Below are 62952 nucleotides of genomic sequence, written 5' to 3'. Positions count from 1 at the left end.
CTCTTAAAGGGTGGTCTGCTCAATGTGAGGGGCTATGTCTGGGTGTTTCCGTAGGGGCGACCTCGGTGGAGAGTCCGAACCAGATGGCCGCACTGCACATTCCACCTGAGTATGAGGATTTGGCACTCGTGTTTAGCAAGACAAGAGCGGCACGGTTTCCGCCTCATAGACAGGGGGATTGTGCGATAGACCTCCAGGCAGGAGCTGCGCTCCCGCGGAGCCATGTGTATCCTTTGTCACAGGAGGAGAAGAGGGCAATGGAGACATACATTGCCGAGTCTCTGAGACAGGGATACATACGGCCCTCCACTTCTCCCGCGTCCTCAAGCTTCTTTTTTGTGAAGAAAAAGGATGGAGGTTTGCGTCCGTGTATTGATTACCGCGGTCTCAATCAGGTGACTGTGAAATATAGTTATCCACTCCCGCTGATTGCGACTATGACGGAGTCATTACACGGGGCACGGTTCTTCACAAAATTGGACCTCAGGAGCGCATATAACTTGGTGCGCATTAGAGAGGGCGATGAGTGGAAGACAGCATTTAGTACTACCTCCGGTCATTACGAGTATCTCGTCATGCCATACGGGTTAATGAATGCTCCATCAGTCTTCCAATCTTTTGTAGATGAGATTTTCCGGGACATGCAGGCGCAGGGAGTAGTGGTGTACATAGACGATATTCTGGTGTACAGTTCTACTCGTGCCGAGCATGTAGCCCTGGTGCGCAGGGTATTGAGGAGATTGTTGGAGCATGACCTGTATGTCAAAGCCGAGAAATGTCTGTTCTTCCAGGAGTCGGTCTCCTTTTTGGGTTATCAGTTGTCTGCGTCAGGGGTGAGGATGGAGGTTGACCGTGTGTCAGCCGTGGCGTAATTGGCAAACCCCAACCACGGTTAAAGAGGTGCAGCAGTTCTTGGGTTTTGCGAATTACTACCGGAGGTTTATCCGGGGTTTTGGACAGGTGGCAGCTCCCATAACGTCCCTTCTGAAGGGGGGTCCGGTGCGCTTGCGGTGGTCAGCTGAGGCGGACAGGGCTTTTGGGAGACTGAAGGACCTGTTTGCCTCGGCTCCAGTGCTGGCGCACCCGGATCCCACTTTACCATTCCAAGTGGAGGTGGACGCGTCGGAAGCCGGTATCGGGGCTGTTCTTTCACAACGGTCCGGCACACCACCTAAACTCCGCCCTGTGCTTTTTATTCTAAGAAGCTCCAGTCCGGCGGAGCGGAATTATGACGTAGGGGACAGGGAGCTGTTAGCCGTGGTACAGGCCCTAAAGGTGTGGAGGCATTGGCTTGAGGGGGCTCAACACCCTTTTCTCATTCTGACTGACCACCGTAACCTGGAGTACATTCGGGCAGCTAGGAGACTGAATCCTCGCCAGGCTCGATGGACTATGTTTCTCGCCCGGTTTGTGTTTAAGATCACTTACATCCCTGGGTCCCAGAACGGGAAGGCAGATGCCCTGTCTCGGCGGTATGACACAGAGGAGAGGTGCGTGGAGCCCACTCCCATACTACCTGAGACTTGTCTGGTTGCACCGGTGGTATGGGAGGTCGATGCGGAGATCGAGCGGGCATTACGCACCGACCCTAGCCCTCCACAGTGTCCGGTGGGTCGGACGTACGTCCCGCTCGAGGTCCGGGGATCGGCTTATTTATTGGGCTCACACGTCACCCTCCTCTGGACATCCAGGTATTGGCCGGACAGTGCACTGCCTTAGTACAAAGTACTGGTGGCCAACGTTAGCCAGGGATGTGAGGATTTATGTCTCCTCCTGCTCAGTGTGTGCCCAGTGTAAGGCACCCAGACACTTGCCCAGGGGTAAATTACAACCCCTGCCCGTTCCACAACGACCCTGGTCTCACCTCTCGGTGGATTTTGTTACCGACCTTCCCTCCTCACAGGGGAATACCACCATCCTGGTCGTTGTGGATCGGTTCTCGAAGGCCTGTCGTCTCCTTCCCATGCCGGGTCTTCCTACTGCCCTACAGACCGCTGAGGCTCTATTTACTCACGTCTTCCGGCATTACGGGGTACCCGAGGATATAGTGTCTGATCGAGGCCCCCAGTTTACCTCCAGAGTCTGGAGAGCGTTTATGGAACGGTTGGGGGTTTCGGTGAGCCTTACCTCGGGTTACCACCCGGAGAGTAATGGGCAGGTCGAACGTGTCAACCAGGATGTGGGTAGGTTTCTGAGGTCATATTGTCAGGGCCGGCCGGAGGAGTGGGCGAGATATGTGATCTGGGCCGAAATGGCACAGAACTCTCTCCGCCACTCCTCCACTAAACTAACCCCTTTCCAGTGTGTGTTAGGGTACCAGCCGGTTCTGGCACCTTGGCATGAGAGCCAGATCGAGGCCCCTGCTGTGGATGAGTGGGTGCGGCGCTCGGAGGAGACGTGGAACGCTGCACACGTCCATCTGCAGCGAGCCATCCGTCGACAGAAGACGAGCGCCGACCTCCACCGCAGTGAGGGGCCAGTGTACGCACCTGGAGATCGAGTCTGGCTCTCAACCAGAAACCTGCACCTCCGCCTGCCCTGCCGGAAGCTGGGTCGGCGGTTTGTGGGGCCTTGTAAAGTCCTGAGGAGATTGAACGAGGTGTGTTACAGGTTACAACTGCCCATTGATTACAAAAATATTAACCCCTCGTTCCATGTGTCTCTCCTCAGGCCGGTGGTAGCTGGTCCACTCCAGGACTTTGAGATAGAAGAGACTCCTCCGCCCCCGTTGGACATCGAGGGGGCTCCGGCGTACACTGTTCGGGCCATCTTAGATTCGAGACGCCGGATGGGGGGTCTCCAATATCTCGTGGAGTGGGAGGGGTACGGCCCGGAGGAGCGGTGCTGGGTGCCGTGTCTCTTCTGACCGAATTCCATCGTGGTCATCCTACGCGCCCTGCTCCGCGTCCTCCTGGTCGTCCCCGAGGCCGGGGGCGGCGCACGGCTGGAGCCGCGCGTCAAGGGGGGGGGTACTGTCACGGTTTCGGCCGGGGTGGCCCCTTCTCCTTGTTCGGGCAGGCTTCGGCGGTCGTCGTCTCCGGAGTACTAGCTGCCACCGTTCTATGTTTCTTGTTTGATTGGTTTTGTCTGTTTGTCACACCTGTTCGTTGTTTAGTTTCATTAGGCACCCTATTTAGTTCCCTTGTGTTAGGTCAGGGGTTGTGTGTAATTGTTCTGCTGTCGTGTGGTTTTGGTCCTCTGTATTTTGTTCTCTCTTATTTTCGGGTTGTAATAGAGAGTCCTGCACGTTGTGCATACTTACTTTGACTGTCTAGTGTGCGTTTGTTTTCGCCTGTGGCCTGTTGCCGGTTTTGGCGTGCACTACGGACTTCACTAAAGAGCTTTGGATTTATATCTCTGTGTCCTGCGTGTGATTCCACATCCCACTACACTCCAACCCTGACAACTATTGTGAGACTGAGTTCATGTAGGGTTCATTCCAGCCATGGTCCAGATTTATTGCCCATCTAGTTAAAGCCAAGCCAGCTATTATTGTCATTCTGATGCCATGCTGTGTGAATGCCCATAGAAACACTAGGCTATAGGCCTGCAGAAGATCACAGTCAATGTGTTGGTTTTGAAAATGGACCAACTAGAGTTCACTTGTTTTAATCAATGTAATGTTTTAATTACCAGTCAAAAGTTTGGACACACCTACTCATTCCAGGGTTTTTCTTTATTTTGACTATTTTCTACATTGTAGAATAATAGTGAAGACATGAAAACTATGAAATAACACATATACAATGTATTACTATATAATACAGAACCCTATGTCCTACCTGTTCTATTATTGTCTCAAAAATACTTTTTCCTGTTTACAATATGTTTGCCGCTTTCCATCAAAGTAAAAGCATTGTGCATCATTAGTATTATTTTTAATGAAACATTACATAGATTACCTGATTACTGTACCACAGTATTTCCTGCAAAATATGTCAATATTATAAAGAATACATTCACATTTTGGATTCTCAGTTTACTAATGAAAACAATAGATGGTAGATTATAGAAACAATGATCTTGTTACTCTCCTCCACTCTCCTCATCAGCCACAGGCCATTACGGTGTCTGGTGGGGGGACCGGACTGCTCCATTACGGTGTCTGGTGGGGGGACCGGACTGCTCCATTACGGTGTCTGGTGGGGGGACCGGACTGCTTCATTACGGTGTCTGGTGGGGGACCGGACTGCTCCATTATGGTGTCTGGTGGGGGGACCGGACTGCTCCATTACGGTGTCTGGTGGGAGTACCGGACTGCTCCATTACGGTGTCTGGTGGGGGGACCGGACTGCTTCATTACGGTGTCTGGTGGGGGGACCGGACTGCTCCATTACGGTGTCTGGTGGGGGGACCGGACTGCTCCATTACGGTGTCTGGTGGGGGGACCGGACTGCTCCATTACGGTGTCTGGTGGGGGGACCGGACTGCTCCATTACGGTGTCGGTGGGGGGTATGAGGACTGCTCCATTACGGTGTCTGGTGGGGGGACCGGACTGCTCCATTATGGTGTCTGGTGGGGAGACCGGACTGCTCCATTACGGTGTCGGTGGGGGGTATGAGGACTGCTCCATTACGGTGTCTGGTGGGGGGACCGGACTGCTCCATTACGGTGTCGGTGGGGGGACCGGACTGCTCCATTACGGTGTCGGTGGGGGGTAAGAGGACTCCCTTGCTAGAATAAACCAATCAGACAGGGCCATAAGATATTTTATTTTAAGGATATTCTTCGTCTTCGGCTCCTTGAATAGGAGTGAGTGTACAGACAGAATTAATTTTGAGACATTGAGTGTGTTCGTCTCTGTATTTGTGTATTCATGCACTGTACTGAATAGCAATGTGTGTGTGTGTGTGTGTGTGTGTGTGTGTGTGTGTGTGTGTGTGTCCATTACGGTGTCTGGTGGGGGGACCGGACTGCTCCATTATGGTGTCTGGTGGGGGGACCGGACTGCTCCATTACGGTGTCTGGTGGGAGTACCGGACTGCTCCATTACGGTGTCTGGTGGGGGGACCGGACTGCTTCATTACGGTGTCTTGTGGGGGGACCGGACTGCTCCATTACGGTGTCTGGTGGGGAGACCGGACTGCTCCATTACGGTGTCTGGTGGGGGGACCGGACTGCTCCATTACGGTGTCTGGTGGGGGGAACCGGACTGCTCCATTACGGTGTCGGTGGGGGGTATGAGGACTGCTCCATTACGGTGTCTGGTGGGGGGACCGGACTGCTCCATTATGGTGTCTGGTGGGGAGACCGGACTGCTCCATTACGGTGTTGGTGGGGGGACCGGACTGCTCCATTACGGTGTCGGTGGGGGGTATGAGGACTCCCTTGCTAGAATAAACCAATCAGACAGGGCCATAAGATATTTTATTTTAAGGATATTCTTCGTCTTCGGCTCCTTGAATAGGAGTGAGTGTACAGACAGAATTAATTTCGAGACATTGAGTGTGTTCGTCTCTGTATTTGTGTATTCATGCACTGTACTGAATAGCAATGTGTGTGTGTGTGTGTGTGTGTGTGTGTGTGTGTGTGTGTGTGTGTGTGTGTGTACCTCTGGTGTCTCAGTAGCAGACACACAACTCTCTAAGGCAGCGCCTTGTTTTTTGTGGACAGATGGATCTGCGGTAGAGTGCATCTCATGCTCCAGGGATGTGTTTACCTTTGTCAGAGGAAGAACATGTAAACCATGAAAAACATTTAACCTTATTAATGTAGCAAACATCTTCAGTGTGATAGTGAATTAATATATCATTGAATGAGTATATCGCACAAGAACACATTCACTGAGTGTACAAAACATTATGAACACCTACTCTTTCCATGACATTTGCATATCATTGGCAGTTTCTAATCCAATTTATTTGCATCTCCGATTCAAATCTGTTTATTTTCCTGCAGTCTGAACAGCCAAAAAGCCCATGGAATCGGATATTTCAAGCCAAATTTCAAAACCACCTTCGTAGGTGGTTTGACGTCAGATACAAATCTGATTCCTGGCCATGTGACTTTTGTCTGAATGCTCAAATCTGATTTATTTGCCCTCAAGTGGTTTTTAAACTGTTATTTGGCATATCTTGTTGCTTGCTGGCTACTCTGACAGTTTGACAAGAACATGTGGTAGCTAACTAGCTTGTTAATTGTTTACAAACAAATTAGTGAATGTGCTATAAAGCTAAACAGCTAGCTAGCTAGCTAGTTGACTGCTGTGGCTAGCCAGAAAGGATTTGTTTTGAAAGTTGGATCATGTTATCCTTTGAGGCATTAAAAGTGTTCTTACACTATGATTTTGAACATTCAAAGCAACTGGGAAACATCCATGGCAGGCATTGTTGTCACCTTAGCTTGCTACATAACTTCTGAGTGATAGGAAGCACAAGCACCACCACCAATCAGCCTACACCACTGCACACACACGCCATTACTATGACAACTAGCATAGGCTTGTCAGCAAATGACTGCTGTCTGAACACGCAAATCCGATTTGGTTACTTGTAACTTGCTGTTTAGACAGTCAGTAGTTCAAAACGGATTTGAAAAACAAAACTTATTTGAGCATTAAGGCCTGCAGTGTGAACAAGGCTTTAGACTGACCAGGTGAATCCAGGTGAAAGCTATGATCCCTTATTGATCCACTTCAATAAGTGTAGATGAAGGGGAGGAGACAGAATGGGCAAGACAACATTTTTAAGTGCCTTTGAACGGGGTATGGTAGTAGGTGCCTGGCACAGGCCTGTTGCGGTGACCATATTTCCGCCACACCGGCTGTCACGAGTCATGAAGGCAGTCAAATTCCACGTGACCGTTTAGTCATGGTAATTAAGCTTCTCCAAGCTCTGATTCTGCTGATGGTCATTAGTAGCCTACCAAACTTACTAACTGCCTTGTACTCAGCACTCTATTGTCCCTCTAATCACTCTGACATCAATGCAAATCTGTCTGATGAGAGTCTGATGAGTCTGATGAGAGCAGAGCAGATAGCACCAACATGTCTTACAGCGCAAAGATAGGCCCGTCCATCCTCAGCTGTGACCTGGCCTGCCTGGGCACTGAATGTGTCCGAATGATGGAGTGCGGGGCTGACTTCTTGCACCTCGACGTTATGGACGGTCATTTTGTACCCAACATCACGTTCGGTCATCCCATGGTGGAGTGCCTGAGGAACTGTGTGGGGCCGGGCCCTTTCTTTGACATGCACATGATGGTATCAAGGCCAGAGCAGTGGGTGAAACCCATGGCAGCAGCAGGAGCCAATCAGTACACATTCCACCTAGAGGCCACCACCAATTCTGGAAACCTCATCAAGGAGATCAGAGAGAGCGGCATGAAGGTGGGCCTGGCCATAAAGCCTGGGACTACAGTAGAGGAGTTGGCCCCGTGGGCTGGACAGATCAACATGGCTTTGGTCATGACTGTGGAGCCTGGCTTCGGAGGCCAGAAGTTCATGGAGGACATGATGCCCAAGGTGAGCTGGCTGAGGAGTCAGTTTCCCTCTCTGGACATTGAGGTGGACGGAGGAGTGGGTCCTTCTACCATCCATAAGTGTGCTGAGGCAGGCGCTAACATGATTGTGTCGGGCAGTGCTGTGGTAAGCAGTGACGACCCTCGCTCTGTCATCGCAATGCTGCACACCGCCGTCTCGGAGGCCATCCAGAAACGCTCGCTGGACCGCTGACACGCCAACCCCTGCCTGGAGATCACTACAGTAATGCCTCCCACCAGACTGCCATAGCAACATGCTACTACACCCTAAAGAAGGACAGTCAAAGGATGTTTCTCTGGTGGTCAGGGAGAGGTAGGATGGGTGAAGAAGGGGTGTGCCGATGTCACAGGTTGATCCAGTGAGGCTGCGCCCCTGCCCCTGAATACCCCAGAACATCAGAACCAACCCCAGTCACCTCAAAGCTCCACACTCAGCCAAGATTACTACTCAACCCCAAACAGTTTACCCACCTACCAGCTTAGGCCTGTGAGTGGAACAGTGGTTATGTTGACTTCAAACAATAATTCTAAACATTCCTGAATATATTTGGAATACTGTTATGTTGAAAAAATTTTAAGTAACCTCCCGAGTGGCGCAGTGGTCTAAGGCACTGCATCGCAGTGCTAGCTGTGCCACTAGAGATCCTGGTTTGAATCCAGGCTCTGTCATAGCCGGCCGCGACCGGGAGACCCATGGGGCTGCGCACAATTGGCCCAGCGTCGTCCAGGGTAGGGGAGGGAATGGCCGGCAGGGATGTAGCTCAGTTGGTAGAGCATGGCGTTTGCAACGCCAGGGTTGTGGGTTTGATTCACACGGGGGGCCAGTATGAAAAATACAAAAAATAATGTATGCACTCACTAACTGTAAGTCGCTCTGGATAAGAGCGTCTGCTAAATGACTAAAATGTTTTAAAAAATGTAAAATGCAAATGTAATTGAAAATAAAATAAAATACTTCATTAGAGCCCATGAGCTCATGTTGCACAACATTTCTATAGGCTATGCAATCGCGCGAGAATGGCCTCTATTAAAAAGAGGAGGATCCCATCAGCTTTCTATAGGCTAGGCCTACTATATTTATTTCTCAACTTTCCTAATATTAAGCACATTGCTTCTCTTTACAACAGGAGTATTTTACATTTTTAGTCATTTTAGCAGACGCTCTTATCCAGAGCGACTTACAGTTAGTGAATACCTTTTTTTTTATTTAATTTTTTTATACTGGCCCCCCATGGGAATCGAACCCACAACCCTGGCGTTGCAAACGCCATGCTCTATCAACTGAGCTACATCCCTGCCGGCCATTCCCTCCCCTACCCTGGACGACGCTGGGCCAATTGTGCGCCGCCCATGAGTCTCCCGGTCGCGGCCGGCTGCGACAGAGCCTGGATTCGAACCAGGATCTCTAGTGGCACAGTTAGCACTGCGATGCAGTGCCTTAGACCACTGCGCCTTTTCCTCATGAAAATGAACCACGGGAAAAGCGTCCTCCATTCGCTATTTAAGTGCAGAGATGACATGTATTTTTTCCCCAGCCCGTTTCAAGACAGGTGCATGATAATGGTCCATTCTAAATCAAAATTAATTTCACAGTATATGTAAAGACAAGATTAAATCAAGAATAGTCTGATGGGTGACAACATTAGCCTATCACTTGTGAATTATATATTATCACTTGTGAATGATGCCCAGCATAAGGCAAGAAACAATGCCTTTTTCTAATCATAGTCGCACACCTCATGTAGCCTAGCCCATTGTCACGCTCTGGTTCCGGGACGTTGTGAATGAACCAGGGTGTGTTTGTTTTGTTGGGTATTTGTTGTGGGGTTGGTTGTAAGGGTGTATTCGGTTGGTTGTGTGTTAATTGTGGTGTCGTGTGACTCCCAATCGGAGGTAACGAGTGTCAGCTGTCGGCTCGTTATCTCTGATTGGGAGCCATATTTATTCTGTCTGTGTTCTCATGTGGGTTGTGGGTTTTTGTTCCAAGTTTAGTCTTTGTTACTATTGGACTTCACTTTCGTCTTTTGTTTTGTATTGACGTGCTTTTCTAATTAAAAGTAATCATGTTCACTCGCAACGCTGCGCCTTGGTCCGCTTATTTAGACGATCGTGACACCCATAGGCCTATATGTTTTGATAAGGTTTGTATCACAACTAAAGTGGCCAAATAACTTCTTAAAATTAAGCACATGAATCCGCTTTACAAGGGGTGTAGAGCCTAACTGGCATACATAAGCAGCGCATGAGTTTCAAGTTTTGGGAAAATAATTTTCACCATAAAAACGCACCTTTATAATAAAAGCATTACATGCAAAAATCGCATTTGCAATCACTTTTGATGATGGTGTTTTCCCGCTAATGGAACATTCACACTTATAGCCTACTGCCATGTGAGCATTGCTGCGCTTATAATGTGAAGAAATAGCCTAATTGTTTATCAACATTTTAAAGCTAAACGTTCTGATCTGTTGCGTCAGCCTCATTGCATAAATGTTTTTGGGGGATGCTAGTGGTTGGAGATGGAGAGCCATGTGAGTGAGAGGTGCTTCGGATCATGCAGCACTCAGGGAGAAGGGCTGCAAAAGGCATGGATGTTTTTTAGGGTGCATTACGGCCACACAAAGGGGATGCCGCCGGGAAATTCAAGGCATTATCAAGTGCTTCTCAAATGTAATTGAAAATCGAAACATATAGCCCAACGTCTGTAGAACAACTAAAGTTACATTAATAACTCTAAATGAAGCATATAGGAGTACCTATTTCTTTGTTAACCGCTCAACACGGAATAGCCGCATGTGCCCACTCAGTCAAATCGTTTGGAGAAAATATCCTTTCTATTTTATTCAGCTTTGTTCATTTGTATTCTTCATACTATAATATAAAATAATGCCATGGAATTCTAAGCAAATCTTGTCTGCTAAATGAGTGTAGCCCACATCAATATGGCATAGCCAGATCAGGACCTAACATAAGGACAACTCAGAGTATGCAATTCTGTTCTTCTGAAATAGACTACATTTTCTTCATATCATGTTTCTTTAGACCTGTCTAAAATAAATCATGGATTAATTGTGAAGGTGTAGGCTATATTACATAGATTTATTAGACTTTTTTAAATGTAGATGTTCCAAAGGTCTGCATCAGTGGCTTGTAGGCTATGTGTGGAAGCCAGGAGATGCTGAATGTGTTTATGTTAATTAACGGTCAATTACCGTGATACCGACAGTTATTTGCATGACAATCACCGGCTGATGAAATTTCGTGACCGCCACAGCCCTAGTTAGGTGCACCGGTTTGTGTCAAGAACTGCAACGCTGCCGGGTTTTTCACGCTCAACAGTTTCCCGTGTGTATCAAGAATGGTCCACCACCCAAAGGACATCCAGCCAATTTTACACAACTGTGGGGAGCACTGGAGTCAACATGGGCCAGCATCCCTGTGGAACGCTTTCGACACCTTTGAGGCTGTTCTGAGGGCAAAAGGGGGGAGGGTACAACTCAATATTAGGAAGATGTTCTTAATGCTTTGTACACTCAGTATATACTGTATGTATACACACACACACACACACACACACACACGATCACTGTCGTCTGTGTTATCTGGCTCATGAATATATCTCTCTCTCACACACACACACACATACACATATGCCGTTTCCTCAGTCTCTACCTACAGACAGACAGGCAAGATGAGCCCTAAAGTAGTGAAAGGTATGTGCTATTTTCTTAATTGCACTGTACTTAATGAATGAAAGCTTTCTGTACCTGTGGCGCTTCTGTATAAGGCATAGGGCTCCCATTGACGTCATCCTCTTTGCAGATTGTAGAGCTGGTATTTGCAGGTGAGTTCCTGTCTTTCTCAGTCGATGATTCCACCTTTGTGAATCACAATTGTTTGAGTGGTTCTATCATCTAACAGCAGACTCAAATGTAAAAATGTAAATGTCACAGCATATCTCGGTAGGGTAAACATTTTGAGAATGATTTGGCAAATCATGAGTGATGATCCTCGACCAGACAAACCTTGTCTGGGTGTTCTGGGTGAGGAAGGGGATATTTTTCACGGAACATTTTACCCTCTGTAGCCTTGGTCAAAGTCTAGAGAAGAAAAATACAAATTGTCAAACCTTTCACACTAACAACAACCAATCATAAAACCGGCGTGAATAAACGTGTATAAAACTGTGACTTCTACAAAACCTCATGCTACTCAAGGAATGAGGCTATCCCAGACAGAAACCCACCTGATCTCGGCTGTTTGAATGAGGAGGATTTCTCCCAATGAGGTCCTCGTCCTCCACTGTCTCTGCCACGCTCTAAAAGATAAAGACACAATACTACAGTTTGCTTAACTATAAACCACACCTAAACACATTACATATAACCCTCATACACATTATTTCAAGGAGAGAAATGGTAAATGGTCCCATTGCACTGCTAAGGGAAGAACGAACAGTTTAAACTTGATTGTAACCCAGAAGGATGTTTGGTTATAGGCAGGGTTAACACGATGAAAAAACTTAGAGCACATACAAAAGAGTTTAAAAAACAACAACACCCCACAAAGTACACAGAAACATAATTATATGCAACTTCAGGCAATAGAGTGCATGTCCAAATCAGGACCATTTGATTCCCTTTCCCTGCCAGGGCCCTGTGTTTAACATGTTTATGGTGGTGGGTACAAAGGAGTGCTCGTATCGGTTGCTTTTTAGTCCGGGGAGTTGTATCTGGAACCTGAGGGTAGGAGCTGGATCTCAGAGTGGAGGGCGTGGTCACTGTCATGGAACGGAGAGCTTTGGGTAAGAGGACAATAAAAGGTATAGGCCTACCTGGTCAACGGGGAGATCTACTGCTGTATTCTTATCCTCCAGCACCTCCTCAGCCCCCTGCACCTCCTCTCTCCTCCTCCGTACAGCTTTGAACACACTGGCCTGGGCTGCAACTCAAACACACACACACCAACATGAACATGAATGATCAATCATTGTAAATGTGCATAGACACAATCATGAATGCAATATTTCACACTATGCCAGGGCAACACCAGACCATATGCCAGGGCAACACCAGACCATATGCCAGGGCAACACCAGACCATATGCCAGGGCAACACCAGACCATATGCCAGGGCAACACCAGACCATATGCCAGGGCAACACCAGACCATATGCCAGTGCAACACCAGACCATATGCCAGGGCAACACCAGACCATATGCCAGGGCAACACCAGACCATATGCCAGGGCAACAACAGACCATATGCCAGGGCAACACCAGACCATATGCCAGGGCAACACCAGACCATATGCCAGGGCAACACCAGACCATATGCCAGGGCAACACCAGACCATATGCCAGGGCAACACCAGACCATATGCCAGGGCAACACCAGACCATATGCCAGGGCAACACCAGACCATATGCCAGGGCAACACCAGACCATATGCCAGGGCAACACCAGACCATATGCCAGGGCAACACCAGACCCACAAGCTGCTTTCTTATGGCTCCCCTTCTGGTATCTAATTCCTATGCAAATCAGGTCCTTGGTGAGAACAGCAAGACTGACACTGGCCCCAAGGTAATTGGAGTGTGTGTGTGCTCCTACCTGGTCCACTCTTTGGTGGAGGCCTGGGATGGGCTCTGTTCCTCGCTCGGACCTTCACTGATCTGGCGTAGAAGATAGAGCTCTCCTCCTTCACTGGTCTCCTCTGGATGGATGGGAGAGCCATCTCCCCCACCTTGTCCCCAGTGGACTTCACCCTTCGCCCATCTGACTGGGACAACAACCCCAGGGTTGTGTTCATTAGCCACCAAATGGAAGAAAACAGACTGAAACCGAGCTGGGCTACTTGGACTTGTCCAATAAGAAACATTATTTTCTGCTACATTTTCGCTACAGTTTTTTGACAGTACCTCTGGAGAGTCCAGGAGAGCAGAGTCACTGTAGCTGTCCTCAGGGCCACTGGCTGCCTTCCTCCCCTGAGCAAGACAAAGGGAGACAGGGTGTATTTTGTATTTATTATGGATCCCCATGGGGTCCAGCAAAATTTAGGCAGTTCATACAATTTTAAAAACATTACAATACATTCACAACACACTGTGTGACCTCAGGCCCCTACTCCACCACTACCAAATACCTACAACACAAAATCCATGTGTATGTGTGTGTATTTACATTTACATTTTAGTCATTTAGCAGACGCTCTTATCCAGAGCGACTTACAGTTAGTGAGTGCATACATTATTATTTTTTAAATTTATTTTTTCATACTGGCCCCCCGTGGGAATCGAACCCACAACCCTGCCGTTGCAAAGCCATGCTCTACCAACTGAGCTACATCCCTGCCGACCATTCCCTCCCCTACCCTGGGCCAATTGTGCGCCGCCCCATGGGTCTCCCGGTCGCGGCTGGCTACGACAGAGCCTGGATTCGAACCAGGATCTCTAGTGGCACAGCTAGCACTGCGATGCAGTGCCTTAGACTGCTGCGCCACTCGGGAGACATAGTGTATAGTGCGTATGTTATCATGTGTGTGTATGCATGTGTCTGTGCCTATGTTTGTGTTGCTTCACAGTCCCTGCTGTTCCATAAGGTGTATTTTTATCTATTTTTTTTTTAAATCTAATTTGACTGCTTGCATCAGTTACTTTATGTGGAATAGAGTTCTGTGTAGTCATGGCTCTATGTAGTACTGTGCACCTCCCGTAGTCTGTTCTGGACTTGGGGACAGTGAAGAGACCGCTGGTGGCATGTCTTGTGGGGTATGCATGGGTGTCCGAGCTGTGCGCCAGTAGTTCAAACAGACAGCTCAGTGCATTCAAAATGTCAATACCTCTCACAAATACAAGTAGTGATGAAGTCAATCTCTCCTCCCCTTTGAGCCATGATAGATCTCTCCTTTTTTGTGGCACTTGACCACACGACTGAACATTAGTCAAGGTGTGACAAAACTAGGGCCTGTAGGAGCTGCCTTGTTGATAATGCTGTTAAGAAGGTTGAGCAGTGCTTTATTTAGGACTAACTTATTCCTTGCCACCCACTCTGAAACTAACTGCAACTCTTTAAGTGTTGCAGTCATTTCAGTCGCTGTAGTAACTGACATGTATAGTGTTGAGTCATCCGCATACATAGACACTCTGGCTTTACTCAAAGCCAGTGGCATGTCATTAGTAAAGATTGAAAAAAGTAATGGGTCTAGACAGCTGCCCTGGGGAATTCCTGATTCTACCTGGATTATGTTGGAGAGGCTTCCATTAAGGAACACCCTCTGTGTTCTGTTAGACAGGTCACTCTTTATCCACAATATAGCAGGGGGTTTAAAGCCATAACACATACGTTTTTCCAGCAGCAGACTATGATCAATAATGTCAAAAGCTGCACTGAAGTCTAACAAAACAGCCCCCGCAGTCTTTTTATCATCAATTTCTCTAAGCCAATCATCAGTCATTTGTGTAAGTGCTGTGCTTGTTGAATGTCCTTCCATATAAGCGTGCTGAAAGTTTGTTGTCAATTTGTTTACTGTGAAATAGCATTGTATCTGGTCAAACACAATTTTTTCCAAAACTTTACTAAGGGTTGGTAACAGGCTGATTGGTCGGCTGTTTGAGCCAGTAAAGGGGGCTTTACTATTCTTAGGTAGCGGAATTACTTTTGCTTCCCTCCAGGCCTGAGGGCACACACTTTCTAGTAGGCTTAGATTGGAGTGGCAATATCGTCCGCTATTATCCTCAGTAATTTTCCATCCCAGTTGTCAGACCCCGGTGGCTTGTCATTGTTGATAGACAACAATCGTTTGTTCACCTCTTCCACACTCACTTTACGGAATTCTAAATTACAACGCTTGTCTTTCATAATTTGGTCAGTTATAACTGGATGTGTAGTGTCATGCCTAAGTTTGCTAATCATGCCAATTAAAAAAATCATTAAAGTAGTTAGCAATATCAGTTGGTTTTGTGATGAATGAGCCATCTGATTCAATGAATGATGGAGCTGAGTTAGTTTTTTCCCCCAAAATGTCATTTAAGGTGCTCCAAAGCTTTTTACTATCATTCTTTATGTCATTTATCTTTGTTTCATAGTGTAGTTTCTTTTTCTTTTTATTCAGTTTAGTCACATGATTTCTCAATTTGCAATACATTTACCAATCGGTTGTGCAGCCAGACTTATTTGCCATTCCTATTGCTTCATCCCTCTCAACCATACAATTGTTCAATTCCTCATCAATTTAACCGTTTTTACTGTCATTTTCTTAGTGGGTGCATGCTTATTAGTAACTGGAATAAGCAATTTCATAAAATGTGTCAAGTGCAGTGTCTATTTGCTCCTCATTACACACCATGGACCAACAAATATTCTTTACATCAACAACATAGGAATCACTACAAAACTTATTGTATGACCTCTTATACATAATATTAGGCCCAGCCTTTGGAACTTTGGTTTTCCTAGATATGACTACTATATTGTGATCACTACATCCGATGGATTTGGATACTGCTTTCAAACAAATCTCTGCAGCATTAGTAAAGATATGATCAATACATGTTGATGATTTCATTCCTGTACTGTTTGTAACTACCCTGGTAGGTTGATTGGTAACCTGAACCAGGTTGCAGGCACTGGTTACAGTTTGAAGCTTTCTCTTGAGTGGGCAGCCTGATGAAAGCCAGTCAATATTTAAATCACCAAGAAAGTATACCTCTCTATTGACATCAGATACATTATCAAGCATTTCACACATGTTATCCAGATACCGACTGTTAGCACTTGGTGGTCTATAGCAGCTTCCCACCAGAATGGGCTTTAGGTGAGGCAGATGAACCTGCAGCCATATTATGACGGTATTTAACATGAGATCCTCTCAAATCTTTACAGGAATGTGGTTCTGAATATATATATATACATCAACACCTCCACCATTGGCATTTCTATCTTTTCTGTAAATGTTAGAACCTTGTATTGCTACCACTGTATCATCAAAAGTATTATCTAAGTGAGTTTCAGAGATAGTCAGAATATGAATGTTATCTGTTACTAGCAAATTATTGATTTTATTAACCGTGTTTCTTAAGCTACATACAGTGGGGAAGAAAAGTATTTAGTCAGCCACCAATTGTGCAAGTTCTCCCACTTAAAAAGATGAGAGAGGCCTGTAATTTTCATCATAGGTACACGTCAACTATGACAGACAAGTTGAGAAAATAAAATCCAGAAAATCACATTGTAGGATTTTTAATGAATTTATTTGCAAATCATGGTGGAAAATAAGTATTTGGTCACCTACAAACAAGCAAGATTTCTGGCTCTCACAGACCTGTAACTTCTTCTTTAAGAGGCTCCTCTGTCCTCCACTCGTTACCTGTATTAATGGCACCTGTTTGAACTTGTTATCAGTATAAAAGACACCTGTCCACAACCTCAAACAGTCACACTCCAAACTCCACTATGGCCAAGACCAAAGAGCTGTCAAAGGACACCAGAAACAAAATTGTAGACCTGCACCAGGCTGGGAAGACTGAATCTGCAATAGGTAAGCAGCTTGATTTGAAGAAATCAACTGTGGGAGCAATTATTAGGAAATGGAAGACATACAAGACCACTGATAATCTCCCTCGATCTGGGGCTCCACGCAAGATCTCACCCCGTGGGGTCAAAATGATCACAAGAACGGTGAGCAAAAATCCCAGAACCACACGGGGGGACCTAGTGAATGACCTGCAGAGAGCTGGGACCAAAGTAACAAAGCCTACCATCAGTAACACACTACGCCGCCAGGGACTCAAATCCTGCAGTGCCAGACGTGTCCCCCTGCTTAAGCCAGTACATGTCCAGGCCCGTCTGAAGTTTGCTAGAGTGCATTTGGATGATCCAGAAGAGGATTGGGAGAATGTCATTTGGTCAGATGAAACCAAAATAGAACTTTTTCGTAAAAACTCAACTTGTCGTGTTTGGAGGACAAAGAATGCTGAGTTGCATCCAAAGAACACCATACCTACTGTGAAGCATGGGGGTGGAAACATCATGCTTTTGGGCTGTTTTTCTGCAAAGGGACCAGGACGACTGATCCGTGTAAAGGAAAGAATGAATGGGGCCATGTATCGTGAGATTTTGAGTGAAAACCTCCTTCCATCCATCAGCAAGCATGTGCTGACCAACTGGCAAGTGTCTTCACTGACATTTTCAACATGTCCCTGACTGAGTCTGTAATACCAACATGTTTCAAGCAGACCACCATAGTCCCCGTGCCCAAGAACTCTAAGATAACCTGCCTAAATGACTACCGACCCGTAGCACTGACGTCTGTAGCCATGAAGTGCTTTGAAAGACTGGTCATGGCTCACATCAACAGCATAATCCCAGAAACCCTAGACCCACTCCAATTTGCATACCGCCCCAACAGATCCACAGATGATGCAATCTCTATCGCACTCCACACTGCCCTTTCCCACCTGGACAAGAGGAACACCTACGTGAGAATGCTATTCATTGACTACAGCTCAGCATTCAACACCATAGTGCCCTCTAAGCTCATCACTAAGCTAAGGATCCTGGGACTAAACACCTCCCTCTGCAACTGGATCCTGGACTTCCTGACGGGCCGCCCCCAGGTGGTAAGGGTGGGTAACAACACATCTGCCACACTGATCCTCAACACGGGGCCCCTCAGGGGTGCGTGCTCAGTCCCCTCCTGTACTCTCTGTTCACCCATGACTGCATGGCCAGGCACGACTCCAACACCATCATTAAGTTTGCCGACGACACAACAGTGGTAGGCCTGATCACCGACAATGATGAGACAGCCTATAGGGAGGAGGTCAGAGATCTGGCCGTGTGGTGCCAGGACAACAACCTCTCCCTCAACGTGACCAAGACAAAGGGAGATGATTGTGGACTACAGGAAAAAAAAGAGGACTGAGCACGCCCCCATTCTCATCGACGGGGCTGTAGTGGAACAGGTTGAGAGCTTCAAGTTCCTTGGTGTCCACATCACCAACGAACTATCATGGTCCAAACACACCAAGACAGTCGTGAAGAGGGCACGACAAAGCCTATTCCCCCTCAGGAGACTAAAAGATTTGGCATGGGTCCTCAGATCCTCAAAAATTCTACAGCTGCACCATCGAGAGCATCCTGACTGGTTGCATCACCGCCTGGTATGGCAACTGCTTGGCCTCTGACCGCAAGGCACTACAGAGGGTAGTGCGTATGGCCCAGTACATCACTGGGGCAAAGCTCCCTGCCATCCAGGACCTCTATACCAGGCGGTGTCAGAGGAAGGCCCTCAAAATTGTCAAAGACTCCAGCCACCCTAGTCATAGACTGTTCTCTCTGCTACCGCACGGCAAGCGGTACCGGAGTGCCAAGTCTAGGTCCAAAAGACTTCTCAACAGCTTCTACCCCCAAGCCATAAGACTCCTGAACAGCTAATCATGGCTACCCGGAATATTTGCACTGCCCCCCACCCCATCCTTTTTACGCTGCTGCTACTCTGTTAAGTATTTATGCATAGTCACTTTAACTCTACCCACATGTACATATTACCTCAACTACCTCAACTAGCCGGTGCCCCCCGCACATTGACTATGCAACGGTACCCCCCTGTATATATAGCCTCCCTACTGTCACTTTATTTTACTGTATATATAGCCTCCCTACTGTCACTTTATTTTACTTCTGCTCTTTTTTTTCTCAACACTTTTTTGTTGTTGTTTTATTCTTACTTTTTTTGTTTAAAATAAATGCACTGTTGGTTAAGGGCTGTAAGTAAGCATTTCACTGTAATGTCTGCACCTGTTGTATTCGGCGCATGTGACCAATAAAATTTGATTTGATTTGATTTGAAGGGCATTGAAGATGAAACGTGGCTGGGTCTTTCAGCATGACGATGATCCCAAACACACCACCCGGGCAACGAAGGAGTGGCTTCGTAAGAAGCATTTCAAGGTCCTGGAGTGGCCTAGCCAGTCTCCAGTACTCAACCCCATAGAAAATCTTTGGAGGGAGTTGAAAGTCCGTGCTGCCCAGCGACAGCCCCAAAACATCACTGCTCTAGAGGAGATCTGCATGGAGGAATGGGCCAAAATACCAGCAACAGTGTGTGAAAACCTTGTGAAGACTTACAGAAAACATTTGACCTGTGTCATTGCCAACAAAGGGTATATAACAAAGTATTGAGAAACTGTTGTTATTGACCAAATACTTTTTTTCCATCATAATTTGCAAATAAATTCATAAAAAATCCTACAATGTGATTTTCTGGAGTTTTTTTCTCATTTTGTCTGTCATAGTTGACGTGTACCTATGATGAAAATTACAGGCCTCTCTCATCTTTTTAAGTGGGAGAACTTGCACAATTGGTGGCTGACTAAATACAGTGGGGGAAAAAAGTATTTAGTCAGCCACCAATTGTGCAAGTTCTCTCACTTAAAAAGATGAGAGAGGCCTGTAATTTTCATCATAGGTACACGTCAACTATGACAGACAAATTGAGAAAAAAAATACAGAAAATCACATTGTAGGATTTTTAATGAATTTATTTGCAAATTATGGTGGAAAATAAGTATTTGGTCACCTACAAACAAGCAAGATTTCTGGCTCTCACAGACCTGTAACTTCTTCTTTAAGAGGCTCCTCTGTCCTCCACTCGTTACCTGTATTAATGGCACCTGTTTGAACTTGTTATCAGTATAAAATACACCTGTCCACAACCTCAAACAGTCACACTCCAAACTCCACTATGGCCAAGACCAAAGAGCTGTCAAAGGACACCAGAAACAAAATTGTAGACCTGCACCAGGCTGGGAAGACTGAATCTGCAATAGGTAAGCAGCTTGGTTTGAAGAAATCAACTGTGGGAGCAATTATTAGGAAATGGAAGACATACAAGACCACTGATAATCTCCCTCGATCTGGGGCTACACGCAAGATCTCACCCCGTGGGGTCAAAATGATCACAAGAACGGTGAGCAAAAATCCCAGAACCACACGGGGGGACCTAGTGAATGACCTGCAGAGAGCTGGGACCAAAGTAACAAAGCCTACCATCAGTAACACACTACGCCGCCAGGGACTCAAATCCTGCAGTGCCAGACGTGTCCCCCTGCTTAAGCCAGTACAAGTCCAGGTCCTTCTGAAGTTTGCTAGAGTGCATTTGGATGATCCAGAAGAGGATTGGGAGAATGTCATATGGTCAGATGAAACCAAAATATAACTTTTTGGTAAAAACTCAACTCGTTGTGTTTGGAGGACAAAGAATGCTGAGTTGCATCCAAAGAACACCATACCTACTGTGAAGCATGGGTGTGGAAACATCATGCTTTGGGGCTGTTTTTCTGCAAAGGGGCCAGGACGACTGATCCGTGTAAAGGAAAGAATGAATGGGGCCATGTATCGTGAGATTTTGAGTGAAAACCTCCTTCCATCAGCAAGGGCATTGAAGATGAAACGTGGCTGGGTCTTTCAGCATGACAATGATCCCAAACACACCACCCGGGCAACAAAGGAGTGGCTTCGTAAGAAGCATTTCAAGGTCCTGGAGTGGCCTAGCCAGTCTCCAGATCTCAACCCCATAGAAAATCTTTGGAGGGAGTTGAAAGTCCGTGTTGCCCAGCGACAGCCCCAAAACATCACTGCTCTAGAGGAGATCTGCATGGATGAATGGGCCAAAATACCAGCAACAGTGTGTGAAAACCTTGTGAAGACTTACAGAAAACGTTTGACCTGTGTCATTGCCAACAAAGGGTATATAACAAAGTATTGAGAAACTTTTGTTATTGACCAAATACTTATTTTCCACCATAATTTGCAAATAAATTCATTACAAATCCTAAAATGTGATTTTCTGGATTTTTTTTTCTCATTTTGTCTGTCATAGTTGACGTGTACCTATGATGAAAATTACAGGCCTCTCTCATCTTTTTAAGTGGGAGAACTTGCACAATTGGTGGCTGACTAAATACTTTTTTTCCCCACTGTACTTATTTTCCCCACTGTATGTTAACGTGGGCTATTTTGAGCACTTTTCTTCTGGGATGCTTACTTGTTTTTATTGCTTTACTGGGTGTACCTTTATAACCAAGCTCAACTGTCCTACAGACCAGAATAAATATACAATATATTAGACTATGAAGTATTAGACATACAGTAGGTAATAGACAGACAGTAGCTTACCTTATATCTCCTTGACAGCCTTCTATTTCCAGGGTAATTTCTGGAAAATAATGTGAAACTCATATGATATAGAATTTCATATTATATTATATCATATTTAGTAATGATATCATATTATATAATATAATATTATATTATAATAAATTATATCATATTATATTATATTAATTATATTATAATATATCATACATCATATTATACTATATCATATTATATCATATTATATGTATTATATTATATCATATTATACTATATCATATCATATTTATTATATTACATCATATTATACTATATCATATCATATTATATTTATTATATTACATCATATTATACTATATCATATCATATTATATTTATTATATTATATCATATTATATTATATCATATTATATTTATTATATCATATTATATTATATCATATTATATCATATTATATTTATTATATTATATCAGATTATTTTATATCATATTATCATATATTTATTTTACCCTTATTTGAACAGGGAGTCCCATTGAGACCAATATCTCTTTAGAATAGAATACACCCACTTCAGTAATCTAGAGGTAAAATTTGTTGATTTAGTCTTACATTTGTCATTTTTGTCATTTAGCAGACGCTCTTATCCAGAGCGACTTACAGTTAGTGCATTCATCTTAACATAGCTAGGTGGGACAACCACATATCTCAGTCATAGTAAGTAAATTGTTCCTCACTAAAGTAGCTATCAGCAAAGTCAGAGATAGTAAGGGGGGGGGGGGAGAAGTCAAGTGCGATTGTTAGTTCACAAAAGCCTTTTTGTCTTGTCTGCCTATAAACAGTTTGTTCTATTTTCAGATTATCTAACAATCTCTGTACTATGATAATTCCATCCATACCTCTCAGAGGCTTTAGGAACCAACAGCTCCACGTAGGGAAGCTTCTTGAACCTCTCCGCTCCCACAGCCACGTAGTACTGGCCACTCACCAGTTCGTCTGCACTGGACACAGTTACACCATCTAGAGTGCACAACCTGAGAGGTCACAGGGTCAGGGGTCACTAATGGGGTCAGAGAGACTGTCATCTGTGTACCTGAGGGCACTGAGGGGGCGTTAGGCTGCCATTATATAGGTCAAACATGCTGTGTGAGGGTGTGTGTGTGTGTGTGTATGTCTATATGCATGTATGAGTCTGTGTGTGTGTGTATGTCTATATGCATGTGTGAGTCTGTGTATGTGTATGTGTATGTATCTGACCTGCGCACGGCTCCAGTGCGTAAACTGGCCTTCTCTGTGACTAGACCGAGGATCTGATCCAGGTCGTGCTGCCAGGTCCTGGGAATTATGAAACGGAATGGCGAGCAGCGAAGATCTTCGTTGCGGAAAACACTGTAAAGGAACACACAAATAAGTTGTGTGTTTCTATATGTGTGTAGTATTTGAGATGATGAATGGGAGAGTGCGTTAATTGGGACATTTACTGTATGATACAGGGTAGAAGAATGTACTTTCTCCATTTTGCTGACACATTTGGTCTGTGAAGTAATCTTGCCTAGGAAAGAAAGACACAACATTACAAAAGAATACAGCACTGTAGTTTTAGATAGATTTGCCGGTCAGAATCAAATACAAGAAAGAAATATCACTTCCTCTGATCAGTGAATGCCAAATTAAACCATGTGATGAAACATTGATATAAACTACGCCATTTGATATAATTTACCAAAACAAAGTAAATACCAATTGTATTAATTTCAGAACAGAACATCCACAGACATTTCACAATAAGCGGTTATGACCTATTATTATTATTGCTTGTCAGTCAGAGGGCTGTGTCCATGGCAACACACATCATCATGCTGGCCAATAACGTATCTACATAACTCATCTACATAGACCGATTGAGTGCTCCACTTCATTGAATACCTAAACTGTATATAGCCACTCTGTCCCCTAAACTCTCCCTGACCTTTCTATTGTGTCCAGAGTCTATGAAGTCAAGCCCTATGAAGTCAAGCCCTATGAAGTCAAGCCATATGAAGTCAAGCCCTATTAATAAGTCAAGCCCTATTAACATTTACATTTTAGTCATTTAGCAGACGCTCTTATCCAGAGCGACTTACAGTTAGTGAGTGCAGACATTTTTATTTATTTTTTCATACTGGAATCGAACCCACAACCCTGGCGTTGCAAACGCCGTGCTCTACCAACTGAGCTACATCCCTGCCGGCCATTCCCTCCCCCCTCCCTGGACGACGCTGGGCCAATTGTGCGCCGCCCCATGGGTCATTAAAGTCAAGCCCTAGGAAGTCAAGCCCTAGGAAATCCAGCCCTATAAAGTCAAGCCCTATGAAGTCAAGCCCTATGAAGTCAAGCCCTATTTAAAGAAAAACTCAAGCCCTATTAAGTCAAGCCCTATGAAGTCAAGCTCTATTAAGTCAAGACCTCTGAAGTCAAGCCCTATGAAGTCAGGCCCTATGAACTCAAGCCCCATGAAGTCAAGCCCTATGAAGTCAAGCCCTATTAATATCACTCATTGTGTCTGACCACATAATATAACTATAAATCAATACTTCAAACAAAACCCATCCACAGCTAGATAATAAATGTTTCTACAATGTTTCACAATGTTTCCACTTTGAAGTGTTACTATGCAACATTGTTGTTGTATTTAAACAGAGTAGTAGGCATGGGGCTGCCAGCGAGGGGCTGGGTATGCTGGGAATTAGGCCTGCCCAGGCATGTTCAGAGCCCTGATAACACAGGATGGGGCCACTGTATGGCTTAATTCTTTAAACAGAGTTACCCAGCTAACAATTCTAGGGAGAGAGAATGTTTTTGTTTTGTTACCCGTAATGTTCCCCAGATGTTTGAGTGTCCAGTTTTCGGTTAGTTAAGGGAACATGTTATGTATGTTATCAAAAACCTCCTGAGAACCTATTTAGCATTATTTGAAGTTAGGTAAATCTCAGCTCTGTTAAAAGTACACTCAAGAAAAACTATTTTATTGATCATATTGATTCAGGAGTAACATTAAAACAGGATTATATGCCCCACCAACATTAGACAACTATACAAAAAGCCCTAAAATTGCTGAAATAAGTCAGTCAAATCAATGATGAGAGAATAGTCCGATTAATAACTGATAACTGACACAGACGTGGTGCAGCAGGAAGATCGAAATGCTGTGAATCAAGAGGTTGTGATTTCAAATCCCAGCGGAGGACATGTTGAATAACAATGACTGTATAAATGAACATGCACAATGTAATCATGTATGTCAAAGTGTGTCAAATATGTAAGTTGAAAACACTATGTTAAAAGCATTGTTTGTGTGAGTGTCCCTAACCTTGCCAACAAAGAGCTGTGAATGGATCAGTAGTTCACCAATCAGAGCCTTGATGGGCTCGGCCACAGTACAAGGGGTGATGTGTATTGACAAAACCATTTTTGGAGAACGTTTCTTTGGGACCATCAGACAACGTCCTGACGACTGATACACAGGAACGTTCTTGCAACGTTCCCATGAAACGTGTCTAGAACATTAATATCTCATATTCTGAGAACATGGCAACCATGTTATTATTATTATTATTATTATTATTATTAACCAAGTTCTGTGTATGTTTGGTGGGTCGTTGATGGAATATTCTTCAAACCCTTAGAAACCTGGACACAGGAATGTTCTTGCAACCAAGGTGTGAATTACGGGGGAGCAACATAAGTCAAACTATGGGGGGGGTCTCTAAATAATGCTAATTTAACCATTCTCCTATTTTAAAATGTAGTGGTAAATATGCTTTACAGCGGTAAATATGAAAATAAAAGCTTCCAAATGAAATGAACACCCTCACCTTATTCATCCTAAGATAGCTAGCTGGGACAACCACATATCACAGGCATAGTAAGTACACAATTCCTCAATAAAGGACTGTAGCTATCAGCAAAGTCAAAACTAGAAGGGGGGGTGAACATGTACAGGTAGCCTACTTTTTGAAGTGATTTGTTTGACAATTGGATGAAAATATCATGACAGGTTATGTTCATGCCACATTAAAAGGTAATTCATTTTATCCGTTTAAATGACGTCTTTATTATTAGGCCTATAAATAGTTTTTGTGCACTCGATAGAGACCCCCCCCTCCCCCACCGAATGTCATGGTGTAATTCGCACTCTACTTGCAATGTTCCGATGAAACGTATCAATACATAGCATTATGTCACGATCGTCTGACGAATGAGTAGACCAAAGCGCAGCGCGTTGAGCGAACATGACTTTATTTAATTAAAGCCTGGAACAAAACAACAAATAAAGAACGATACGTGAAGTCCTCTGTAACACTGACAGAACATGGAACAAAAACCCACAAACACAAGGTGAACACAGACAGTTTAAATATGGCTCCCAATCAGAGATAACGAGCCGACAGCTGACACTCGTTACCTCCGATTGGGAGTCATTTGACCAAACAAGGAAAACACAACCAATGACAACCCAACCAAACAAAACACAACCAAAACGAACACACCCTGGCTCAAAATACAAAGTCCCGGAGCCAGAGCGTGACACATTAGCAATTCAGGGTTTGTAAATGTCATTGGTGCCGACTCAGTAGCGTCGAACCTACCGATTCTACTTGTAGAATTGCAATGTTCGTCAGTGGCCAACAACTTTGCTTTTGAGCCAATCAGAGAGCACGAACCCCCACATGGGGGAGACAAAAAAAATAAAAAATTATAATCTCCGTACATCCACGGATCCAAACTTCATTTGGCAATGTAGGCTATGGGATGGTAGCTAGCTAAGTGCAGAGATGCAATGCACACAACACTAAATACTTCCGAGCTAAAGGCTAGCTAAAGGCTAGAGCTGCCACTTTCAAGGAGTGGGACACAAATCCTGCTATGCCCTCAGACAAACCATCAAACAGGCAAAGCGTCAATTCAGGACTAAGATTGAATCCTACCACACCGGCTCTGACGCTCGTCGGATGTGGCAGGGATTGCAAACTATTATGGACTACAAAGGGAAACCCAGCCGCAAGCTGCCCAGTGACACGAGCCTACCAGACAAGCTAAATGCCTTTTATACTCGCTTTGAGGCAAAAAACACTGAAGCATGCATGAGAGCACCAGCTGTTACGGGCGACTGTGTGATCACGCTCTCCGTAGCCCATATGAGCAAGACCATTAAACAGGTCAACATTCATAAGGCCGCGGGCCAGACAGATTACCAGGACGTGTACTCAGAGCATGTGCGGACCAACTGGCAAGTGTCTTCACTGACATTTTCAACCTCTCCCTGACCGAGTCTGAAATACCTACATGTTTCAAGCAGACCACCATAGTCCCTGTGCCCAAGAAAGCGAAGGTAACCTGCCTAAATGACTACCGGCCCATAGCACTCACGTCGGTAGCCATGAAGTGCTTTGAAAGGCTGGTCATGGCTCACATCAACACCATCATCCCGGAAACCCTAGACCCACTCCAATTCGCATACCGCCCAAACAGATCCACACATGACGCAATCTCAATCGCACTCCACACGGCCCTTTCCCACCTGGACAAAAGGAACACCTACAGTACCAGTCAAAAGTTTGTACACACCTACTCATTCAAGGGTTTTTCTTTATTTTTACTATTTTCTACATTGTAGAATAATAGTGAAGACATCAAAACTATGAAATAACACATATGGAATCATGTACTAATCAAAAAAGTGTTAAACAAATCAACAAATATTTGAGATTTGTCACGATTCAGACAGACGACCAGAGGACCACAATTGCGTCACACCAGAAAGTTTATTAAACTTAAGGGAAAAGGGAAGTAGGGAGTGAATGAAGGCTCCAGGGGTAACAGGGATCCCGTCCAATGCGCTGGGTCTGTGCCCCCAGTGGCAGCGATGCGTCCTATGAAGCCGGTGGTGGGTGGTCCAGAAGTCCTGGGGGGAGACACAGACACAACAGGGCGGAATGAAACCAGGCAGCAGTACAGTTCAAGGGAAATCCAAAATACGTAGTAGCAAGGCAGAAGGCTGGTCAGAGTTACCGGGATTGAAGAGTAGTCAGGAGTCGTAATGGCAGAAGCAGGTCTGGATCTCCTGAGGCAGAAGAGTATCCAAAAAACAGGCAGGTCCGGGGGTCACAAAACCAGGGTGAGCCAGAAGCGCGAGCAAACAGGTTCGGGTGTGAGCTTTGCAGACGATCTGACACCGGAGAGCTGAAAGACAGGGCCTTAAATACTGGGAGAGGTTAGTGGGTAATGCAGCGCAGCTGGCAGAGTAATTAGAGCCGAGCAGAGCAGGGACAGGTGGAGCTAGTTAGGCTGAGTAGAGAGAGGGAGGTGAGCAGAGTGGAAGATAGTGGAAACAAATTAAGGTGGTAACCCGGTGGAGTGAGAGGGCTCATGACAGAACCCCCCAAGGGACGGCCCCAGAAGTCCCAAGAGCAACACCACGCCGGGCGGGAGGAGGGGAGCCGGAGGAGGGCTAGAACTCCTCCGAACGGTCCGAGTGAACGTCCTCATTCTCGGAGGAAGCCGGAGGGCCGTGGTCGGGGAGATGGGACAGGTCCCGAGACAGGATCAGGCACAGGACAGGAAGCCGAGCGGGCCGGACGGTTAGGGACCCCTCTGGGGCGGCCCCCTACGGATTGCAGGTTGATCCGGATGCCGTTGGTGGAAAGCGGTGATGAGAGTCCTATCCACAATCCGACTAGCTGGCACCCAGGTCCTTTCCTCAGGTCCATAGCCCTCCCAGTCAATGAGGTACTGGAGACCCCTACCCCTCCGTCTGGACCGAAGCAGGCGGCGGACGGTGTAAACCAGACCACCATCGACGAGCCGTGGAGGAGGAGGACCAGGCGCAGCAGGGACCAGCGGACTCTCATGGATGGGCTTAATCTTAGACACATGGAAAGTGGGGTGCACCCTCAGGGAATTAGGCAGTTGGAGCCGGACAGCAGTTGGGCTAATCACTCTTATGATAGGGAATGGGCCAATGAACCGAGGTGCCAGCTTCTGCGACTCCACCCTGAGTGGCAGGTTCTTCGATGACAACCACACCCTTTGACCAACATGGTAGGTGGGAGCAGGAATTCTCCGACGGTTGGCCCCGGTAGTGTAGCTGGCAACGGACCTGAGGAGTGTGGCTCGGGCTTGTGACCAGGTGCGGCGACATCGACGGGCAAAAGCAAGTGCAGATGGGCAAGTAACCTCCTCCTCCTGGCTGGCAAATAGAGGAGGCTGGTATCCATAAACACATTGGAAAGGGGACATACCGATGGCAGAGCAGGTCAGAGAATTGTGTGCGTACTCCACCCATGTCAATTGCTGCGACCAGGAGTGGGGGGTTGCGTGAAGTCATGCATCGCAGTGCCTTCTCGAGCTCCTGATTAGCCCGCTCTGACTGCCCATTGGATTGGGGATGGAATCCGGAAGTCAGACTGACTGTGGCTCCCAGCAGGTGACAGAACTCCTTCCAAAAAGCGGAGGAGAATTGTGGACCACGGTCAGAAACAACATCCCTTGGCAGTCCGTGGATCCGGAAGACGTGTTCCAGGACCACCTGGGCGGTCTCCTTGGCGGTTGGGAGCTTGGGGAGGGGAATGAAGTGTGCCATCTTGCTGAAACGGTCAACGATGGTGAGAATGACGGTCATGCCACTTGAAGGGGGCAGCCCCGTGACAAAGTCAAGGGCGATGTGAGACCAGGGACGTCTGGGCACAGGCAGGGGCTGCAGCAATCCGGCTGGGGGCTGGCAGGACGACTTGTGTTGGTTGCAGATGGGGCAGGCTTGGACGAATTCCCGTACATCCTTCCTCAGAGAGGGCCACCAGAACCTCTGGGCGAGCAGGTTGTAAGTGCGGGTGGAGCCAGGGTGACAAGCTAGGCGGGAGTCATGTCCCCACTGAATGACCTGGGACCTCAGGTCTTCGGGGAAAAAAAAGGCGGTCAGCTGGGCAAGTGCTGGGACCTGGCTGGTTACGGAGAGCCTCCAGCACCTGTTCCTCAACAGCCCAGGTCAGAGCTGCAACGATGCAGGGACTTGGCAGAATCGACACAGGGTCCTTGGAGGGGGTGTCATCCTTCTGGAATTGACGGGGAGAGGGCGTCTGGCTTGGTGTTGCGTGATCCAGGCCGGTATGACAGAGTGAAATTAAACCTGGTGAAGAACAGGGCCCAGCGGGACTGCCTGGAGTTCAACCGTTTGGCCGTGCGGATGTACTCCAAGTTCTTATGATCGGTCCAAACGAGAAATGGAATGGTGGACCCCTCCAGCCAGTGACGCCACTCCTCCAAGGCAAGCTTCACAGCCAGCAGCTCACGGTTCCCTATGTCGTAATTGCACTCAGAGGGGGACAACCGACGTGAGAAAAAGGCACAGGGATGGAGCTTCCTATCCTCCGCAGCCCACTGAGAAATCACAGCACCAACTCCCACATCCGAGGCGTCCACCTCCACAATGAATTGCCGGTCCACATCAGGCATCTGGAGGATGGGAGCGGAGGTGAACCTCACCTTGAGGGTACTGAAGGCTTTGTCGGCTGCTGGGGTCCAGGTGAAGGGGTTGCTTGGTGCTGGTTAGAGCAGTGAGAGGGGCAGCAACGGTACTGTAGTTCCGGATAAACTTCCTATAGAAGTTAGCAAACCCCAGAAACTGTTGCAGCTTCTTTCTGTTCTCCGGAACTGGCCATGAAGTGACTGCTGATACTTTGGCAGGATCCATTTGGATACTTCCTTCTGCCACTATGTACCCCAGGAAGGCCACTGTCTTGACGTGAAACTCACATTTCTCTGCCTTGGCGTAGAGGGAATTCTCCAGAAGACGATGAAGGACTTGCTGGACATGGCGGGTGTGTTCAGACAGGTTTCTGGAGTAAATTAAGATGTCATCCAGGTAAACGAAGACAAACTTGTTTAACATGTCCCGCAGTACATCATTCACTAGAGCCTGGAACACAGCAGGAGCATTGGTGAGGCCAAAAGGCATAACCAGATACTCGTAGTGGCCTGTTGGTGTATTGAATGCGGTTTTCCATTCATCTCCCTCCCGGATCCGCACTAGGTGGTAAGCGTTTCTGAGATCCAACTTGGTAAAAACAGTGGCTCCCTGGAGCAACTCAAAAGCAGAGGTGAGCAGAGGCAGAGGGTAACGGTTCTTCACTGTGATGTCGTTGAGTCCCCTGTAGTCGATGCAGGGGCGAAGAGATCCGTCCTTCTTCCCCACAAAGAAGAAGCCAGCACCAGCAGGAGATGAAGATGAACGGATTAATCCTGCGGACAGAGAGCCATTGATGTAGTCCTCCATGGACTTTCTTTCAGGAGCAGACAACGAATAAAGACGACCCCTTGGAGGAGCTGTTCCAGGGAGGAGGTCGATGGCACAGTCGTACGGTCGGTGAGGGGGCAGAGATGTGGCTCTTGCTTTGTTAAACACCTCTCTGAGACCATGGTAGCATTCTGGGACATTGGAGAGGTCAGGAGCGGAGTTAGTAGGTACTGGCCGAGGGGGTAGTGCGGCAGCAAGCAGGCAGGTTCGGTGGCAGTCCTCTCCCCACTCCCTGATCACCCCGGTCACCCAGTCGAGCTGAGGGTTGTGCCGGCGGAGCCATGGGTAACCCAGGATGAGGGGTTGGCCTGGAGAGGGGAGCAGGTGAAACTGGATAGTTTCTTGATGGTTTCCGGACAGACCCATCGAGACCGGGGCCGTGACATGAGTGACCGATCCGAGTAAGTGTCCGTCCAGTGCCCGGGCAGGAATAGGAGGTGTCAAACGGAGGTTCTCCAGTCCCAGTTGGCGTGCCAGCTTGATGTCCATTATATTGGCTTCGGCGCCAGAATCCACCAGAGCAGCCAGGGTGTGAGTTGAGTCAGAGAGGCGGAGGTGAACTTGCAGCAGGGGTTTGCGGTCGGAGGACTGGATGGTCATTGAACTCAACCGGACTCCCCTACGCCCGGTGAGCTTCGGCCCTTTAAAGGGCAGGTTACCACACGATGTCCATCACCTCCACAATAGAGGCAGAGGTTTGAGGTGAGCGGCGCTGGCGCTCTGCAGGAGTGAGGGAGGCTCGCCCAATCTCCATAGGCTCAGACTGATCAAGCTGACCTGGGTGAGTGGCAGTAGATGACAGGAGCCCAGTCGGATCTCTCCGAATGCCGGTAGTAGGTGGACCTTGGCGCCCCCTCTCACGGACGACGGGTCTGTATCCTTCTGTCGATCCTGACAGTCAGTGCGATGGCTTCATCAAGAGTGGAAGGCAGTTCATGGGAGACCAACTCGTCCTTGATATAGTCAGCCAAACTATGGAAGAACGCGTCCACCAACGATGGTGTGTTCCAAGAACTTCGTCTAGCCAGGGTTCGGAAGTCGATGGAATGGTCTGCGACTGTACGTCTGCCTTGTCGAATACTGAACAGTTCACGAGACGCCTCTGCGGTGGGTGAATCCAGGTCAAACACCTTCAGCATCTCCTCAGCAAACAGGTCGAAGGTTGCACATGCGGGGGTTTGACGTTCGAACTCTGCTGTTCCCCAGAGTCGAGCTCGGCCCGTCAGGTGAGTGATGGCATACCCAACTTTAGCCCCCTCCGTGGCGAAGGTCCTTGGCTGCAAGGAGAACTGAAGTCGGCAGCTAGTCAGGAATGGCCGGACCTGGGTTGAATCGCCGTTGAACCGCTCGGGGTTTCCAATCTTGGGTTCCGGAGCAGCGGCTGCAATGACCGGGGCAGGTAACTCGGGGGCTGGGCTGGTGGGCAGACTGGCTGGGGGTAAGGTTGGTGAGGAGTTGAATGATCATGGCGAGTTGTTGTTGCTGCTGCTGGAACTGCTGCTCATGCTCATCGGTTTCCATGTCGGGGAAAGTGTGCGCTGAGTCCATAATGGTCAGATCGTACTGTCACGATTCAGACAGACGACCAGAGGACCACAATTGCGTCACACCAGAAAGTTTATTAAACTTAAGGGAAAAGGGAAGTAGGGGAGTGAATGAAGGCTCCAGGGGTAACAGGGATCCCGTCCAATGCGCTGGGTCTGTGCCCCCCAGTGGCAGCGATGCGTCCCTATGAAGCCGGTGGTGGGTGGTCCAGAAGTCCTGGGGGGAGACACAGACACAACAGGGCGGAATGAAACCAGGCAGCAGTACAGTTCAAGGGAAATCCAAAATACGTAGTAGCAAGGCAGAAGGCTGGTCAGAGTTACCGGGATTGAAGAGTAGTCAGGAGTCGTAATGGCAGAAGCAGGTCTGGATCTCCTGAGGCAGAAGAGTATCCAAAAAACAGGCAGGTCCGGGGGTCACAAAACCAGGGTGAGCCAGAAGCGCGAGCAAACAGGTTCCGGGTGTGAGCTTTGCAGACGATCTGACACCGGAGAGCTGAAAGACAGGGCCTTAAATACTGGGAGAGGTTAGTGGGTAATGCAGCGCAGCTGGCAGAGTAATTAGAGCCGAGCAGAGCAGGGACAGGTGGAGCTAGTTAGGCTGAGTAGAGAGAGGGAGGTGAGCAGAGTGGAAGATAGTGGAAACAAATTAAGGTGGTAACCCGGTGGAGTGAGAGGGCTCATGACAAGATTTGAGATTCTTCAAAGTAGCCGTCCTTTGCCTTGATGACAGCTTTGCACACTCTTGGCATTCTCTCAACCAGCTTCATGAGGTAGTCACCTGGAATTCATTTCAATTAACAGGTGTGCCTTGTTAAAAATGTATTTGTGGAATTTCTTTCCTTCTTTCCTGTTGTGACAAGGTAGGGGTGGTATACAGAAGATAGGCCTATTTGGTAAAATATTTGGCAAGAACAGCTAGCTCAAATAAGCAAAGAGAAATTACAGTTTTTCATTACTTTAAGACATGAAGGTCAGTCAATCCGGAATATTTCAAGAACTTTGAAAGTTTCTTCAAGTGCAGTCGCAAAAACCATCAAGTGCTATGATGAAGCTAGCTCTCATGAGGACCGCCACAGGAAAGGAAGACCCAGAGTTACCTCTGCTGCAGAGGATAAGTTCATTAGAGTTACTAGCCTCAGAAATTGCAGCCCAAATAAATGCTTCACAGAGTTCAAGTAACAGACACATCTCAACATTAACTGTTCAGAGGAGACTGAGTGAATCAGGCCTTCATGGTCGAATTGCAGGAAAGAAACCACCAATAAAGGACACCAATAAGAAGAGGAGACTTGCTTGGGCCAAGAAACCCGAGTAATGGACATTAGACCGGTGGAAATCTGTCCTTTGGTCTGATGAGTCCAAATGTGACATTTTTGGTGCCAACTGCCGTGTCTTTGTGAGACGCAGAGTAGGTGAACGGATGATCTCCGCATGTGTGGTTCCCAACGTGAAGCATGGAGGAGGAGGTGTGATGGTGTGGGGGTGCTTTGCTGGTGACCCTGTCTGTGATTTATTTAGAATTCAAGGCTCACTTAACCAGCATGGCTACCACAGCATTCTGCAGCGATACGCCATTCCATCTGGTTTGCGCTTAGTGGGACTATCATTTGTTTTCAACAGGATAATGACCCAACACACCTCCATGCTGTGTAAGGGCTATTTGACCAAGAAGGAGAGTGATGGAGTGCTGCATCAGATGACCTGGCCCCCACAATCACCTGACCTCAACCCAATTGAGATGGTTTGTGATGAGTTGGACCGCAGAGTGAAGGAAAAGCAGCCAACAAGTGCTCAGCATATGTGGGAACTCCTTCAAGACTGTTGGAAAAGCATTCCAGGTGAAGCTGGTTGAGAGAATGGCAAGAGTGTGCAAAGCTGTCATCAAGGCAAAGGGTGGCTACTTTGAAGAACCTAAAATCCACAATATATTTTGATTTGTTTAACACTTTTTTGGTTACTACATGATTCCATATATGTTATTTCATAGTTTTGATGTCTTCACTATTATTCTACAATGTAGAATGAGTAGGTGTGTCCAAACATGTGACTGGTACTGTAAAGTGAGGGGAAAAAGTATTTGATCCCCTGCTGATTTTGTACGTTTGCCCACTGACAAAGATATGATCTGTCTATCATTTTAATGGTAGGTTTATTTGAACATTGAGAGACAGAATAACAACAAAAAAATCCAGAAAAACGCATGTCAAAAATGTTATAAATTGATTTGCATTTTAATGAGGGAAATAAGTATTTGACCCCCTCTCAATCAGAAAGATTTCTGGCTCCCAGGTGTCTTTTATACAGGTAACGAGCTGAGATTAGGAGCACACTCTTAAAGGGAGTGCTCCTAATCTCAACTTGTTACCTGTATAAAAGACACCTGTCCACAGAAGCAATCAATCAATCAGATTCCAAACTCTCCACCATGGCCAAGACCAAAGAGCTCTCCAAGGATGTCAGGGACAAGATTGTAGACCTACACAAGGCTGGAATGCGCTACAAGACCATCGCCAAGCAGCTTGGTGAGAAGGTGACAACAGTTGGTGCGATTATTCGCAAATGGAGAGAAACACAAAATAACTGTCAATTTCCCTCGGCCTGGGGCTCCATGCAAGATCTCACCTCGTGGAGTTGCAATGATCATGAGAACGGTGAGGAATCAGCCCAGAACTACACGGGAGGATCTTGTCAATGATCTCAAGGCAGCTGGGACCATAGTCACCAAGAAAACAATTGGTAACACACTACGCCGTGAAGGACTGAAATCCTGCAGTGCCCGCAAGGTCCCCCTGCTCAAGAAAGCACATATACAAGCCGTCTGAAGTTTGCCAATGAACATCTGAATGATTCAGAGGAGAACTGGGTGAAAGTGTTGTTGTCAGATGAGACCAAAATGGAGCTCTTTGGCATTAACTCAACTCGCCGTGTTTGGAGGAGGAGGAATGCTGCCTATGACCCCAAAAACACCATCCCCATCGTCAAACATGGAGGTGGAAACATTATGCTTTGGGGGTGTTTTTCTGCTAAGGGGACAGGACAACTTCACCGCATCAAAGGGATGATGGACGTGGCCATGTACCGTCAAATCTTGGGTGAGAACCTCCTTCCCTCAGCCAGGGCATTGAAAATGGGTCGTGGATGGGTATTCCAGCATGACAATGACCCAAAACACACAGCCAAGGCAACAAAGGAGTGGCTCAAGAAGAAGCACATTAAGGTCCTGGAGTGGCCTAGCCAGTCTCCAGACCTTAATCCCATAGAAAATCTGTGGAGGGAGCTGAAGGTTCGAGTTGCCAAACGTCAGCCTCGAAACCTTAATGACTTGAAGAAGATCTGCAAAGAGGAGTGGGACAAAATCCCTCCTGAGATGTGTGCAAACCTGGTGTCCAACTACAAGAAACGTCTGACCTCTGTGATTGCCAACAAGGGTTTTGCCACCAAGTACTAAGTCATGTTTTGCAGAGGGGTCAAATACTTATCAAAACTTACAAATCAATTTATAACATTTTTGACATGCGTTTTTCTGGATTTCTTTGTTGTTATTCTGTTTCTCACTGTTCAAATAAACCTACCATTAAAATTATAGACTGATCATTTCTTTGTCAGTGGGCAAACGTACAAAATCAGCAGGGGATCAAATACTTTTTTCCCTCACTGTATGTGAGAATGCTGTTCATTGACTACAGCTCAGCGTTCAACACCAAAGTGCCCACAAAGCTCATCACTAAGCTAAGGACCCTGGGACTAAACACCGCCCTCTGCAACTGGATCCTGGACTTCCTGACGGGCCACCCTCAGGTGGTAAGGGTAGGCAACAACACATCTGCCACACTGATCCTCAACACTGGGGCCCCTCAGGGGTGCGTGCTTAGTCCCCTCCTGTACTCCCTGTTCACCCACGTCTGCGTGGCCAAGCATGACTCCAACACCATCATTAAGTTTGCTGATGACACAACAGTGGTAGGCCTGATCACTGACAATGATGAGACAGCCTATAGGGAGGAAGTCAGAGACCTGGCAGTGTGGTGCCAGGACAACAACCTCTCCCTCAATGTGAGCAAGACAAAGGAGCTGATCGTGGACTACAGGAAAAGGAGGGCTGAACAGGCCCCCATTAACATCGACAGGGCTGTAGTGGAGCGGGTCGAGAGTTTCAAGTTCCTTGGTGTCCACATCACCAACAAACTATCATGGTCCAAACACACCAAGACAGTCGTGAAGAGGGCACGACAACACCTTTTCCCCCTCAGGAGACTGAAAAGATTTGGCATGGGGTCCCCAGATCCTCAAAAAGTTCTACAGCTGCACCATCGAGAGCATCCTGACCGGTTGCATCACCGCCTGGTATGGCAACTGCTCGGCATCCGACCATAAGGAGCTACAGAGGGTAGTGCGTACGGCCCAGTACATCACTGGGGCCAAGCTTCCTGCCATCCAGGACCTATATACTAGGCGGTGTCAGAGGAAGGCCCAGAAAATTGTCAAAGACTCCAGTCACCCAAGTCATAGACTGTTCTCTCTGCTACCACACAGCAAGCGGTACCGGAGCGCCATGTCCAGGTCCAAAAGGCTCCTTACCAGCTTCTACCCCCAAGCCATAAGACTGCTGAACAATTAATCTATTTGAGCCCCACTTTGTTTTTACACTGCTGCTACTCACTGTTTATTATCTATGCATAGTCAGCATTTCAAAATCGCCCTGCAGTGGCCTCATGAGTGGAATGTTATTCATGTTTCATAATTTCAAAATTAAAACATTTGAATATCTATGTCAAACGGTTTTGTTATATTTCAGTCTTCTGTGATGTATATAAAGTGTAATATTGGGATGCAAACTCAAAACTGAATACATTTCAACTCTATATCTGACATGGTACAGGTGTCTTCTTCTTTTAAGCCCATAACCATGTGTGTGATGTGTATACTTTTGTTTCAAAGTAGATTTATTTAAGACTACCAAGAAACACTCTTTGTGACCCTGATTTAGCCCACTGCCATAAAAGGTAGGAGTATGATATTGCTCTGAATCAGTACACGCTCCACAGCTGAAAATGAAATACATTCATCTCTATCCATCCAGCCAGCCATTTGGGCTGAATACAAAGCAAGCACTTTCCATTGTGCGAACAGCTATTGAGACGGTGCGCTTGAAATGGGTTTAAATGTGTATGACCTCATCAATAAAATATCTATCCTTCTTATATGAATCTATCCGATGATGAAGAGAGATCTATTGAAATGGGCCAAGAATGACCTAAGCCAGTGTAAGACAGCTCGAACACGGTACAGAACATTAATCTGTTATTGATTTGTGGTCTACATGCTCTGTGAGTTTGTATTGGTGCTGAGGACCATTATTTACAGATTACAATCAATGCTATGCTACTGCTTTGGTCTACCACAGTGTCCAGTATTATCACATGCAAAGCACATCCAGTCCCCTGTAGCTCAGTTGGTAAAGCATGGCGCTTGCAACGCCAGGGCTGTGGGTTTGTTTCCCACGGGGGGGCCAGTATGAAAATGTATGCACACACTAACTGTAAGTCGCTCTGGATAAGAGCGTCTGCTAAATGACATAAATGTAAAATTTAATCACAATGAATCTGAAGTGTGGTCAAATAAATATTCAAATATTACCATCGCTCAGTGAAAGAAAACCTGTTCTCTGTTACAAATGGCACCAGTTCAGATCTACCTGATTTTCAGTGGGTGTGTGTCAGTATAACAGACAGGTTAGATTAATGAGTAACGGACTGTACCATTGACAGAGACAGAAAACCACACAGCTTACCCGAGCTCCTTCCCCCCTGGGTACAGGCAGCTTCTTCAGCCCTGTGTTCAGATAACTGCATGGAAAAAACCAATAGACACGATAAAGGTTCACACGTCATCCTCAGTGAGAGACAGCTTATCCCATTACTGTATATATTTACATAATGGTTACCATCTACATTTATTAGGGCACACAACAATAAATATCAAAGAAAACATTTTGACAACATCATATCTAGACATTTACACAAACATACATGGTAGACCTGGGAGCAATGCCACTGAACAGCTTACGTTTACTGGGAAATCCTGCCACTTTTCAATCTCATATTCATTAACTCCATCACTACACCAGTGTTTATGTGAAAATGGTGCGTTTCTATGATATATGGTTAAAAATATAAGAATTCTCTGTGATATGATAGGGTAGGATTCAAAGCAAGAAAAACAGTGATTTAAAAAAAACCTGCAACGAGTTTGTAGCCGGGGGGGGGGGGGTATTTTCTTGCTCCCCCACGTCACTGCGAACCTTATACTGTTTGAAAATCACTGTTTTCAAAATGTTTTACATTTTGATGATGTCATCGCGTTTTCACATGTGTAGACACTGGTATTGTGCTGGTAAAATTATGTGGAAAGAAAGTGGTGGAATTGCCCTTTTAAGACAATGTCTAATCTAGACAATTCTGCCTGGTAGGCTACTCACTCCAGCTTCTTGAACCTCTCGAAGCCTGCCGCCACGTACTGGGCCCCGTTCTGGAGGTCATGCAGCTCCCTGACCCGGTGACCCTGCCGGGGGGTGTACAGGGTCCTCACGGCCAGCGGAGCCTGGATGCAGTGGGTCACGTCATTGAGAAACACCTCCATGGTGGCAACCTGTCGATGGTTGACCACAAACCTCCTGCCGGAGTAGAAGGGGTCCCCGTTCCTGTAGACCACCACACACTTGACCGGAGGCAGGAGGAGGGTTACTGACCCACTGGAAGCCATTTTTCCAAATACCCTGTCTGCCGTCTCTGGTCCCTGTCTGCAGTCTCTGGTCCCTGTCTGCCGTCTCTGGTCCCTGTCTGCAGTCTCTGGTCCCTGTCTGCCGTCTCTGGTCCCTGTCTGCCGTCTCTGGTCCCTGTCTGCAGTCTCTGGTTCCTGTCTGCAGTCTCTGGTCCCTGTCTGCAGTCTCTGGTCCCTGTCTGCAGTCTCTGGTCCCTGTCTGCAGTCTCTGGTTCCTGTCTGCAGTCTCTGGTCCCTGTCTGCAGTCTCTGGTCCCTGTCTGCTGTCTCTGGTCCCTGTCTGCTCTGGGTACCACCACCACCACTACCACTCAAACCTTAACCACCTGAGAAGGCTAGAAGAGTGTCGAAATGTTCTAATTAGAAGGTGAGCCCCTTCTGTTGTTGTGTTCTGTGTGGTGGTCTCTCACAGCTCTGGACTCTCCCACTCATGCTCTCTCTCACACACACACTACTCTCTGGCAGCCGAGAGTGTTTCCTGGTTGCCATGGCAGCAGAGCCAGCAGTGACTGCCTTTGTGGGCCAAACCATTAGCAGCAACGAACAACAACAAAAGAGGGAGAGCGAGAGACAGAGAGAGGATGCAAGTGTTGTACGCTGAATAAATAAGATAAACCATGAACCTCCTATGCATCGTTTATATATATATATTTTTTTTTAACTACACCAAAGCCTGTTGAATTCACAACATGTGTAGCCTAATGGCTGCTAGTTCTGTAGTATTTACAGTAAAATCTCAGGGACAACCCTTCTACGATAGAGGTTCATGCTCTGGGAGGGGACAAGAGGGACTGGGAATACCATTTCCATACATCCATTTCAAACAGTCTCCCTTGACCTTGTATGGGTTGTCAGGAAAGCACATGCAGCTTTTGTGTTGTTTTGATAGCCACATTGACAGGAACAGTATGTTGTATAATATAACTGCAATTTTTTAATGATTGTGTTGAGTATGTGGTCTCAATGGTAAAAATGTGCGTGAATCACCTGAGATAAAATGGTTATGGCAGGGAGTTCCCTTGAATCTCTCCCATAACTTATTTGAAAACAATGGAGATCACCATAGTTAAATGCAGTTATGCAGACAACAATTGTAGTTGTGAAGGAACATCATATTTACTGTAGCACCAGTAGCAACAACAGTATTAGTAGTAAAAAAACATAAGCAAATTTAGTCAATGGATACATACAAAAATAAACGTTATTAAATTAATATTTAATTTGACAATGTGTATTTGACAACGTACCAACCGTTTGAGCTAAACAAAAGTTACCAATTGGATAGCTCCATCGCCAACATTTCAAACTAGCTGTGGAGTGAGCTTACGGTACGTTCTTTAATCAATGGAGGCCAGAGAAGGAAAGTGTTCAAAAATCTGGAAAATTGCATCTGTCGGCTAGGCTGGATTCTGTGTCTCAAGTTTTGAGGGAGCGTGCAATTGGCATGATGACTGCAGGAATCTCCATCAGAGCTGTTGCCAGAGAATTTAATGTTAATTTCTCTACCATAAACCGCCTCCAACGTCGTTTTAGAGAATTTGGCAGTACGTCCAACCGGCCTCAGAACCGCAGACCATGTGTATGGAGTCGTGTGGACAAGCGGTTTGCTGATGACAACGTTGTGAACAGAGTGCCCCATGGTGGCAGTGGGGTTATGGGTTATTTGAAGTCGGTACCGCCGATGTGCCAACTTCTGTCTGTAGTGCCCGAACCGTTTGGGCTACAAACTTATATGACCCCCCCATGATGGTGTTCTCAGTTTTGCTCTAACACCCTCACAAGCAGGGGAGCAACTTTGGTTTTAGAAGTGGGGGGGGACATCCCTTTTTTTGGGGGGGGATAAACACTCCAAACAACCCGACCGCTCGGAGGGGTCCGCATGGTCCTAAAGCACACCGTCGCCTCGTTTTGTATCACATTCCAATGATAAAACTGGGGGGGACAAAAATGCAATTTCAGAATGTGGGGGGCAAGTCGTCGTCCACCCCCCCCACCCCCACCCCGTTCCCAGTGAAAGTTGCACCTCTGCTCACAAGTGTCATGGGATTTGTCTGAATGTAACCCAGTACCGGTTAATAGTATGGAGGTAGTTTTGTGACAACAAAAAAAAGGGGTTAAATATATGTCCAAAAAATTAAAATATTTCCTGAGACTTCAAAACCTTACTCCTTTTTTTGGGACTGCCTGTGTTTTTGTGGGTTTGTTTTTCAATGTGTTTCTATGAGCTATAGTATTACAGGCCAAATTCAATATTTTATCTCCCCCCAGAAATGTGATACCTACAGGGGTCCTCAAATTCTAAATCAAATAGCTAATTGATCCATCTTAAAGCAATTCCATATGATTTGTTAGAAAAAGGCGCCTCTGAACGATCCAGAACTTAAATAATCATATTTGTCTTGGTAAAATTTATTTTGTAACATAAGGAAGTTAAATTTCATCACCAAAGCGCGTTTTCACCCACTGAGGTGGTGGACACCCTACTAGCTTGTCCGGTCCACCCCCCCACAGTCCCTGCTGACAACGCTAACTAACAACAGTAGCTTTGAAGAGGCTTTCCAGCAATATGCACAGCACAGCAAGACAACATGTAATATACTACAATAAGCAGAGGAACAATGTTTTTGAAAATGTTGTGATTTATCTAGCTAGCTAACTAGCTGGTTAAAAATCTAGCTTAGCTAGCTGCTTTTACCTGAAAACGTGTGAACGTCAACATTGGCCATTTACTTCCCTCCATTGCTATGGTAACATAGCAAAATTTGAACAAAGGTTTTCTTCATTTTCCAGTGTCCCAGCCACATGAACTGAAAACTAAAAATGGAAACGCATCTGTATTAGCAAAACATGAAAACCTAAATGTTTTTCAGTAACTATTTAAAGCCATTATTAGGCCTACCCGCAACCCCGGAATTCCTTATTGCGACCCCGGAAGTACAATTTTCGGAATGCCACCGCTGTCTCCACATGCTTCTTGCTAGAAATCAACACCACAAGTGAAAATGAGTGGTACAAATCAAATGACTTTGTTCCAGACTTGGGGTACGTCAGTTCCGCAAAAGGTTAGTGAAATGAATAATGTACGTTTGTCGGGGCGGCGAAAAACAAACTCGAACTGCAGCACGGCATTCACAGGCAAGAGTCAGAGGATAATGACATAACTTTGCCACCCCTGCCGCCCCGTAACTCATTGTGGGGTTAATTTGGTCGGGGGTCCACAACTAACAGTGAGGTGAGAGGCTGCTGATGATGAAGATCATTATGTTTTAATGGTAGTTACTGTTTATGAGGCTGAGAAGTCTTTGCAAATTGATGTAACTTTTGGACAACAACATACACCAACTATTGAGAACACTAATAGCCTCACACAGACAACCTCAAGTGGAACAACATATTACAATGACTTCCCAGGCCTTTGCAGCTCCTCAGCAAAGGTAACATTTCATACTAATTTGAGTGTCCCGAATTTCCGTTTACTATGTTACGTCTAGTCTATGAAACCAGGCTGAGTTGACAGGTATGTTGCCACACATGTATCTTAAAAATGTTTGAATAGGGGCCAAGGTTAGGACATAAGACATGTTTGAACAGTGCCATGGTAAGGCTATAAAACATGTCTTCTCTGACATTTCCATTCCTTGTCCGCCACGCAGCGCGCAGCCACTGCAGAGGCGGGCTCTATGGAGGTCCAGGCACATCTTCTTCTTCACTCCTCAGGTGTTGAATGACCTGTCTCGAGACACCTTCCCCGCACTGCAGGTCAAATGTGTGGTGCTTGACGAGGCTCACACTAGGGAATCATGCCTACTGCCAGGTATCTATCCCAGCACTTACCTGAGAATGATTCTGCTTTAACTTTACATTCATGCCATGCACTGTGTCCATTACAAAGCAATTTCACCACTGTTCAATATGGTGGCACAAGTTACCACCAGAGGAATAATAGCAGGTTGTGATTACTTCTCTTCTCAGGTGTTGAGACAGTTGGGAAACCAGACTCAACAGTTTCACATACTGGCACTAAGTGCCACCCCAGGTGGAGACACTAACGTGAGCAGCATCTGTCATAACACTATTGTTGTGACCTCGTGAAGCATAGTGGACGGAGAACAATCGGGGTCTCACGATCTTTCTTTACATTTATTATTCAATTCAATATTACCAGCAGCCAAAATGACCTCATGAAGCTTATAAATGGGTCTCATATGGACTGACATTATGTACCACTTCAATTGTTGTGACATTAAGTAGGCTAGTGATTGCCTACTGTCTAAAAACATATCCACTCCTGACTGTAAACCCTTGTGTGTTGCCCTACCGTCAGTGCAGCAAGTCATATCAATCTGCTGATCTCCCACATTGAGCTGCCGTCTGAAGAGAGCCCTGACATCCAGACCCACTCCCACCAGCGCAGCCTGGAGAAGGTGGTGGTTCCCCTGGGGGAGTCGCTGGCTGGGCACCAGGACCTCTACCTACAGCAGGGGTGTCAAACACATTCCACGGAGGGCAGAGTGTCTGCGGTTTTAGTTTTTGCCTTTCAATTAAGACCTAGACAACCAGGTGAGGGGAGATCCTTACTAATTAGTGACCTTAATTCATCAGTCAAGTACAAGGGAGAAAACCCGCAGACACTCAGCCCTCCGTGGAATGAGTTTGAGACATGTGACCTACAGGTAGGTACCGGCACCAGGGACGGCCTGTTCAATAGGGCGATATGGGCGACGCACTGCCAAACGGGAAAAGGAAGGGATTTTTTTTCTAATCAATTATATCACGGCAACAGTAGTTATCAGTGTTGTAATCTGATCTGACTGCCACTAAATGTCAAATCAGGCTAAAGTCGTGCTTCAAATGGCCCCGCCCGTTTTTGGGCGATTTCAGTCAGGTTGAAAATCGCCCAGAAGTCTCTCATAGCCTGTCATGTAAAATCAATTTTTTTCAAATTTCAAAGCTTTCAATACATTCTCTATGGGTGTCTGTGGGCTTGCACTTACACGCTTTCGTCATACGTGACGTAACCATGAACGTAACTAAGCAAATAGCGGCTAGCAGCGTCTCTTTGCGACCTGCAGTGTGGCGTTATTTTATGTTTTTAATTTGTACACTTAGTGGCGTTATTTTATGTTTTTAATTTGTACACTTAGTTTACAAACATTCTGCCAACCATGGATTTCGAGTGGTGGGTTTTGGACTGATCTTGTTGATCGTGTACATACCCGCTACGAACGGACTAAATAATGAAAACGTTGCTGGCAGCGGAATCCAATACAGCTGGGAGACTTGGCTGGATGACAGAGTCCCGGACAGAGAAGTGGAGCCGGCCGGCTTCACCCTGGTCGGAGCGGACCTCGATCTGACAGTCACAGGGAAAATCGATCCTGGTAAGAGAGCGACTCTGTACCCCCGAGCCCCGACATTGAACTGCTTTCTGTGTCACTGTGACCTTACTATCTGCCCCGTGAGTTCCCCAATTGTTTGTTACCGTTGTGTACTGTTGATAATCACAAGTTTACTGGAGAACTGAGACCAAGTAGAGACTTTGGACAGGGTGGATATGGTATAATAAAGGCAGTTTATTCAGAGGTAAAGATATCTGGAATCGCGTGCACGGACTCGTTCGTCAAACTCTTAGGGAGCTATCTGAAGAGAGCCCCGAAAACATTGTGTGCTGACATTTTATACAATAAATGATGTAGGTTGAATCTAGTAGTTCTGATCTTCTGATTGGTCCTGATGAGTTGGGCGAGGTCCCCTCCACTGTTGCATTGGCTCTGAGTCGGGTTCTCTGTCTTCAAATGTTCAGCCTAAAGAGAGGGGATTTTTGTGTGTGTGTGTGTGTGTGTGTGTGTGTGTTTAACAGTGATGATGTGTGTGTGTGTGTGTGTGTGTGTTTAACAGTGATGATGTGTGTGTGTGTGTGTGTTATCAGTGATGATGTGTGTGTGTGTGTGTGTGTGTGTCCTCAGAGCAAGAACTCGTGAGTTGGAAGAACTGAGAGACCTATGGCGTGGGTGTTGTCCTTGGCCACCTGCTGACAAGGCTGACAAGATAGGACTCTTTTGTCCATTGTTATAGGATAGGAACAGCATTGATTGAAAACAAACGCCCAACACAAAATGGGTCATGCACAAGATTTTAGTCAGACCAAGCTATAACATTATATATTTACTACGACAGTACATTCAACCAAAAGCTAATATAACAAAGGCATCAGAGATTATTTATAATCTGTCACAGAAACTGGAATCCATCTCCCCAGATCAGTCAATAAATGCTTCTGGTATTGACTTATATGCTGCCCCTGTCTTCATGTTGTTGCTGGACATATCTTTTTTAAAATGTGTGTAGGTCACCTAAATCATCAGAAAAATTGCCCCTCCTGAGAATTTTTTCAGGAGCCGCCACTGACCGGCACACATCTAGTCATATCAGACTTGGTACCACATATTGTTTTACTGAAGATGTGATGTAGCCTATGTGAACTAAAAAGGTAGACCGTTTTCCTATCTGTATGACAGCCTTGGAGCCTTCCAAAACACAATAATGTCCATGTTTCCCTCCTATCACATTAAAGCAGGTTTTCCCAACCCTCTCCTCGGCCCCCCCAGACGTTTAACTGTTAATTTTTTAACCCTGGCACACCTGATTCAATTAGTCAACTAATCATCAAGCCTTGGGAAACCATGCATTAAAGGAGTGGCCTCCCTTTTGACCCTGGGTCATGTGACATTTGTTTTGGCATGCCGCCATCTTGTGGCTGAGATTTATCATTGCAGGATGTTTTTTAAAATTCTCCCCTACTTGGAAGTAAGTTTTCCATCTCTGTGTGGTACGACTTAATTCATCATAATTAATTAATTCTAAAGATATAACAAAAAGCTGCATCCCAGGGTGCACTGTGGTCCGTCATTGTTTGTCAGTGCAAATGAGTCTGGTCATGGTGCACTGAGTGCTCACTCATTAGAGAGAAATCCAAGGAGCGGAGGACTCTGTCCTGTAGAATCCATCTCACTACTCTGTCTCAACTGGCTGGAGTGGTGGAATGTTGCAGCTGTAGAGCAAAGGCCCAATCCAGCAACTACAAGGGCCCTACAAAATCTGTGGAGAACGCGGACGGAATCACGGAATCCAAACATTAAAATGGAATTCAATAATATTCAAAAATGTATTGAAATCAACTAAATGTATTGAATTTATTCTAAAATGTATTAATTTGTCCAAGATTATCATAAGACATTAACAAAATGCATCAGTGATTCATATTTTCCTTCAGCTTTCTGAAGAGGCAACGCAGGAATGCCCTTCTCTGTGTTTGCACGTTTTGTCTACCACTTTATGCTAATTATGCTAATAATGATAACCGTCTTCTGGTAGATGGAAAGGCTTTCCCAAAAACCTTCTCGGTTAAATGTTAACTACAGAGTAGTCTACCTGGCAGAATGATATCATGATTATTTGCATCAATTCAGTGGCTATCTGTTTAGCAAGCTCTGCAATCACATGTGCTACACGCTAACCAAACACGTGTCTTACTGGTGCACAGTTTTAATTAAAGGGTATCTACAACCAAAAATTTAAATGTTTGATTTTTCCCAGACCTCAAAAGTGGTCTCCTGATGTAGTTTAAGCATTGTTGTGGACTTAGAACATCCAATTTGGTTGTTTTTCTGTTAAACAAGTGTTATTTCGAGTAAAAATCAGAGAAAAATTAAACTGGAGAAAATGGATTTAGGCAACAACAAAACTACTCCTCAGCCACTGTCAACAGCCATCAGGCCACTGGAGCTGAAGTGGCTGGCTGCTAGGGGAATCAGACCAATGAATGCTCAGATAGCCAGTAGGAGACCGGACCCTTGTGGTGCTGGTGAACAACATGGCCTTGTTAGTGCACCACCTCTAGTCTGATGTGCTGAATTTCCGAACACCCTGACCACACCGGCCATCATACGCATGTTGATTTTGTCCATCTACACCAGATGTGATCATGACATGCAGGTTGACATACCAAAACAGACTATGAATCAATTATATTAATTTGGGGGCAGGTCGAAACACACATGAAACATTAATGGACATTTAGCTAGCTAGCTGTTGCTAGCTAAGTTTATCCTGGGAGATGAACATTGGATTGTTATTTTACCTGACATGCCTATGGTACAGTGGAGGCTGGTGGGAGGAGCTATAGGACGGGCTCATTATAATGGCTGAAATGGAATTAATGGAACGGAGTCAAACATGTGGTTTCCATATGTTGATATGTTTGATACCGTTCCATTTATAACATTTCAGCCATTACAATGAGCCTGTCCTCGTATAGCTCCTCCCACCAGCCTCCACTGCTATTGTCTTATATCTTTTTCCTGGTTCTTTACAGAATGTTGACACGGAGTCATACAAAATTGTGTGTTTCTCTACTCCAATGATTAATCCACAGATAAAAGGGGAAACCTAGTTCGTTTTTAGTTAGTTTTGATTAATCTCTCCTGGGTTTGTATGCTCGTGAAAACCAATGATATGGGATAGGCGGGACTTGCAGCGCGTTGCGCTTCTCAAATAGAAGCAAGTTCTATTTTAGTGTGGCCGGTTTGGTTTCCCTGTAAGGACGTCTCATGGGTTATGGTCTAGACAAGATGCCATGACCACAACATAGGTTTGCCTCAGCAAGCATATCCTTCATGGTCTTACTCAATGTTGAGGGCAACTAGTCTAACTTACAGTCCATAGGTTTGCCTCTCCCTGGGCATTGCATAATTTCCATTGCCTGATATGGTATGGTGATAAATTGTGCCTGGTTCCCTTTTGTTAGGCTTTATGTAACTGATTGTGTAACTGAGCCCCCAATTGTTCCCTTGTCATAGAGAATAATATTTGTTCTCAAGAAAAAAGGGTGTGCCCCTTGCCCTCTTTCGTAGACTATGCATTTTGAAAGAAACGTGCACACTTGATCTGTGTGTGAATCAGGTCATTTATCTGTACATGTCAGATGTTTCACTCTGGAGATATCCTGCTCCCTCAGGCACAGCACTGAGCTGGGTCCTAGTAACCTTATGCCTCCATCTCACATTCAGGTTTCAATAGCCTCATTTCCAGTATGGTGCCATTTCTGTGCTCACTGGCACCAGATGGGTTTGAAGCCATATTTTACAGATGTTGATCCACTTTCGTATGTTTGGACGTGACTAATGAAGCTTTTTTTGTATAAATGGTAGTCTAGGTTATTATTATTAGGATTGTATATTTTATAGGGACATCTCTATCCCCACCATCCTTACTAGAATCACACGAAGGCCCACAGAGATTTAATACAATTTTTATTTCTTAAAGGAAACAAAACATTTTAACAAAACAATCAAGAAATCCATAGTAGCTTTCGTCGTTGCACCTCAAATGTTTTTCTGTACAGCAGACTTTTACGAAAAACACTGAAAAAAAAAATAAAAATAAAGCACAAATCCCCCAAACTGCCTTCGCTCCACCTGGATGTTCCAAAAGGACCAGTCTGTTAGTTAGACGTGTTGGAGTCATGGGCAGACACCCAGTTCAAATCAGTCGGCATGCTCCAATTCCGTGCACATTTTTTTTTAACTTTAACGTTACGTGGTGTCTACATCAGCTCCGATTAGGTTAGTTGTTTTCCTGCCCGTAAAAGTGTAAAAAGCTGCAAGAGGGCCAAACAGACTAATAACCACCACTGAAACAACTTGGTTAAAAGGTTGGTGTTATAATATCACTACACTGGTCATGAAGTTATGGAGACAACGGTTTCTCTTACCCACCTTCAGACTGGACTTGGCGATTGAAGTGATTGAGATGCTGTTTGTTTACACGCTGCTGAATGCGGTACATGGGTAAAATAATGGTTATGAATGGTCATTAACCCACACTGGGCAATGAGAAAGAGGATCTCCTGAACAAGTCTTTACATAGTGATGATTTGGCAAAGTACAGTTTCCTGACACACCGTGACTGGTGTCACAGCTACTTTAATATACAGCTCGGTGTTGAGCAGTATTGGCCTATTCTCCTTTAAAACAAGAATGATAGATCTAGATCTTTCCTATGCATTGTTGAGGTCAACAAAATAGATATTATGATACACATCACTTTTCTTATGTTAAATTCATCCTCTTAGTAAATTGGTTTCATTACAAAATATTTGGAATATAGAAAATACCTCCTAAAATGTTATTTGGAGCTTTAATGGATTGTCGTTAAAATGGGGTATAGAACCCTAATACTACTGTGGACTATAAACAAATCACTTTTCTTACTCAGAGAACATAAAAATATATAACAGTGTCTGTGATGGGCAGCTCAATTTAAATGCTCTATGCTTTTACTCTTTTTCCAATGTTACTCGTTTCTCGTCAGCGGCGCCAGGTAATTTGCGAATAGTGCACACACACACACACACTCACTCACTGACACAAAGCGATGTCTGGATTGGAACATTAGGTAAACTGAAAGAGGCAGAAATAGGTAGTTTGTGAACATCATGGCTTTAAGAATGAGGAATGCATTGACTCTCGGAAAGAGCACAGAAAAATGTAGTATGCAGCAGATAGCATGCTCGATTGTCATACAGCAAAGGTCAGTGATTTTGGTTTGTAGTAATACATATTTTCTCTGTCTCGCCGTGCTTATACATTCAGACTGTTGGCTGTTTAATTTATCCGGTGTTTGTCTATGTGTCATGTTCAGTGTTTCCTTGACAGAAAGAGAATGACTTTATTTACTTATTAATAAATCCACCCTCCTATCGCATTAAATTGTCTAAAAAGGTGGTATTTATCATGGTGAAGACTGCACTTATCCCCCTAAAGCCGACTGGAATAGCAGTCATCGTTCAGGATTGTTAATTGCCTGGTAAGGATTCCAGTTCTTCCAAGGTTTACAGTGTGACTGGCGCAATAATTATGATCCACCAGAACCATGTATTTTAGAGAGTTGGGCCATTGAGGTTTCTGCATTTTGATGACACTACAACATTCTATGGCAGCCATGTTAGCACCCCATTCACATTACATGGGGAATATTTAAAACAATGCTATGTAACTAAATGTCTAGAATTAGAACAATATTAAAAATGTCAAAAAAAGGTGGCCCAACTCCCTAAAGGCATGGCTCTGATATCCATCCACTTTTCACAAAACATCAAGTAAACGTCACTTGGCTCCTCACCCTTTCGAAGGTCGTCAAGGCTATCGGGGCTCTACATTAACACTTGTCCGGGACAAGTAAAAAAAAAAAACTTTAAAAAAAGGTTCGGCAAGCAGAATATCGATTTAAGTTGTCCGAATGGACAAGTAAAAAAATGATCACACAGAAATCACTATCAAAACAAGTGTCCTCCGGATGCGATGTTTTGCGCACTGTTCGCATCGGAGTAGAATTGTATTGCATTGACAGGCACGAGCGTGTGCACATGTTTTTTTTTACCCAGTTATAGCTAATTTTTTGGTCAGCAAACAGAGCATGGTCATTAAAATCCTGGAAAAGGTCATGGTGTATGAACCACCTGTGTGTGTGCCAGTGTGAATGGGCCCGAGGAGAGACAGACATTGTAGCAGCAGGTAACCTGTAATAATGAGACAACAGACTAACTACATAGCCAATTCAAAACATCTTGTTTAGCCTGGCTAGTTCTCTGTAGCTAACTATTCAGCTTTTAGCATGCATTAAATGTCATTGTCATGTCCGATGTCCTAAAAAATAAAAAATAAAAAAAACACCGGCACTCCAGTGCGCAATTGATGAACGGGTGCATTATTAAAACAATGCTACATACTCCTGTTGTAAAACCTCCTCTCAAGCGCTCAAAATTGGGGGTTGAGAAATACATCTGACAGTTGGAGAGCTGGGATTCCCCTCTATTCAACACTGGCCATGTAATTCTGACAACGTTAAAAATATTCTCACAGGATGTCAATAGATATCCCCTGAAATCTGAATATTTTAGCCTTACAAGGTTATAGATAAATGTGTATTTGTTAGTTACCTTGCTTTGAAGTAGCCTACCTTATTCAATTAAATCAGGGATCAAATGGCTACGGGAATTATTTAATGAAGACAAAGTATTTGGTTGTAGTTGTAACGCTGCAATATTTTATAGGCCAAGGGTGGCCAACCATCCTCCAGGAGAACCTTAAATGGGCAGTGTTGTATTTTGAGACAGGCAAAGAAGCCTATAGGCAGATGGTATCCTACACTTTTGTCTGATTCTCTATTTTATTTTGTAAAGTGGTTCCTTGCATCATACAATGATGTAAAAATGTTGTTGCAGACCATTTTTGGGGGGGGGACAAGTGACTTGAGCTTTCGGACAAGTAAGAAAATCTGTCCTACTCGTCCGAAGGACAAGTGACTTAAAGTTAATGTCAAGCCCTGACAATGTGAGGAAAACAGCAGAGTAAAATCTTTAGACTAGTTGCTCTATCGCAAAGGTGTTCATGGACCCAAAGGATGCAGCCTGGCACAGGACTGGTAATAAGGACCCTTTTCAGCAAAGTCCCTACGTCTCTTCTCTCTAGAACAGGAAGGGTGTCCATTAGGGGTGAATCAGTAGGATCGGATAAGGTCGGGGCTGTCGGGTGGGTCATGTTTAGGAAGACGGGCCAAGGTTAGGCTGACCCTCAAGGCCGCTCCAGGAACCAAATCTCGTTCTGTCGGTTCGCCGCCGCAGGGTTGGTGTAGCCGGCCACGATGAATGAGTCATTCACGTGCGTGGCGGGGGAGTCAAGCATTTCCGCCATGACGCTGATCTCATTGATGATGGTGACCTCGTTTGTGGCCCCAGTGAAGGACCTGGAGGGAGAAAGGGGCACACAGGAATCGAATGAGCTTTGATTCAATTAAGGGAGGTATGCGTTTCAATTAAGGGAGGTATGCGTTTCAATTAAGGGAGGTATGCGTTTCAATTAAGGGAGGTGTGCGTTTGCAGGTGCAGGTCTAACTGGAGGTATTCTAACTTCCTTACTCTCCTTCTGCTGTGGAAATTCCTGAGGCTTTTGAACAGACTCTGCTTTGAGATTGTCCAATACAATATGCTATGAAAGTGAATGTCACAATAGGCTAAATGAAAACAAAACTGCAGCCACTGTAATTTTTGGAAGCATGATGCAACGATATCGTTGCTAGCATAAATGTATTGGACTGGTGGCCAACTGAAATAATGTAATTCACTTTAGCTAGATAGCCTCGTGACTGACTTAATGTTTGTGTCCAATCAAGTAGCTTGCTAGTTACATACAGTTGAAGTCGGAAGTTTACATACACCTTCGCCAAATACATTTAAACTCAGTTTTTCACAATTCCTGACATTTAATCCTAGTAAAAATTCCCTGTCTTAGGTCAGTTAGGATCACCACTTTATTTTAAGAACGTGAAATGCCAGAATAATAGTAGAGAGTGATTTATTTCAGCTTTTATTTCTTTCATCACATTCCCAGTGGGTCAGAAGTTTACATACACTCAATTAGTAGCATTGCCTTTAAATTGTTTAATTTGGGTCAAAAGTTTCAAGGTAGCCTTCCACAAGCTTCCCACAATAAGTTGGGTGAATTTTGGCCCATTCCTCCTGACAGAGCTGGTGTAACTGAGTCAGGTTTGTAGGCCTCCTTGCTCGCACAGGCTTTTTCAGTTCTGCCCACAAATGTTCTATAGGATTGAGGTCAGGGCTTTGTGATGGCCACTCCAATACCTTGACTGTTGTCCTTAAGCCATTTTGCCACAACTTTGGAAGTATGCTTGGGGTCACTGTCCATTTGGAAGACCCATTTGCGACCAAGCTTTAACTTCCTGACTGATGTCTTGAGATGTTGCTTCAATATATCCACATAATTTTCATTCCTCATGATGCCATCTATTTTGTGAAGTGCACCAGTCCCTCCTGCAGCAAAGCACCCCCACAGCATGATGCTGCCACCCTTGTGCTTCACGGTTGGGATGGTGTTCTTCGGCTTGCAAGCTACCCCCTTTTTCCTCCAAACATAACGATGGTCATTATGGCCAAACAGTTCTATTTTTGTTTCATCACACCAGAGGACATTTCTCCAAAAAGTACAATCTTTGTCCCCATGTGCAGTTGCAAACCGTAGTCTGGCTTTTTTATGGCGGTTTTGGAGCAGTGGCTTCTTCCTTGCCGAGCGGCCTTTCAGGTTATGTCGATATAGGACTCGTTTTACTGTGGATATAGATACTTTTGTACCGGTTTCCTCCAGCATCTTCACAAGGTCCTTTGCTGTTGTTCTGGGATTGATTTGCACTTTTTGCACCAAAGTACGTTCATCTCTAGGAGACAGAACGTGTCTCCTTCCTGAGCGGTATGACTGCTGTGTGGTCCCATGGTGTTTATACTTGCGTACTATTGGTTGTACAGATGAACGTGGTACCTTCAGGCATTTGGAAATTGCTCCCAAGGATGAACCAGACTTGTGGAGGTCTACAATTTGTTTTCTGAGGTCTTGGCTGATTTCTTTAGATTTTCCCATGATGTCAAGCAAAGAGGCACTGAGTTTGAAGGTAGCCCTTGAAATACATCCACAGGTACACCACCAATTGACTCAAATGATGTCAATTAGCCATTATCAGAAGCTTCTAAAGCCATGACATCATTTTCTGGAATTTTCCAAGCTGTTTAAAGGCACAGTCAACTTAGTGTATGTAAACTTCTGACCCACTGGAATTGTGATACAGTGAATTAAGTTAAATAATCTGTCTGTAAATTGTTGGAAAAATTACTTGTGTCATGCACAAAGTAGATGTCCTAACCGACTTGCCAAAACTATAGTTTGTTAACAAGAAATTTGTGGAGTGGTTGAAAAACAAGTTTTAAATGACTCCAACCTAAGTGTATGTAAACTTCCGACTTCAACTGTATGTGAGATTTGGTTCCGGGTTACGAGAACCAGCAAGCTAACTTCTTGACTAACTGCAGGCAGAAAATATTTGAAATTCACTCACGCTTTGCTAGAAGCTGGGAACTTGTTTATGCCTCAAACTGACAGTGGCTCCAGTAAGGATTACAATTTGAAGTTTATAATGCATCTACTTTCATATTGTATTGCCATAAAATTGAGCAAGCAGCACAAGACAATTCCAAACTTCTACCTTGTGTAGACAATGGTGGCAGGCCATTCCTCAATGCTTATTTCAGTGTCAGAAGGCAGGGGTGGCTGGGCTTGATATTCTGTGGGCAGGTAGTAGGCCACAGTGACGTCCCTGGACAAGACGGAGTGGTTCTCGTCCGTGCGGATCACAGTCAGGATAGGGATAGTCATACCCAGATAGCTACCTAAGGACAGGACATGGACAACCGACAGTCAGGAGTCTGCAGTAGATCTGGCTAAACATGGATGACGTTAGAAGAATATAGTCTCAATGACTCCTGTGAAGGCTGCTTTGGTCTCACCGGAGGAGTTCTGCTGGCAGATGTATCTCATGAGCTTCATGAAGCCATAACAGATGCTCTGCTCGTAGGTGTCCTCGCGAACCGTGAAGCACGCCCAGTGGGCCTTCTCATAGTGTCTCTTCTCATAGAGCACGTCCCCACACTGTGTACACACACACACACACAAACTGGGTCACTACCTATGCGTTTCATAAAGTCCAATGCAGTGTAACAGCAACACGTTGTTTCAGCGTCCTATTGGATTCAGTCAGTAGCTAGGGTTTCCATCCAATTTGCGAAAGATTTTCATGCGAATATTCTCAAATCTGCATAAAATAATATGCGCATTTTCCCACCAGAGATGCGATTCCATCAAACTGACTTATTGGTGATGACGTAGAGCACATAAAAATTACTTTTACTGTTAAATTCCCCGAAAGGAAAAATACTAGTTAAATGGGTTTCCATCCCATTTTAAACTCTACTGATGGTTTTGTCACAAAAACTATTGCGTTATATAGCAAAATGTGCCCACTCTTATTTTTGTCAAACAGCAGCCAAGCATCGAGCATCATGTCACCAGAATAAGACCCTCAATACTTATTGGAAAGGAGCATCAAGCTTATCACGTGCACTTCCACCATCATGTGAAGTACATAACTTACTTCATCTGTAGCCTAATAAACTGCATGCTTTCCTGAGTCGTAGTGGGAGGACCACACACACACCATATCATCTCAGTATTTGCGCATAAAAGGGGTTTCCACCGCCATTTCTCGCATAATTCATTTTAAAATCGACAAAAACATCCCACCATGTCGAATGAACAAATGTCGGCATTTATGCAATTGTACCGAAACTTCCTGTTTCCATCACAGCTATCGTGAATTGTTTTATTTTTACGGTATGACTTAACTCGCATGAAAACTGTGGATAGAAACATGGCCACTGACAACATTTGGTAACTGTGTATACCAACAGATGTACGGTGAGGAGCATAGCATGGTGATCATGCTCCTAGTATCGGAAGTGTTGATTGACACAGATAATGATTACACAGTGTTGATTGACACAGACATGAAAGATTACAGTGTTGACAGATATTAAAAGAACCTCTCCTTTGTTTAACCCTACTCTCCGGCCAAGCCCATCAGACCCTTTTATTTATACTTTCCCCATGTGACTAAGAGGCTTATTGAAATTGGCTGAGGGGAATGCCGCTTCCCCCGTCCAAAATAAAATGGCAATCCTCGTCTCTTATCAGCTTTCATCAGATTGTAAACACACCTGGTCAGCATTTGCGTCACGTCAACAGAAACATGGCGGTTATTGACAGTGATAGTAGAAATGCGTTGGTGCTGCGACCAGGATTTTAAACGTGATTAACCACAAAAGTGGTGTTCAGTCCTTGGGGAACATACGGAGCGTAATCAGTTCTCAGATGACAGAATTAATGTTGCCATTATTTTATTCATCCCTTCGTGTATAGACGGAGCGGGAAGGCTTAATTTTGGTTCAATATGAAAAGTACCCTCGCAGTATTGTGATCTGCCTCTGGACTCAGTGTTGATTTATCAGCCTCAAAGTGCCAGAGCCCACCCACACTGATGACTACCCCACCGTTCCACTACCTTCACAGCACAGTAGCTTTACAACTGTTTTGAATCAAGATCAGATGGACTTACATGGTATGGAGACAAGTCAGACGCAGAAGGAAACTAGGAGAGCAAATTAACAATATCTGGCATATTGTGCGCTCTCAGCGCATTAATCTCATTTCAAAAGGGTGTGCTCGAGGGTAAGACATGGACAGCCTTGTTGCAAATCTAGAGTACTTTCTCCTTAAAACAGAATCACGATTATCACTATCAAATGGGTATCACAGGAACCAAATGGTGTGACTTCTTTGTGGTATGCAACGATGACTATCACCTGGAGAGAATAAACTTTGATGCAGACAAGTGGGAAAAGATGAAGTGCAAACTGGGCGATTTCTTTTCCCAGCATTTCATGCTAGCCCTATGCAAGTAAAAAGGACAGCTACGCAGGATGAATTATCATAGTTTATTGTTAGAGTACAAACATTTATGAATTGTTTATAAGTGTTACAATTAATAGGATAGACAACTCAACAAAATACATTTTCATCTTTCTACATTATTTTACGTACACATTTATAAAATGTACCTCTTCTAGATAATCCCTAGCCCAAGATGTACTCTCAAGGAGCCTGCCGTTACTCCTGAAGGTCCAAAGGATCTTCAGAGGTAGACTGGCTCTGGAAGCAACAAAAAGACAAATACTCCATCTAAAAATGAATCGATTCCAAATTGTGATACAGTTCTAGAAACAAAGCCCTTCACTTTCAAATAATTTCATAAATGCTAAATATACACATACTTTTTTTAACCGGTTATCCCAGTTTCAGCCGACAGTATTTTTCAGCAACAATACGTTTCTGCCGGCCTTCTTCCATTACACACAGGTGTTCGGCGCATGCTAGATAGCTAATTAGCACAGGTGGTCCCTCCCTCTTTCATAAACACACGTTGTAACATGGCGATATGGCTATGTGGGAACACTATAAAAGGTGTGTAACAATGTAACATTTTTTTTTAATGATCTGTCGCTGATAAGATAGATAAGGTCCTTATGCTTCCAAAACCGTACCGCAAGCTATGCGTGATCTTTACACATGTGCATCTTGCGCTGTGGACAATAAAAGGCCACTAACATGTGCAGTTTTGTCAAACAACACAATGCCACATAATGCCACATATGTCAAGTTGAGGGTGCGTGCAATTGGCATGCTGACTGCAGGAATGTCCATCAGAGCTTTTGCCAGAGAATTGAATGCTAATTTCTCTACCATAAGCCACCTCCAATGTCGTTTTAAAGAATATGCCAGTACGTCCAACCGGCCTCACAAACGCAAACCACGTGTATGGCGTTGTGTGGGCCAGCGGTTTGCTGATGTCAACATTGTGAACAGAGTGCCCCATGGTGGCGGTGGGGTTATGGTATAGGCAGACATAAGCTACGGACAATGAACACAATTGCATTTTATCGATGGCAATTTGAATGCACAAAAATGACGAGATCCTGAGGCCCATTGTGAGGCCCATTTCTTTAAGGTATCTGTGACCAACAGATGCATATCTGTATTCCCAGTCATGTGAAATCCATAGTCGGGCCTACTGAATTTATTTCAATTGACCGAATTCCTTATATGAACTGTAACTCAGTAAAATCAATTAAATTGTTGTATTTATATTTTTGTTCAATATAGTTAGTGTTTCTGAGTTAAGCACTTCTGAGCTAGGCCTTTGCACATGCATTTCAGTATTACTCTGGTACATGGGAAAGTGTTCCTGAAACAGAGGGGCATCAGCTCATTAACAGTTCCCCTTGAAGGCCAAACTGAAAGGGATCCTAGCATGACATAAAAAAGGTAGTTCATGCAGGTGACACATATCCTACTGACCGTGGACTGTGATTCATTGAAACAAACAGCTAACGCCAGTTTAAGGAAGTCCGTCTAACACAGCACAGAAAGAGGAAGCACTGACCCATTAGGGGTTTATGTGCTAAAGCCACGTCTAAGTGTGTTAATCTGTTTTGTTTAAGCGCTGTACCTGACGCCATCTAACCATGGTTTCTGCTGTCGGCTGTAAAGGCAGAAAAACAGCTTTTAGAGTACTGTAGTCCCTACATCCAGTGTAAAATATGATTTTCTTGTTGTCACACTAGAAGCGTTGAAGGAGGAACTGGTTTGCCTGAGGTGTTTCAATTTCCTCAGCCTGACGAGCGACCTCTTTGCGTGCCTCTTCAAGCTGCTCCGCCACAGGCAGAGGATTCTGATCGTAATGGATGGTTAGGGTGTGGTACGTTTGCCTCCACCTCATCGGCAGAACTGTAAGGTGAAAAGGCAAAAATGCTTTTGACAAGCCCAGCTACATGCTTTTAAAATGAATACTATCAGCTCTACATCTTCTATTCCAAATACAGGCCATGCAAATTGATACTTGGAGTTCCTTTTCTGTCAGTGAAACGATGACAGAAAAACTGCATTAACTTGCATGGCCTATATTTAGAGAAGACGGGGCAGAAACTAAGTATTCATTGTGAAATATTGTAATTGGGAGCTAGTGACAGGTTAAACCAAATAACGCAAACCCACAAAAAACACTAAAGTGACTGAAGTGCTGATAGCAAGTCTATACCTGAGCAAGATTTGGCAAGCCATGTTCTCAGCTTGAGGGTCCTCATCCAGTGGGTCACCGCAGATATAAGGTTAGGTTACATAAAATCGGCTATGAACTATTGAAAATGACAGAACAGATACATGTAATAATAGACTACCTTAGCTCATCTGGCTCCTCAGCAGGTGCTCCCTCTCCATGACAGGCAGTCTCACTGTAACACAGAAAAATACATCACAGTTGATTAAGGAGTCTACCTAGTTTGGGGGTAAGCTACACTAGATAGGAGGACCATCATCAGAAAAGCTTGAGGGTAGGCCTACCAGGCTTTGGAGTGGACGTCCAGGTGAACAGTCTGCACAACCCGCTCCCTTAGCATCATTTTCCCACATATGGTCTTTAACAAAAGGAGTCCACAAAGTGCTTTGAACACACTTTAGTGTTATCAGTTATCTGTGTAGGGAAATGTTCATCCAGTTTAGTTGTCAAGCTTCAGAACTAGCTATATTGGTAAGATGCAAAGCTAGCTACTAAGTTGGCCAACATTAGCCGTTCTCAGCTAACTGGTGGCTGTGTTAGCCTAGCTGGCTAGCTAACTAGCTAGCTAAGCTAACCAGCAACATTAACTTACATTTACATTACATTACATTTTAGTTATTTAGCAGACGCTCTTATCCAGAGCGACTTACAGTTAGTGAGTGCGTACATACAATCTTACCTTCAAATGTGGCCCGACATGAATTTTATTTTTCACCACCCATTGGCGTCGTAGTGTGGGTCTTTGGGGAAACGGTGAAAAGTTCATTCTCGGCATGACTCCCTCCTTTGTAGGAGTTACATCCAGGAACGCTGCAGTACAACATGTTTGACTGCGTTGCCTAGGTTTCTGGTCTCGGTTTCCCACCCTAGCCTAATTTTCGTGCAGCCGGAAGTGACGTGTCGTGTTGTGTGAATTAAGAGAATAGGACCACATATTTTACAATGAGTCTTAGTAAGGGTTGGGCGGTATCCAGATTACGCTAACAAAGTACTAGGGAATTCCCATAGCGGACGCTCGATAAATGCTAACAAGCAAAAGCAAACAAACTAATTGCAAGGACAGACAACCCAGCTCATAAAAGTTCTATAACTGTCTCAAAAGGCTACTCACAGTTTGTTGCACGCACAAAACAAATATTAGACAGTAGGGATCTTGATACAGGAGAGGATGGATCCATCTCTGATGTAACCAAGAAGCTTTATCTGGCAAGCTAGCCACTTACCTAGCAAGTTAGTAAACCAAATGCATAGCTGGAGCATTTACTTGGCAAATCCTAGATATTAAAAATCATTATGTTTCAAAATACCCCGGTACACGGTCTTCCGCCCAAACATAGTCTTGTTGCTTGGCCGGCAGAGTAGACATTGGTTTGTTGGTGAATGAGTCAATCATAGACTTGCCTTCTCCTTACGCGTGATGAGGGTGAAGGGCACGCGCTCCCGGTCGTGTTGGCCGTTGTTGTTGCTGGTGATCTGCTGGATGGGCTCGGCCATGTCTGTTTTGGTGAGAAAAACAAAGACTTGGTAAATCTTTATTGAGTTAAATCAAAAGGTTCAAGTAGGGTCGCCATAGTCCAGAAACTTCACAAGTTTTGGGAATTTTGCAAACCTACCTTCAAGTACAACAAATGTCAGGGGTTGTATGCTTGTTGACAATGCTATAGTCCTACTAACTATAATATAATATATAATATGCCATTTAGCAGACGCTTTTATCCAAAGCGACTTACAGTCATGCGTGCATACATTTTTTTTTTTTGTGTATGGGTGGTCCCGGGGATCGAACCCACTACCTTGGCGTTACAAGCGCCGTGCTCTACCAGCTGAGCTACAGAGGACCACATAACTAAACATGTTCTCTTACATTTCCTGACTTGGGCTCTATAAATTCAGAAAAACTGGTATTATCTGCCAACCTGTCTAATAGAGGTCACATGTAGACCACTGTAGCTGCTACTAGTACCAGTCTAGGTTTCCTCTTGCAGTCTATAGACGATAGTGTTCAGTCTAAAGACTATACCTACTGTTACAGCTCTTCCAATAACTCACGACTAGCCAGCTTTGCCTGGCGATGGCGTGAGAAAGGCTTTGTCATGTCAGCCAGGGCACAGTGCCAGTTTACCACAGAGTGACATGTATGAGCACTGACAGAGGGGAGGATGCCAAGCTGCCCAAGGCAGACATACACAGCCAACAGTATGCCATGAAATTACTCTACTGCACTTATTATTTTTTATTATTTTTTTATTTAACCAGGTAAGCCAGTTGAGAACAAGTTCTCATTTACAACTGCGACCTGGCCAAGATAAAGCAAAGCAGTGCAATAAAAACAACAGAGTTACATATGGGGTAAACAAAACATAAAGTCAAAAATACAACAGAAAATATATATACAGTGTGTGCGAATGTAGTAAGTGATGGAGGTATGGCAATAAATAAATAGGCCATAGTGCAAAAATAGTTACAATTTCGTAATTAACACTGGAATGATAGATGTGCAAAAGATGATGTACAAATAGAGATACTGGGGTGCAAATGAGCAAAATAAATACCAATATGGGGGTAGTTGGGTGGGCTAATTTCAGAATGGCTGTGTACAGGTGCAGTGATCGGTAAGCTGCTCTGACAACTGATGCTTAAAGTTAGTGAGGGAGATAAGAGTCTCCAGCTTCAGAGATTTTTGCAGTTCGTTCCAGTCATTTGCAGCAGAGAACTGGAAGGAATGGCGGCCAAAGGAGGTGTTGGCTTTGGGGATGACCAGTGAGATATACCTGCTGGAGCGCAGACTTCGGGTGGGTGTTGCTATGGTGACCAGTGAGCTAAGATAAGACAGGGATTTGCCTAGCAGTGATTTATAGATGACCTGGAGCCAGTGGGTTTGGCGACGAATATGTAGTGAGGGCCAGCCAACAAGAGCGTACAGGTCACAGTGGTGGGTAGTATATGGGGCTTTGGTGACAAAACGGATGGCACTGTGATAGACTACATCCAATTTGCTGAGTAGAGTGTTGGAGGCTATTTTGTAAATGACATCGCCGAAGTCAAGGATCGGTAGGATAGTCAGTTTTACGAGGGCATGTTTGGCAGCATGAGTGAAGGAGGCTTTGTTGCGAAATAGGAAGCCGATTCTAGATCTAACTTTGGATTGGAGATTCCTAATGTGAGTCTGGAAGGAGAGTTTACAGTCTAACCAGACACCTAGGTATTTGTAGTTGTCCACATACTCTAGGTCAGACCCGCCGAGAGTAGTGATTCTAGTCGGGTGGGCGGGTGCAAGCAGCGTTCGGTTGAAGAGCATGCATTTAGTTTTACTAGTGTTTAAGAGCAGTTGGAGGCTACGGAAGGAGTGTTGTATGGCGTTGAAGCTCGTTGGAGGTTTGTTAACACAGTGTCCAATGAAGGGCCAGATGTATACAAAATGGTGTCGTCCGCATAGAGGTGGATCTGAGCGTCACCAGCAGCAAGAGCGACATCATTGATATACACAGAGAATAGAGTCTGCCCGAGAATTGAACCCTGTGGCACCCCATAGAGACAGCTAGAGGCCCAGACAACAGGCCCCCCGATTTGACACATTGAACTCTGAGAAGTAGTTGGTGAACCAGGCGATGCAGTCATTAGAGAAACCAAGGCTATTTAGTCTGCCAATAAGAATGCGGTGGTTGACAGAGTTGAAAGCCTTGGCCAGGTCGATGAAGACGGCTGCGGAGTACTGTCTTTTATCGATTGCGGTTATAATATCGTTTAGGACCTTGAGCGTGGCTGAGGTGCACCCATGACCAGCTCGGAAACCAGATTGCATAACGGAGAAGGTACGGTGGGATTCAAAATGGTCGGTGATCTGTTTGTTAACTTGGCTTTCAAATACTTTCGAAAGGCAGGGCAGGATGGATATAGGTCTGTAACAGTTTGGATCTAGAGTGTCACCCCCTTTGAAGAGGGGGATGATCGCGACAGCTTTCCAATCACTGGGGATCTCAGACGTTACGAAAGAGAGGTTCTCTGTAAAAACACAGCAAGCACCAACTTCA

General features: G+C 45.2%; 3 protein-coding genes across 5 annotated transcripts in view; 1 reads left to right on the top strand and 2 right to left on the bottom strand.

Annotated features, from left to right (window-relative positions):
- Nucleotides 1–4029: 4029 nt before the first annotated feature.
- On the bottom strand, nucleotides 4030–39358 carry LOC121539008 (doublecortin domain-containing protein 2-like). Of its 3 annotated transcripts, XR_005995312.2 has the most exons (15): nucleotides 38992–39358; nucleotides 38305–38359; nucleotides 23117–23187; nucleotides 22893–23024; nucleotides 22535–22669; nucleotides 21659–21698; nucleotides 13402–13467; nucleotides 13094–13262; nucleotides 12315–12427; nucleotides 11727–11798; nucleotides 11506–11580; nucleotides 11248–11358; nucleotides 5553–5660; nucleotides 4893–5332; nucleotides 4030–4675 (listed from the first exon to the last, which is right to left on the bottom strand). XR_005995312.2 is itself a non-coding variant. In XM_041847173.2 (14 exons), exons 1-14 carry the CDS (start codon nucleotides 39273–39275, stop codon nucleotides 5231–5233), a joined length of 1533 nt encoding a protein of 510 aa, XP_041703107.2. In that variant the 5' UTR covers nucleotides 39276–39358; the 3' UTR covers nucleotides 4030–5230. The 3 variants fall into 3 exon arrangements, 2 of the variants coding, with proteins under 2 accessions (XP_041703107.2, XP_041703108.2); XM_041847173.2 differs by having other exon boundaries at nucleotides 4030–5332; XM_041847174.2 differs by having other exon boundaries at nucleotides 4030–5332; nucleotides 12315–12421.
- LOC121539009 (ribulose-phosphate 3-epimerase-like) lies at nucleotides 6897–8048 on the top strand. The gene has a single exon (XM_041847175.2). It carries the CDS (start codon nucleotides 6987–6989, stop codon nucleotides 7671–7673), a length of 687 nt encoding a protein of 228 aa, XP_041703109.2. The 5' UTR covers nucleotides 6897–6986; the 3' UTR covers nucleotides 7674–8048.
- Nucleotides 39359–50316: 10958 nt separating the features above from the next.
- LOC121539010 (heme-binding protein 1-like) overlaps nucleotides 50317–62952 on the bottom strand; it is a 19030-nt gene continuing 6394 nt past the window's right edge. Inside the window, exons 2-5 of the mRNA XM_041847176.2 lie at nucleotides 60323–60417; nucleotides 54702–54843; nucleotides 54401–54584; nucleotides 50317–52096 (exon numbers count right to left, since the gene is read on the bottom strand). Of these exons, the coding sequence (XP_041703110.1) occupies nucleotides 51925–52096; nucleotides 54401–54584; nucleotides 54702–54843; nucleotides 60323–60417 (593 nt within the window). The 3' untranslated portion in view covers nucleotides 50317–51924. The remainder of the gene's footprint in view (nucleotides 52097–54400; nucleotides 54585–54701; nucleotides 54844–60322; nucleotides 60418–62952) is intronic.

Source organism: Coregonus clupeaformis, chromosome 21 (assembly GCF_020615455.1).
Source record: "Coregonus clupeaformis isolate EN_2021a chromosome 21, ASM2061545v1, whole genome shotgun sequence".
NCBI classification, from domain to species: domain Eukaryota; kingdom Metazoa; phylum Chordata; class Actinopteri; order Salmoniformes; family Salmonidae; genus Coregonus; species Coregonus clupeaformis.
This window is presented reverse-complemented; position numbering and strand designations above follow the sequence as displayed.

Coding starts and splice junctions, on each gene's coding strand:
- LOC121539008 (XM_041847173.2), bottom strand. CDS start 39,275: ATGGCTTCCAGTGGGTCAGTAACCCTCCTCCTGCCTCCGGTCAAGTGT. Junction 22,670..22,892: donor CGCACTGGAGCCGTGCGCAG/GTCAGATACATA, acceptor GTGACCTCTCAG/GTTGTGCACTCTAGATGGTG. Junction 13,468..21,658: donor GGCTGTCAAGGAGATATAAG/GTAAGCTACTGT, acceptor TGTCTTGCTCAG/GGGAGGAAGGCAGCCAGTGG.
- LOC121539009 (XM_041847175.2), top strand. CDS start 6,987: ATGTCTTACAGCGCAAAGATAGGCCCGTCCATCCTCAGCTGTGACCTG.